Source organism: Pinus tabuliformis, chromosome 3_2 (genome assembly GCF_031772625.1).
Source record: "Pinus tabuliformis cultivar Carrire ecotype Pingquan chromosome 3_2, CPIR1, whole genome shotgun sequence".
NCBI lineage: Eukaryota > Viridiplantae > Streptophyta > Pinopsida > Pinales > Pinaceae > Pinus > Pinus tabuliformis.
In genome coordinates this window covers 894,137,455-894,209,543 of record NC_142302.1, presented here as the reverse complement: position 1 = coordinate 894,209,543, position 72,089 = coordinate 894,137,455, and the positions used below count along the sequence as shown (strand labels likewise).

Genomic DNA, 72,089 nt, shown 5'->3' with positions numbered 1-72,089 from the left:
TGATCTTTCTTAAGAAGTTTGCCTTTAAGGTTCACCATGTGATGTAGATATACAATTCCTAAATATGCAATCTAAGATGATAAACAGTCATTTACTCTTCTTTTTGCAATGAAAATCCTAGCTACTAAGGAAACAGAAATGAAATCCTTTCAACATAGAGCAGAGAGCACACACTATATGCACTGTCCTAAATCAAAATCAACAAGCAGTTTAAATGCAAATTCACATGCATGTATTTGTTTTTCTCTTTCTTAATGTGTGAATGACAAAAAGAATGCTAAGTACAAATCTGAATTATTCCTTCTTTCAAAGAGACAGTACTAACGATTTTCTTTTCCAAAAACAAAAATGAGACAAGACGACACTTTATGATTTTGAATTAAAAACTGCTTTTGACACTTGAAATATTATTAATTCAGATCAAATACAAGAGTAACAGTGTAATCGACTATTAAAAAGAGAAGGATTCTTTCCTTTGACTGAAAACGACACTTGCGACACTGTCAAATCAAAAGACGACAGTTCGATTAAGCTACTATTTTGTAAATGAGAACTATGAATGGAGAAAAATACATAAAAAAATTCACAAATATTTGTACAATGGAGGTTGGATGATGCAAAGGAAGGGAGTTTCAACAGTGGTCTTCTGATCACAGATAGCAAAAATCCTAAATAAAGCTGAAGACAGTGAAGAAAAAACCAAAATCTGGAGGCAGAAACAGTCTTATCTGATCATCGCACCTGTTACACAGGGAAACAGGGATGCATCTCACCTACTACACATGGGAGGTGCGATGCGTCTAGATTGCCAAGAAGAGAAGGTGCGATGGTCCAAGGACGAGACTTTAACTTGGTTTTTGGTCACAGTTTGTAGCTTAGTTTAGGGATTTAGGCCGAGCTAATGATAGTCGGTAAATACAAAGTATAGGGGCTGATCTAATGAGATTACTTGAGCTACGTCTAGGGCACTTAGGATGTTTGCAAGTCAATTGTTTAGTTCATAGACAAACCTAGAGATTGATTGAAGCAGCGTTGATCTACTTTGCACTTGCATAGTAAACGCAGTTCGAAGGCTAGCTGGCCTAACTTCAGGCTCCGTCTGTGGTTTATGAATCAAAAATGCTCCTTGCTAGGTTTAATTTTTAACGAGCTTGAACTTTGCGTAAAACTACTCGTGCCAGTCGTATAATAAGGATGTCTCATCGATAGGTTCATTTTTTAGGGAGCTTGCACCATTCGAAATTATGCTCCGAAGCCTTTTGTATTTAGGCTAGGAACGACCAACTACTGTCCTAGGGGTTAAAGAACTACGAAGGTTAGGTAGGATAGCTTCTCGGTGGGAAACATCTCCTTTACTTTGCCATTTCCATTGGTCCCAGTAAAGGTGAATGGTTGATCAGACCAATCACCTAACTTAAGCAGTTGAAGTTAGTAAAACTATGGGGTTAGAGTTACGCTGGTCGCTTTTCACTTGCATACAAAAGGTTTGCATGCCTCCAAGTATAGCAAAGTAGAGTTTCCAGGTTACCATTCAATTTGCAAACAAAACATTTGTTTTGTCAGGAAAGTCATACCTTCTGACGGAGGTATCTTATTCTAGTCTAATCCTATTTTCCTAAACAGATGGGTGTGTCAGACTAGTCATATATCCTCCGCAGAAACCCACCCTATACCTAAACTTTTTCTGTCGAAGCAAACTAGGGTGCATGCCCCCTGGGTTTCAGTCACAACCACCGAATCACTCGCGTTCATCAGGTGGACGGGCTGGAGATTGATGAGAAATTCCTTGCGCAAAAAGACCTGTTAGGGATGGCATTTGACTATTAGCTATGTGTGAACCAGGGAATGAAAGCTAGTCTACGAGCTGGACTACTCTTCCTTCATGCGGAAAACACATCACTCGAAAGAGTGAGGAAACAATAGCTCCCATGTTATAAATGTAGTCATGCCCAAGACATAGATTGTAATCTAAAGGTCCTTGGACTACCATTACGTTCAGATAAACAATTTTCCTTCTCAAAGTTATAGGAAAATTTGGAAGGATCCCTAATGGTCGACTGGTTCCTTTATCGAAGCCTGTCAGATTTCGCAGCTTAGGAAAAAGCAATGGCGAACCAAGTGCTTTCCAAGCAATTGAGGAAAGGATACTCACAAAATCCCCTTCATCTATGATGGTACCAACCATGACCATTCTGTAAGTTTGCACTATGATTCAAAATGGTACATTAGATGGTAAATGGGGTCTGCCTAGTAGATTCCAATCGAAGGAGACAACTAGGTTGCTTGGAATAAACAGCCGGATACAACTCTGACGAACTTCCTTCCTGCGGTAAAGGAATGGGTAGATTGCCCCCATGTTCATCGGAGTTTGTGTTTATGAAAAGAATTTGAACGGTGTCATTCTCATTCTCTTTGGTGACTGTACCATCTAAAGGTAAATCCTCTGAAGACAAGATAGGGTTCACTGCCATCTCAACCTGTTGAATTTGGTCCGATGTGGACTCAGAGGGTTCATCTTCAATGATAGGTGCTTCAACTGACAACAAAGGTGCATCAGTCGGATTTTCAACTAGCAATGGACTCAACAAGAGTTTCTTGTATCCAGGAGGGAGTCGCTGCGGTGACGCAGGACAGTTATCCAAGACTCTTTTAGCGTCGTCCAGGAAGGGACAACAATGGAGGGAATGATCACCTTCACACAGTCTGCAAGGAAATTTAGATTTTCCTTTCTGTCTAGTGACTTTGTTTTCACTAGTTGACAGTGTACTCTCAACATGATCGTCAAAGGTTGATGACACCAGATTGTGCAAGAGGGGAGACCAGTCCCTTAAGATCTGTGGGATGCAAGGACAATCTCGATGATAGTGGTCCCCTTTGTAGATCACACATGGAGATTTATGTCTGGATGGTGCAGTGTGTGGATTTTTGCTAGACGAAGCACGGTTGCCCCTTTTTGCCATTGGCTCCTTCTTCTTCTTCTCCTTCCCTTTCTTCTTCTTCTCAGTTACTTGGTTTTTAGTTTTACTATCTTCACCAAGCGAAGAGGAAGAAGGAGAAGGAGAAACAAATGAAGTAGAAGGTTGGGGGGTAACTCTCGTATCATCTAGTTGCTGATTTTATTGCTCAAGAATCACGGTGCTTTGAACCACAGAGGTCGAGAAAAGCCATACTGACAGGCCAATTGTCAGTTCTAGAAGGGACAATGTGGCCATATTAGGTGCACCAACATCTTCCCAAGAGGAGAAAGGACTAGGATTCCCCCCAAGGGGAAATCCTTGGTTGGTGGACTCCATTTTCTCAACCTAAGATCAATGAGGGAACAGTGACATTATTCTGATTAAAATAAATTTTAGACACTTTGACACAACTTGCTTTTTCAATTTTTAAGAGTTGAGAAAAATCTAAAGATGACTCTAGTCGCCTTCGATTTTTAATGAGCCTGAAGTGACAAGTGCTCAGATGGACCTTTTCCTTTAAAGAGTCTAAAAAGGAATGAAAGAGACTACTCTAGAAATCTAGACAGAGGGATTACCAAACCAATCGCAAAACTGCAAAATACCTTTTATGGTACAGCAGTCAATCTTCCCAAATGTTGTGTTCAGTGCATTGCGATCGATAGGGCAGCAGACATGGCTTCCTAAGGATAAAGGATATAGCCTATTGTTGTCTCCCAATATATACTCGACGGTACGTGGGATCACAAGTCCGTATTGGCACTTGCCGTCTCAAAGAGGAGGAATCACCCAACCTACAATGAAAGCGACAGTTACCAGCTTTACGACGTCGGAATACGTCTCTATCCTAGACTTCTAGATGTTGTGCATTAGGTTCCAAAGTGTTTTTATGTTCATTGAATTTATTTTACAGTTGATCTTTCTTAAGAATTTTGCCTTTAAGATTCACCGCATGATGTAGATATACAACTCCTAAATTTGCAATCTAAGATGACAAACAGTCGTTTACTCTTCTTTTTGCAATGAAAATCCTAGCTACTAAGGAAAGAGAAACGAAATCCTTTCAACATAGAGCAGAGAGCACACACTAGATGCACTATCCTAAATCAAAATCAACAAGCAGTCTAAATGAAAATGCACATGCATGTATTTGTTTTTCTCTTTCTTAATGTGTGAATGACAAAACAAATGCTGGATACAAATCTGAATTATATCTTCTTTCAAAGCGACAGTACTAACGATTTTCTTTTCAAAAAAAACAAAAGGGAGACAAGATGACACTTTGCGATTTTGAATTGAAAACTACTATCGACACTTGAAATACTATTAATTCAGATCAAATACAAGAGTAACAGTGCAATCGACTATCAAAAAGAGAAGGATTCTTTTCCTTGACTGAAAATGACACTCGCGACACTTCCAAATCAAAAGACTACAGTTCGATTAAGCTACTATTTTGTAAATGAGAACTGTGAATGGCGAAAAATACACAAAAACATTCACAAATATTTGTACAATGGAGGCTGGATGATGCAAAGGAAGGGGGTTTCAATAGTGGTCTACTGATCACAGACAAAAAAACTCCTGAATAAAGCTGAAGAGAGTGAAGAAAAAACCAAAATCTGGAGGCAGAAACAGTCTTATCTGATCATCGCACCTGTAACACAGGGAAACAGGGATGCATCTCACCTACTGCACATGGGAGGTGTGATGCATCTAGATTGCCAAGAGGAGAAGGTGCGATGGTCCAGGGACGAGACTTTAACTTGGTTTTTGGTCACAATTTGCAGCTTAGTTCAGGGATTTAGGCCGAGCTAATGATAGTCAGTAAACACAAAGTACAGGGGTTGATATAATGAGGTTACTTGAGCTACCTCTAGGGCACTTAGGATGTTTGCAAGTCAATTGTTCAGTTCATAAACAAACCTGTAGATTGACTGAAGAAGCGTTGATCTACTTTGCACTTGCATAGCAAATGCAGTTCGAAGGCGAGCTAGCTTAACTTCAGGCTCCATCTGTGGTTTATGAATCAAACAAATAGAGACAAGAAATCAAACTAATCGCTTCCCCAGTGGAGTCACCATTTTGTTACCAGGAAAACTAGTGTCTATTCAGAACTGCTAGCCCCACTAAGACAGGTAGCTATCTTAGAAACAAACAAACTAAAGTCACTTATTTTTCCTTTACGAGAGAGATATGAGAAAGAAGCAGAGAGTACCAACCTCAGTCTTTTGCTTGGCTCCTTGCTTATTTCCTTTCCCCTTTGACAGAATTTCGCCACTGCTTCCTTACTTGTTCCGCTTCAAAGAGTACCTGTAGAGTCAAAACAGCATAATACCATCAAAGCATAAAGATCTATCACTGTAAGCAATATAGGATCAGATATATATTGACCATAAAAATGCATATATCAACACAATATTCACAGATACACAAGAATATGGAGGAAAACTCAAGTAGCTTTACTGATAAAAGTAGTAGAAGAGAGGATTACAACCACTTGGTCTGACCCAGCGCCATCCTCCCAGCTTGAAAGCCCTCTTCACCTCATACAAAGAAAGATCACCAAACAATGTCTTCAAAGAGAAACCAGTAGCACCTCTTTGCAAATTACCAAATTCCAACCTTTGGATCTCTGGGATGAGGGATCCATATATAGATATTTGCAGGGGGTTAAGTCAGCTTCTAGCATTTTGATTAGTGTCATCTCTCTGATAGTTCTTGGTTCCACTTGGAGATTTCATGATCTCTTACTCATCCCTGGGCAAATTCAGGGAGGCAAGTGTCAAATGAGCAGCTTCTAGAAGATTCTCAGGGTTTCCACCTAGCAAACTGCTTGTGCCATTTGTCTGCTCTCGCTCATCGCACCCTACATAAGGGATTTCTAGTATGCATCACACTTTTTGCATGTGGCAGGTGAGATGCATCACACCCTTAGCACTGGGCAGTCTGTATGGTCCTTCTTTGACTAGTTCTGAGTGGTTTTTCATGGAGAACTTCTGGGAGATAATGTAATCAGCTGACCTTGCTCCTTTAGGGTATGAAACAACACTTTTAGGGACTTAGAAGCCCTTGGTTTATGGACATATGTGATTGGGGTTGCAGTGCCCAAATATGTCTATAACAATACGTTGGTTTCATTCATTGTAGTTGTGGATATACACTGGTTGGCTTCTGTAAAATCGTGTATACAATTTGAAAAATAAAAGGTTAAAATATTGATTCACCCCCCCCCCCCTCTCAGTATTTTTCCCAACAATTGGTAGCAGAGCAGGTCCTTTGGTAGAATCTTTATCGCTTGAAGGAGATTCACCAAGACAATGGGAAATAAACAAAAGAAGAAAGAAACTCTAAAGAAGAAGACAACTCAACGAAACAGTGACAGTGGTGGAAGCAAATATTCAGATTCAGAATCGCCTCAAAATGAAGATGAACAAGAAAAATAATTATCAGGTGCTGATTCTTTGTCCTTTGGTGATCCCTTTCTCTATTATATTGTGAATAGTGAATGTGTGAGAAGAAGCCTCGCATATAAAGTTAGAGATCAACAAGATATGTTTGATAAAAGGGAATGTTCCTACAAAGAAGAGATTACTAGATTAAAAACTCGGTTGGAATAAGGAAACAAAATAAGAAAGCAGTACAAGCAACTTAAAGAAAGAACCAATTACTGTGAAGGTCTTGAAGCTAAGGCTGTCTTTCTAAAATAATATCTTAAAAATTAAAATAAGCAGAATGAATAACTACTTCAAGCATTTGAAGAGCAAGAAAATGAGATTCTCAAATTAAGCCAGCAAGTGGAAGAAGGAAGAAAAGTTGAAGAAATCATGAAGATGCAGTATGTGGAAAAGGAAGAGAAATTTCAAATTGAGGTAAATACCTTAAAAGGTAAATTAGAAGAAAATGATAAACTGTTACGATTTCAAGACAGTACTAAGATTTTGGATAATATTCTTAGTAGCCAAAGGTCTCCTACCATCAAATCTAACCTTAGCTTTCATGAAAACGTTAAAGGTAAATCTAGCTCACTAGTTGAGGCAAGGAACTCTAATGAAAAATTTGAAATGCTTAACAAGGAGATAAGAGGTCAACCCCTTCAACAACCAAGGAAAGAAAGTCTTCAAAGAAAATCATTTAATCCTAACTATGGGAGTGATAGTCAGTTCTTTCCTCTGATGAATAATATTGAATGTGTTATATGTCATAATATTGGACATGTTGCAGTCAGATGCAAAAGTAGAATGGTTCAAGCTAATAACTATCACACAGAAAGATCATCAGCTTCTAGGTACTTTAAGGGATATTGTTTTTCTTGAAATATGTTTGGTCACAAAGCATTGATTGCTATAGAAGGAATATGAAACATATAAGATGTTATGCTTGTAACAAGTTTGGGCATATAGCAAAAGAATGCAGGAGAAAATTTCGGCCAACATACCAAAAGGGGCAAACATCATCACACTCCAAGGTATGGAAGAAGAAGGAATTACTGTTAGAAAGATGTGGCATAGCTCAGTATACAAACATAACAAACTCAGGGGGAGCTGAAAGTGTGAAACTTCAATATTCCAATTCTCATACGCAGTTATTATGAAGACAGATCGCGTATATATGCGAGTTAGAAGCTGCAAAATCGCGTATATGTTAGAAGCTGCAAAATATGACTTGATGATCTTTCCCTTCTAACTACAACTATTTATAGCTAAATGACCTTCAACAACCTAACGACTAGTGGTACTTTTCATAACATGGGTTAACCACTTTATTTATTGATAATGGCTCATTTTCAACTAATTGTGGTCTCTCTCTTAAATGTGGGTCAACCACTTACAATTATTAATATGGGCTTTATTGACTCTTTAACTAACTATGACTATGACTCGACCCTATTGGGTTTATTACATAAATAAAGGGGTTAGGGTTGGACCCTAACATGCCCTCCCCCATGAAAAGAAACCTTTTCCTCAAGGCTGAAGCTGTGGAAACTGCTAAAGAATAGTGGTTGGTTCCTAGGTCACATCTTTTGGAGAGGTTTCTTTCCACTTGATGAAGACTTGATCATGCGGTCGCGCAGATGTTTTTCACGAGTATCGAGGACTTGTTCTGGTTGGAGCCAGATTGAACCTTCCTCATCCAATTCAGGTAGACTAGTTTGAATTGTAATTGTTCCCCACCATTTTCTTGAGGCATGATACATGGAAGACTGGATGCATTTTTTAAGTTGGTGGCAAGGCTAGCTTGTAGGCTACTGCTCCAATGTGCTAAAGTATTTGATAATGTCCATAGAATTTTGGAGCTAATTTCTGGCAGCCCTTTTCTTTTAGTGATGTTTTCTTATATGGTTGTAGCCGCAAGAATACCTGATCCCATTCTTGAAATGTTCGCTTTGAACAATGTTGGTCTGCATGTTGCTTCATTCGATTCTGAGCTTGATGGAGATTATCTTTGAGATGAGCTAGCATGGATGCACGTTTTTGTAGGAGTTGATCAAATTCTTACACCTTAGAGCATCCAGGGATATAAGAAATAGGTGAAGGTGGGAGTTGGCCATACACTGCTTCATATGGAGTCATCTTAGTGGCTTCATGAAAGTTAGTATTATACCACCATTTAGCTAAAGGTAGCCATTTTACCCATTGATGCTGCTTTTCTGAAGTGAAGCACATTAGGTATGTCTCGAAACATTTATTGACTACTTCAATTTGACCATCAGTTTGGGGATGATAAGAAGTACTTAGTTGGAGTTGGGAGCCTTATAGCTTGAAAATTTCTTGCCAAAATTTGTTGGTGAAATTCAGGTCACAATTAGACACAATGGAAGTTGATATGCCATGCAGTTTGAAGATCTGGTCCATGAAAGCTTGAGCCACAAAAGTGGGGGTAAATGGGTGGGGTAGAGCGCAAAAATGAGAATATTTAGAAATTTTGTCCACAACAACCATGATGATGGATTTGTTGCTTGAATTTGGGAGACTAGTAATGAAATCCATAGAAACATCCGTCCAAACAGAGGCAGGGATTAGCAATGGTTGTAAGGTTCCTGGTAACTTGATTGTTTCTCCTTTGTGGCATTGACACACATCACATTCAGCTACAAAAGTAAGAATGTCATTTTTCATGCCCTTCCAAAAGAAAGAACAATGAGTGCAAGCATAAGTCTTCTGAAAACATGCATGCCCTACAGTGGGAGATGAATGCAACTCTGCCAAAATGCAAGTTTTGAGAGTTCATGTCGACGATATAACTACTCGATCCTTGTAGCAAAGAATCTCATCCTTCCAAGAGTAGCCGACTGAGGAATTAGGATCTGCTCTCAAGTTATTAATAAGTAGGGAGAGAGAGGGGTGTGAAAACCATTGGTTGCGAGCTTCTTCAATCCAATCTAGTATGGGAAGAGAGATTGATAACAGGGTGCTTTCATCCTCAAATTGGTGCGATAAAGCATCCTCTACTACATTGTCACACCCTTTCTTATAAATTATCGCATAATCATATCCCAACATTTTGGCCAGCGATTTATTTTGCTGTGGCAAGGATAGACATTTCTCCAAAAAATATTTGAGGCTTTGATGGTATGTGCGGATTTGGAAATGCCGCCCCAATAAGTATGGTCACCAAGTATCTACTGCATGTAAGATGGCCATCATCTCTTTCTCATAGGTAGATTGTCCTAGATGTTTCTCACTCAGTTGTTGGCTGGGGAAAGCCAAGGGTCGACCTTCCTACATTAAGACAACACCAATACCAATACTTGAAGCATCACATTCAATCACAAAAGATTTGGTGAAGTTGGGTAGTTCCAATAATAGAGTGGAACACATGGCCTATTTGAGAGCCACAAATGCCTGTTATGCTGCATCAATTCAGAGGAATGAATTTTTCTTGAGAAGGTTAGTGAGGGGTCTAGCAATACAACCATAATTGCGAACAAATTTGCGATAGTAGCCAGTGGGACCTAAGAATCCCCTCAAACTCTTCAAGGTTTTTCGTTGGGGCCAATATTGCATTGCCTATATCTTTTTAGGATCAACCCTGACACCTTCACGACCCACAATGTGTCCCAAATACCCGACTTCTTCCATGCCAAAAGAGCACTTGGACAATTTGACAAATAATTTGTGATTTCAGAGTAGTTGCAAGATCAAGTCTACATGATGAAGATGTTTTTCCCAGGTTAAGCTGTAGATGAGAATGTCATCAATGAAAATGAGGACAACTTTTCGGAGATATGGTTTCAGGAGGTGATTCATGAGGCTTTCAAAAGTAGATGGAGCATTACAGAGACCAAATGGCATGACCAAGAATTCATAATGGCCTTCATGAGTTCAGAAAGCTGTCTTGGGAATGTCTATTTCTTTCATGTGTATTTGGTGATAGCCAAAGCAAAGATCTAGCTTGGTAAATAATTGAGCACCATTTAGTTCATCAAGAAGATCATCAACAACAAAAATAGAGAATTTTTCTTTGACATTGAGCTTGTTGAGGGCCCGAAAGTCTGGACACATGCATCATTGCCCATTTTTCTTTAGCACCATGACCATTGGTGATGAATAAGGACTGATGCTAGGACGAATAACACCTGCTTTAAGGAGTTCCTTGATGATTTTTTCAACTTCATTCTTTTGGGCAAAAGGATATCAATATGGGTGCACATTAAGCGGTTGGTCCCCTAGGACCAAAGGGATGTTATGATCATGTTCCCCTCTAGAGGGTGTTGTTAGCTTTGCTATGCAAAAGGATCAAAAATGGATTCAAAACACTCTCAAAGGCTGCAAACACACTTATAATCATGCCAAGGATCCATTATTGCTGTTGAAACCTTCAAATTTTGACTAAAAGCCTTCCACCGATTGAAAAAGTTGCAAGAGGAAAGCCCTTAGGAGGGCGGAAATACACTATCGGGAGGCAAAAACACTCCAAAAACCATGCAAAAATCAAAATCGCAGGCTTTAAGGACCGAATTCATATTAGCCGTTGGATCTGGCCGATCAACAGTCCAGATCGCATCGGCATATCGCAATCGGAGGAGGCAGGCAGCGGCAGCGATGTGGAATATTGCCGATGAGCGATCGCCGATATCGCATCGACGTATTGCAATGGAGGACTTACAAAGAAATTGGGGCTTTTATGTTTTGCGATGAGCGATCATCGATATCGCTATCGGCGTATCGCTATCAGCGTTTCCAAAGGGGCGGGGCTTTACATATGTTATGTTGCGATGCGACGGGTCGGACCCGACGACTATACAACACACTATTCCATAAAATTTCAAATCCGCGCCCGTCGCATTTTCAATGATTTTTGTGTATTTTCAATATATAAGAAAATACAAAGGATGCCTGGGCAGGTGCCGATTGCGATGGGTCTCGGATCCGAAAGGGTTCGGAAGTAAAATATATATATTATTCAAATCTGCCAAAGCCATTTTTCGTGATTTTGCAGCAGTTTTATGAGTATTTTCAAATATAAAAGAAACGGAGGATTGGCCTGTTAAGACATGCATTACGACCCGAAAGGCAGACTCGATAAATGATTGAACCATGCCTGAACCTTTTAAAAGTCCAAATTGAAGCAGTGATGGGCGGGAATGGGCAGTTTGGCAGCGTTTCACTGTTTATAAGCAAAACAGTCATGATGGAGCCGTTTTAATGTTCAGCGGCTGCAATTAATTCACAGTATGGCCGAGAAGGAAACAGGACACCGCTGATCAGTTCAGGGCAGTCAATGGTTATGGTTTCATTTGTATTTCACACCGCCTGCTCAAAGGAGGACTGCAGAGCACCAGAGGGGTCAAATCCATTTACTACACAGCCAGATTTGTATCAAAGGCCCATTTCTGAATGTAAATGTGGTTAGTGACCATTTATGGGCTCCTCCATGCATGGGTAGCAGAGATATTTTGTAATGTAACACCATATATACCCAGAACAGAGATGTAATTGATTAATGAGTGTTAGATGAAAGTTACCTTGTTGTAAGGTTCAACTTCTGGAGACTGTAACTACCTTGTAACCTGCAGCGTCTGGTCTTCATTTCCAACTAATACAAGCTTCTTTTGTTGTTAATTGCTCACTTTCCACTTCTCTTTCTTGATCCAGGCTGTGCCTGTTTGCATTGATTCATGTTCTGTTAATGTTTAGCATTAGAGGGGCTGTCATCCCACCTCTATGTTAGGATTTAGCTGTATCATTGAATGTGCATGCAGGTTTCTGTTGTTTCAATACCAAAGAGCTGTCATCCTGTCTGGGTATTAGATAATAGATTTACAAACCTCCTAACTAGTTGCAGCGACCATCACAGGGCCCTGTGCATCTGCTGGTGTGGTTAGTTTTCTCCATTATCACCTTATCTTCAAATTGTGAGTAGTTGGTGGTTAAAATCCTTGTAGTCTGGGGGTGTTCACCCATGTCTGGGGTCAATCATAGTAGAAGTGGTTATCTAGCTTGAATATGCAGCATTTGTTTCATTCATTCACCATTTATCCAACTATTATTGTTGAATTTGTAATGTTCCCGAGCATCATCGATATGCAACCTAGGTGAGTTTCTTGGGGTGATAACATTAAATGGCGCCGTTGCCGGGGAGAGGAGAATCGAAGCTTAGCTTCCCTGGGAGACGACACAGCTTCAAGCTTTGATGACAGACAAGGTTTGAACACAGATTTTGGTTGTAATCATCTGTCTGGCAACTCCACTGGAGGAAGGCCATCCTTTGGCGACTCCACATTGAAGTTTTGGTGCAGTTCGTGAAGCATGCTCGGAGAAATCTTCAGAAATCACTAGCTGGCCAGTGCCTGATCCTGAGAAGATTGTTAATCGAAGAAAACTTTGCAGACGGGAGCATCAGGATCAGGTAAGCCTTAAAGAATTTTATGTGTCTCTGTTAGTGAAGTTCACCTTCGGAGATTCATATAGCTCCCATTTATTCATTTCCCTTTCGGATCTCTATCCATAAAAGCATTCTATGCTGTCCATCATTCTCCTCGGTCTCTGCTATCCTTTTCATTGATTCATATCACTTAGGTTACCAGTATCCCTGTAGAATACCTCAGTCATGGTAGGCCAGCAAGCCCTTTCAAAGATAGAACTAATAATTTTTGCTAGGTATGGACCCTTAGTCTTGCCTACACCTTTAAATGCCATGCCTGCAGGAGATTATCAAGAATCTATGCCAAAGTTTATTGGTGCAGAAGGAGTATCAGCTGAAGAGCACCTTGAGTCATTTTATTTTTATGCTAATAACTTGGATATCAATGAAGAGGATGTTTGGATGAGGGTTTTTGTTCAAAGCCTAGATGGGGAGGCTAGAAAATGGTTTAGAGATTTACCCCCTAGGTCCATTGCAGACATTGATGCTTTAGATGATGTATTTTTAAAGCACTGGGGAAATAATAAAGATCTTCTCTTCTATCATGATGAATTTGGGAACTTGCAGAGAGAAGATGGTGAGCTGCTGTCTGATTTCAATATCAGATTCAATCATTTGTACAGCAGAATGCCAGCAGAAATAAAACCCACCCCTACTTCTGCCATGATTACTTATTCTAATGCCTTCGATTCTAGGTTCTGCCTACTATTAATGGAACGAAGATGTACTTCTTTGGCTGATATGCAAGCTACAGCCTTTGAAGTAGAAGCAAATATTACGGCTGTAGAAAGACTTGAAGGTGATGATGAATGCAGAAGTCAGGGAGGTGAACCCTCATCATCCTATGAGCCTGAGATAGATAAATTGGCCAGGATGATAAAGCTATTGTCCTCTGAAGTTTCCAAGTTGAAAGCTGAGCAGCATTTTGAAGAAGCAGGAGCTCATTGTTCCATTTCTTTTCCAACTCCAGATCCATGTAGAAGAACACATGAGCATGCGCAGATTTTGCAGAGAAACAGAGTTACAAATGAAGATGAAGGGGTAAGGCCCCTTTTATAGAATATAGTCATGAAAGAAGAGCTGTTTGAAGAGGAGGAGGTCCATGTTTTAGAAGGTGCCCCCTTCTTAACCCAAGCTGCTTATGAAGAAGCACTATCCAGAGGCACTGCCTGTCAGTTTGTTGTACCTGCAAAACAACAAGCTTATCAGCAAGAGTAGTCAGCAGCAGGTCCCTTCCTCCAAGAATTTGAGCCCGAAGCTAGCTTAACTTCCCATGACTATGCAGATCTACCAATTTTACAGCCTGCTTTGGTCCCCAGCCCAATACTCAAGAAGGGAGAAGAATGTCCCCCATCATCTTTTGTTTCCTTGTGTGCTCAAAAGGAAAGCCCTCATTGCTGCCCCTTGAACACTGAGGCAAAATATAATTCAGTGCTCAAGGCTGAGACTGATCACCTCAGTTTTGATGTTTTAATACCTGCTCAGTGGGTCCCCACACAAATTGAAAGGGCAGCTTGCCAGATGACAAAGGAAGAGGATGCACAGTTTTGGGATTCCTCCTTGGATGAGGATTGTTCTACGAAAGATGCTGGAGCAGATGATGTCTTTGTCTCCCCTACACAAGAACACTGTGGTTCACCATTCATATTAGTTGTGCAGACCACAGATAACACAGACAAGTATACACCAGAAACGAGTATTCAGCTGGTATACAAAGGCTCCCATGAAGAACATCCAAGGAGGAAAATACACAGAAAGGGAGTGAAATTTGATCCCTACCTACCTGTCAAACTCAAATGTCCTAAACTCTTTGAGGTAGAGGATCAAATCAATCCAATCCTACTGATCTATGATGAACCGGGCTGAGAGCAGGAGAAACAGTTTGGTTGCCCTTGCAAATGGGCAAATTTTGAAGTTTAAGTTTTCAGGCTTTTATGTTTGTTCTTTTACAGTTTTATGTTGTATGCTTAGTTGACTCCATGCCCAATGGACACTAGGCAAATGTTTTTTAAGCTTGTTTTGTAGGAAGGCATTGATCTACAGGTTCTTGAGACCTCATAGGGAGGATCTCATCCCCAGAAGGAGCCAGTGTTAGCTTTGCTATGCAAAAGGATCAAAAATGGATTCAAAACACTCTCAAAGGCTGCGAACACACTTATAATCATGCCAAGGATCCATTATTGCTATTGAAATCTTCAAATTTTGACTAAAAGCCTTCCACCGATTGAAAAAGTTGCAAGAGGAAAGCCCTTAGGAGGGCAGAAATACACTATCGGGAGGCAAAAACACTCCAAAAACCATGCAAAAATCAAAATCGCAGGCTTTAAGGACCGAATTCATATCAGCCGTTGGATCTGGCTGATCAACAGTCCAGATCGCATCGGCATATCGCAATCAGAGGAGGCAGGCAGCGGCAGTGATGTGGAATATCGCCGATGAGCGATCGCCGATATCGCATCGGCGTATCGCAATGGAGGACTTACAAAGAAATTGGGGCTTTTATGTTTTGCGATGAGTGATCACCGATATCGCTATCGACGTATTGCTATCGGCGTTTCCAAAGGGGCGGGGATTTACATATGTTATGTTGTGATGCGACGAGTCGGACCCGACGGCTATACAACACGCTATTCCATAAAATTTCAAAACCGCGCCCATCGCATTTTCAATTTTTTTTGCGTATTTTCAATATATAAGAAAATACAAAGGATGCCTAGGCAGGTGCCGATTGCGATGGGTCTCGGATCCGAAAGGGTTCGGAAGTAAAATATATATATTATTCAAATCCGCCAAAGCCATTTTTCGTGATTTTGCAGCAATTTTATGAGTATTTTCAAATATAAAAGAAACAGAGGATTGGCCTCTTAAGACATGCATTGTGACCCGAAAGGCAGACCCGATAAATGATTGAACCATGCCTGAACCTTTTAAAAGTCCAAATTGAAGCAGTGATGGGCGAGAATGGGCAGTTTGGCAGTGTTTCACTGTTTATAAGCAAAACAGTCACGATGGAGCCGTTTTAATGTTCAGCGGCTGCAATTAATTCACAGTATGGCCGAGAAGGAAACAGGACACCGCTGATCAGTTCAGGGCAGTCAATGGTTATGGTTTCATTTGTATTTCACGCCGCCTGCTCAAAGGAGGACTGCAGAGCACCAAAGGGGTCAAATCCATTTACTACACATCCAGATTTGTATCAGAGGCCCATTTCTGAATGTAAATGTGGTTGGTGACCATTTATGGGCTCCTCCACACATGGGTAGCAGAGATATTTTGTAATGTAACACCATATATACCCAGAACAGAGATGTAATCGATTGATGAGTGTTAGATGAAAGTTACCTTACTGTAAGGTTCAACTTCTGGAGACTGTAACTACCTTGTAACCTATAGCGTCTGGTCTTCATTTCCAGCTAATACAAGCTTCTTTTGCTGTTAATTGCTCATTTTCCACTTCTATTTCTTGTTCTAGGCTGTGCCTGTTTGCATTGATTCATGTTCTGTTAATGTTTAGCATTAGAGGGGCTGTCATCCCACCTCTATGTTAGGATTTAGTTGTATCATTGAATGTGCATGCAGGTTTCTGTTGTTTCAATACCAGAGAGCTGTCATCCTATCTGGGTATTAGATAATAGATTTATAGACCTCCTGACTGGTTGCAGCTGGCCATCATAGGGCCCTGTGCATCTGCTGGTGTGGTCAGTTTTCTCCATTATCACCTTATCCTCAAACTGTGAGTAGTTGGTGGTTAAAAGCCTTGTAGTCTGGGGGTGTTCACCCATGTCTAGGGTCAATCATAGTAGAAGTGGTTATCTGGCTTGAATATGCAGCATTTGTTTCATTCATTCACCATTTATCCAACTATTATTGTTGAATTTGTAATGTTCCCGAGCATCACTGATATGCAACCTAGGTGAGTTTCTTGGGGTGATAACAGGTGGAGGCTCTTTAGGTTTGTCAAATACCTACTGGTGGTAGTCTAAGACCTGTTTCATCTCAGGATGAATATGAAGAGTAGTGGATTCTATGGGTGGGATGACATTAAACTGGGCAATGGCTCCATGATGGACCTTTTCCAACAACTTTTCCATTCAATATGAGCTGATGATAGAAGGAGCACCTGCCGAGAGAATTTGACCACTGCACCTTTGATTAGATAGTAATATATCTGAAACATTTCTTCTCTGAACATTTAATTTTGTCACAAGGTTAGTTTTCAAGAGCATAGTCACAATAAACTTGGTTTTTTTTAATTGAATGAGAAAGAATTTATTTTACAATGAATTTGATTTGCGCATTTTAGTTAGGAAGCGGTGCTCAAGTTTTCAGATTGATTAATAGTTAGGGTTTTCATTTTCCTCTCAATTTCAAAGGTTTCCTTTTTCACAAAGGTTTGATATTTAATTGCTAACAATTAGAGTTTTCTCTTCAATTAGGGTTTTCCTTCAAATGTTGGTTAATTACAAGAGCAGTGTTTGAAATAGATATGGTTTTGTTTATAATAAATGATTTTGAGTGCAGTATTAGAGCAGAGTGCAATAACTCAAGGTGTGAGCAATTTCTATACAAATTATGGTTTTATTTTTCAGGTTGTTGAAGTCTCTCTCTAGCATTTCCAGTGTTGCATCTCAAAGTCCATGGACTCTGGATTGACATTAAATGTTGGTCCACTAATATACCATATACTAAACCCAACAATTATTTGTGATACTTCAAGAGAAATTGGTTGATGATATGAGCTTGCACAGGGAAGAATATTAGAGGAGATTTGAAAATATTGAGATAAAAAGGAACAAGAAACTAAAATTCTGTCTAGGAGGGTTGCAATATGCCCCTAGATAAATATGTGATTATTCCATGTAAATTTGTTGGTAGGAAACTTGATATCCATTAGATTCAATGAAGTAATAAAATCCTCTATAATTTCTTGAAAGTAATCTTAAATGGGGGAGCCTCTCTTTTTTCCCATGAATGGGGGGTTGTATTAAAATCCCTTGTTATAATACAATCTTGATTCCAAGCAGAGTCTCCAAGGTCTAGGAGAGTTGCCCAAAATTTGATATTTTATGTATATTGAACAAGATCATATACATTTAAACCATTACACACCTTATTTTATGGGAGATGAAGCAAGAAAAACACCAACGAATGAGGTGACGAATGCAAGTAAATCAACTTGAAAATAGAGGTACATCAAATCGAATAGAGCCCCCCAAAATCCCTGTGTGAGCCAATCACTATAAGCTCATAATTCTTAGATAATTTTGACAACTTTTGGAGTGATCAGATATTGATCCATGAATTAAGTGATACCTAAAATTTCAAAGTGTTTGAAAGAGTGTTGAACCTAAGTGATTGGATAGATCTCGTCTACCTAATTCTGGTGCCACAAACAGTTTGAAAATCCGACACCGTATGAAGGAGTTATCGCAATTTGAAAAGTCCAGTAAACTGCAATTTATGGACATTTGACCAAGAATAATTTGATCTTTGGAAATATTAGAAAAAGTATATTCCAAGGAATATCCCTTGCAATATTCCCTTTTGGGGACCAAATGGTTATGCAAAATTTGTTAGGGGTCCGATAGAATCAAACCCGTGACCTCCAGTAAGGCAAGACAGCGCTCTACCACCTTCGCCAAACGTTGTTTCCTAACCTATAATAATTGCAGTGCATATTTAACTTATAACAGTCAGAGGATTGGGGGTTAGTACCACCAATAGTCTTACCCACCAATGGTCCCCGAAACAGTTCACATGACCTGATGCAATGCTTAACCGCCATTTGCAGTCCCACACGTTTGCAGATTAATACGATCGCTAGCCTTATCCCTAACCACCAGGGATTAACCGCCCCATATGCATGCCAGAAAGTTATGGTAACGGCTACCTCTGATGGTCTAGCTTGGCAGAGTGGATAAAAATGGTGGTTATGCTAAATTTAACTAGAGTTAAGTGCAATTCACCAAATTTGGTGGAGTATACCTAGGGGATATGGACTAAATGCACTCCAGGAGCAATTTTCGACCAGAGAGAGAAAAACAAGAGGCTAGCTAGGCTAATTGGAGCCTTCTGAAGCCAATGGAATAGTCCATAGAAGCTAAAGAACTCATTTTCATAGAGATTTTCATCTATGGAGATTTTGGAGCTTAGGGCCACCAGGAGTTGAAGGCAGTTGTAGGAGCTACCGGTACTCGTTCTCAGTGAACCAACAATCATTCCTGACTGTAATGAGCATTCTGAATCCATTGCAGGGATTTTCAAAAGCATTTGAATACTTCTAAAGGCTGATATGATATAGGAAAGTTTCAGGGAGCCCAGTGCCAACCATGGAGGAAGGCCTAGTTTGGGAGTGCAGTGCTCATTTTGAGCAAATGATCAGTCTATTTTCAGTGTATGATATGTGTTGGAGACAGTGGATGAGGTTTCATTGACAATTAAATAATTATGAAGGAGTTAGTGTCATCAAGAAGCTCAGGGTAGCTCATAGCACTGATTGAAGGAATCAAGTCTAAGGGAGCTTAGATCTGTTTGCAGAGTGATGACAGCCATGACAGGGATGTAGATGGTTTCACTACAAGAAAAAAGGTCATTGGTGAGGTTCATGCCTATGACAGACCTTTAAGGTCCGTCAATAATGTTGCATATAGTGACAGTCTTTAAAAAAATGTTGTTGTAAGTGTATATAGTGATGGTCCTTTAAGGTTTGTCACCAAATCCATTTTCAATGACACTTTTGGTGAGGGTCATTAAAGGGTCATTACTAACTCTCTCTTTGGTGACACTTTTGGTGAGTGTCATTAAAGGCCCATCACTAATTATCTCTTTGGTGACACTTCTAGTGACAATCTTTTATTGACCGTCACCAATGATTTTTTTGGTTACTTTTGGTGACAGTCAATAAATGTTTATCATCATTTATCATTCCAATGAGTTTTTGATGATGCTTCATGCCTGTGAAAAGCCTTTAAGGTCTATCACCAATGTCGCATATGGTGACAATCTTTAAAAAAATCATTGTTGTAAGTGTATATAGTGATGGTCCTTTAAGGTTTGTCACCAAAGCCATTTTCAATGACACTTTTGGTGAGGGTCGTTAAAGGCCCATCACTAATTCTCTCTTTGGTGACACTTCTAGTGACGATCTTTTATTGACCCTCACCAATGCTCTTTTTGGTTAATTTTGGTGACGGTTAAAAAATGTTCATCATCATTGATCATTCTAATGAGTTTTTGATGACGCCATGTACCTGTTACTATATTTTTTGTCAAAGGATAACGATTTAAGACCATTGTTGTGGAGTATTTTTCATTATGTGTCTAATGTCATAGTGGTTATAGTAGTCAGTCAATTTGTTAAGAAGTAATTAGTGTGTATCATTTCCCTCAAGTCATAAGAATATAGTTTTCCTATGAGTCAACACATGATTCATCTCTATTAGGTTTATTATCTAGCAAATTTCCTTTAAATAAAGTTCCACTAGTGTGTGTAGGAACTATATTATTTAACACATAATCAAGCTCTATCAATTCTATTAATGAGAGAGACCTAACACTCCTCAACACTCATGGAACACCTTAACATGCTTTGGAACAGTACACTAACATTCGTTGTCACCTCGCATGTCTTAGAACATCTTTGTACCTGGAACATCTTTGTACCTAGAACATCTTTCCATGAGTAGGACGCCCAAGCACATGTTGGCATGCCCTAGCATAGCATAGCACTCCCCTATCATGTGTTGGCATGCCCTGTAGTCCCTAGCATGCCCTAGAACACCTTGGCATAATATTTCATTAACACACATTAGCGCTTGGCACACATTGGCACTTGGCATGTATTGGAACATATTATTAGTGTGCCTAGCATGCCCCTTTCGAAAAAGATAAAGTCCCGACTTATTAACCCTCTTATGTGTTCATTTCCTTGCATTTTAGCTTGGTTATTCCTTTTGTTTCCTTGAAAATCCTTGACGCATATTGGCATACTCTAACACCCTGCACATCCTAGCATGTCTTAGAACCTAGCATGCCTCAGCACTATTTTGCACATGTTAGCACACCCTGAAACTACCTAGCACACTCTAGCACTTCTTGACATTCCCTGATATTCCCTAGCATGCCTTACCCGTGCTTAGCATACCTTGTCACTCCCTTCTTGGCATGAAAACTAGCACTCATTAACACTCCTTGACACACCCTCATATTCATTCACTTCCATGCATTTTGACCTAGTGCTCCCTTGTGTTGCCCTAGTACTCCCCAACACTCCTCAGCGTGCATTGGCACTCTCTGGCACACCTTAACACTCTTCGATACACTCTTCCACTTCATAGCATGCATCACACTCCCTAACGCACATTGGCACTTGGCACGTGTTGGCACTTGGAAAGTCTTAGCATGTTTGGCATGCATTGAGATGACTTTGTATGCTTTGGCATGGTTTAATATTAAATTTATTTGAGATAAATTAGTGGAAACTAGATGAGAAGAAACAAAGGAAGATTTGGTACTTAGAATGCATTGACACTTGGCACTTGGCACCTATTGGCACCTAGTTCTGGTGTGCCTAGCATTCCCCTCATGGAAAAGGTAAATTGATGACTTATTAACCCTATTATGTGCTCATTTCCTTGTAGTTTAACTTGTTCCTACCTTTTGTTACCTTGACAATCTGTGGTATGCATTGTCACGCCCTTGTACATCTTGGCATGCGTTAGCAATTGGCACATATTAGCTTGTTTGACATGTCTTCATACTATCTGGCACATGTTAGCATGCCCTAACATTCCCTAACACACCTTGGCAGTCATGACCTCACAACTAGCATTACATTTTTCCATGGCTTGGGAACCTTACATTCACTAGAACACCTTGGCACTCCCTAGTTGTCATGCCCTCTTTTATATTCCTCCACAATGTCCCAGGCTGATAAGGAGATCGACAGAGGTAACCACAGGCAACGATTTTATTTTGGTATCTAGCCCTACAAAACAAGAGGGGGATCTCTCTATGAAATCACAGCTAAGAGATGACTAGAATGTAAAGGATTTTAGGCTAGATAGCTAGGCTCAGGTGGGTTTTGGAAAATTTAGGCTCATCATGTTTGCTTGATGACCCCACCTCCATGGGTTGTACTAACATGGTTTGGTGCTGGCTTGGTGAAGTGGTTATATGCGTTTTCAAGGTTGCCTCAATGAAGGTGTCCCATGTCATGTTCTTCTCTTTCAACTAATATAGTATTATAACCTTTATCAGGCTATGGTAAATGAGGCTGGGATAATGCACTTTGCCTTTCAATTGGACCCTCTCAGACATTTTGGTTAGGATCCTATACAAGTAGCTGGACAAATTTAGAGGCTTGGCAGTTGTAAAGTGCATGAGAAGTCTTATGTGGTATTGATATAGCCTAGAAAATATGCCCTCACATGTGAAGAACTTCATGACAACCTTCATCAATGGTGCATATCTCTCCAACAAGTATCTGAATGGGAAAACATGTGAGTGAGCTCCTTTATATTGTGATTTCAAGTAGGGTTTGTACTCTTCTAGGTCTATGTTCATGCCTTTGAACCAATTTTCACCATGGTTTGGTATGCTTGCAGCTTGAGAGATGGAATCCACTGAAAACATGAAATCAATCCCTGTAATGGTGATCTTGTCTTCCTTCAAGGTGAGGGAAAATATACCTGTGAGATGCTCATGGTAACCTACTTCCTGCACTCTTTGACAAAACCCTAAACAATTGACATCTTCAAAGAATTTCATGACAAATGTGGAGGAGATGATTTCATTGCAATTAGAGGGCTCAAACCTCAGTATCTTTCCCCTGTCAGTATCTTTAGACCAAAAGAATTGATGCTATTATAGCTAGGTGCCTTTGGGCTAGGCTTAAATCCACAAATAAGACTTTTGGTCTATTTAGAGGTGCTTGCGAGACATGAGAAGGATTCAGGGTGGGGTATAAAGGACACATAATGTTTTAGTAAGGCTTTAATTGTCAAGAAATTATGGAAAAATTTCCAGGGCAAAGGTATTTGGTAATAGGTTATTAAAGAGAAATATCTAAAAAATAGACAGCTTAAGGAATGGATTAAAGAGGCGGCTCCAAAGAAGAAGGTGGCATCTTATATATGGAGAAGCATGATGAGAAACAAATATTGGCTACTACAAAATCTGAGATGGGAGGTTGGAAGGGGGAATAGGATAGAAATAGGACTAGATGATATCAAAGGGGTGGAGGGAATACATACTCTTTCTATTCACATCCTTGAGCATTTACATAAGAAAAGGATTTACTTTATGAACTATATCTCTTGTGATTGAGGATCTTCTTCTGTTACAAGTTATTGGATTAATGCATTTGAACTTGGATTTCTAGAGGATCTATTTGTGGAATGGGCACGTTTCACAACACAATTAAGTCTAACAGGTTTAAAACTCACTGAGAAGAAAAAAAGCTAAAATGGGAAGGTGTTATGTATAATGAGTAGATCTTGGTTAAAGATATTTATAAACATATTTCTCATGGATGTGGCTTGAATGATAATGCTTTTTGGTTTCATAACACGTGGAGATGGGATATACCTCTCAAATTATAATTTTTTATGTGGCTGGTGGTCCACAATAATATTTTAACTTGGGATAATATCCATAAAATGGGCTTTGAGGATCTTGGAAGATGCTCTTTATGCAAAGAAGATTTAGAAGACGTGGAAAATATATTTCTAACATGTCCTTTTGCGATCTCGGTATGGAGTGGGGTTCTTCAAACACTTAAAATACATGTAATCTAGAACATGGTTTCCATTTAGAGATGTCTCACTCAATGGTTTGAAGGTTTCAAGACATATCGTTCCGTGCCTTTCTATATTTTGTGGGGCATATGGAGAAGTAGGAATGAGAAGATTTTTGAACAAACAAAACCAGATACTAGAAATGCCTATTTAAAGATCTTTGCATATTTTATGGAGATATGGCTAATGAAGGAGGAACAACCTAGAAGACATTTTCGACTCATGGAGCTATGGTCATACTTTATTTTTTTATTTTTTATTTTTTATGGAGCATCCACCAACAGGGTTTGTGGAAGTGGGACACATTTGGTTTTGAAGCTAGACAACACCTTCCATTTTAGTTGGTATAGTGGCATAGGGTCAAATAATAAAGTTGAGCTAATAATATTCTTGGGGGCTCTTCTATGTGCTAACTGGATTGCAATTGAAGATTTACCTGTGTTTGGAGATTCCAAGATGATCCTAGATTGGGTACAATTGAGAACAAAATTTGTACCACCTTCCCTTACTTTCTGGATGCAATGCATAAGAGCTTTGATGAATATCTTTCAAAGATTGGCCTCTAATAATGTCTATAGAGAGTAGAATCAAGTGGAAGATCTCCTATCAAAGAAGGGATGCAATTGTAGATGCGCCAAGGAGGATTTTCTACTCAGTTTTCGACAAAGGAATCCTTTTGCAACTCTGGGATTTTTAACTTATAAAGGGATGCCCTTGAAAATTTTTCCTTCATCTCGTTTATTTGTCATCCGTCCATGAAAATTTTCATAGATCATGATATGTTTTGTTCATGTTTGAATCATATATGTTATATTTGTCATCATAAAAAACTTTAACCTTTTTTGTGAAAATTGATATAGTAGACAATTTTCAGAAATAAAAGAACTATAATGTAGGGTAATAATATACTTAGAAATTTAACCATTCTATTTTAAAATCTAATATATGGCATGCAAAAACATTAACAATGAAATACCAAAGTATATATCTACTTTTTATTAATGAAAATCAATAATTTTTTCCTTATTAAAAATAAAAAGAAATTTAATCTATCTAAATTCTTGAATACTTGATTAATCCAAATCTAAAATAAATCTAATAACAATGTTGAATTCCAATTCCTAGTCCACTCGACTAGTGCACAATACCTCATTCAATAGCATTGTGAACCATTACATGTAGTTACATAAAATAGTCCCGCCCAATTTTAAAATTAGCTTCATAAAAAAACTCTAACTTCAATCCAGACCAGCACAGGGATCCAGTCAAAGTTTTTGTAGCTTGGTTAATTGAGACACCAAACATCCAATGCTACTGTGTACCACACCGTCAAAATCATCAACAATGGCTGCAATCTGAACTTCGTCGTAACTGATAGCCAGGTAAGTCAAGAGTTGATGTCAGCACTTGCATCAAACTCCCATATATTGGATTAGTTAAACACGTCGAATTGTCTCTGTTCTAATCCCCCATGGACATTTTTTTGTTTTGATTTGGAATCTCAGTTGCGAGCAACCCAGCTTCTTATTATTGGACTTCCAACATCAATCATCAATTTTCTGTATTCACACTTTGGGTTCTGAATACCTGATTTTGTACCCCCATAGTAGATATATATATATATATATATATATATATATATATATATATATATATATATATATATATATATAGATATAAGATTAAAGATCTTATTTGGTGGAATTTATATGCAATGGGGGTTGATTTTGAATATTTGACAAACACAACTTCAAGATCCATAGCAAGGTTCATCAGCACTACCATATTGTATCCCTTAGATACATGTAAGACCAAGTACTAGGCGGAGGTTTATGCCGAGGGTCGACAAAAATACAGGTTTGTAGCTCCAACACATATTTTCCTTAGAATTAAACCGAGTTGTTTCTTTTTTTTGGAATGGGTTTTGCTGAATTCAGTATCTGACACATGTATTTCCTTAGAAATCATCTGGGTTGAGTATTTTGAAATGGGTTTTGTATCTGGTTGCAATTTGTGTCACTGGATCCTTGCATTATCCTTGGGTTAGTGTGCTTAAATTTGGTGGGGTTGATCCTCCTTAGCACACTTGGAACTCGCTAACACTCCCTATCACACACTCTTATTCATTCATTTCCATGCAATTGAAACTAGTGCTCCCTTGTGTTTCCCTAGCACTCCCTAACACGCGTTGGTGCCACACCCTAGAACCTGGCACATCTTGGCATGCTTAACATGTCTTGGAACCATCTCACATGTGTTAGCACTTCTTGTCATTCCCTGGCACACCTTGGAACTCCCTAGTTATCATGCCCTTATAGATAGCCTTACTTTTTTTGCGATTTGGGAACCCAACCAAGTCATTGAAAAAATAGTGTTGTGCATAGCCCAAAGTCTCCCTTTATCTAAAACTATTTTTTCCAAACCCCTTATTGCAATCGTAGGCTTGCCACCTATAAGTCCTATTTTTTCACAACCTATTTGAAAGGTATTTCCTTTTCCTTTTCCTTTTCCCCTTTTAATATTTTTTCGTGATTTTTGTTGTGCATTAAGAAGGTGAGATTTTCAACCTGTTGCATTTGATATTTGTGGTTCTGAAGCTAATCCTTCTTTCGATAAACATTCTTCCATTATTCTAACCTTAGGCTTGAGTGTGCTGGGGAAATTTGAATGTTTAGGCTTATTCACTACAATTTTAACCTCTTTAGGGAGGCTTGATAATTCAAGGTCAAAGGGGGGGAGGTACGATTAGGAATAAAAGGGCAAGGAAAAGAGAGGGAAGATGGAGAGGAGAATGCAAAATAATAGGGAAATCCGTCAAAGTAAAAGAATTTATATGAAGAGATAAAACCAAAGAAGAATATGAAGGGGAATTAATCTTAGCAAAAGGAGGTGTAATGTTTACTTGAACTTCTCGCTAAACCTTAAGGATAGGTTCCAACTTGACATGAACCTTTTGATAATTTGAAATTGTAGGTTTTGGTTCAAACTTGCTTCTAACTTACTTCCAATATCTCTTCTTCCTCAAAATGGGAACCTTCAACTCTAACCATTGGGTCTGAACATGTCCAACTTCATAATGATTGAAACAATGAAATGACATTTTCCAATAATAAATCTTATGGGTCTAGGCATTTTCCTTGTAAACTAATTCAATGGCCTTCAATAAACACTCTTTGATATCTACTTTGACTAGAATCCAGACCCAATGCCTATTAATCAAAGCATACCAATTAGGGTCCACAGAAATAAATCTGCTAAGCTTCTTGCCAATAGTGTGAAGGGCCTCCTCTGTCTAGAAGACAAAGGGAGGGCTCGACAATATAGCCCAAATTTGTTTCACCGAGATATGTTTGTGAACGGGATCAAAATCCACCAACCATGTTTCCAGGACTAGGCTCGATTGCCCCCAATCCCATTCTGTCTCCTTCATTGATCCAAGTGGATAACCCAGCACAAGAAATAAATTGTGTGGATCCAAATATAGATCAAAGATCTATCAAAAGAAAGGCACCAAAAACCAGCCAAGAAGAGCCATGAGAAGACAAACCAGAAGCAAAAAAGCAATTCCAGGAGATACCTAGGATGATGCAAAAGAAATGGATGTGGAAGAAGCAACCTTGGCAAGCATGGTAGAAGAGCTAAAAGGAAAATATTTGTAAACAATCCTGAACAAATAGTGTAGATCATCAACCCTACTTGAAACTCTGTAATCATAAAGGGATGACCTCTCAAAGATAAGGTTAGTCAAGATATGGCATCCAAACTCATAACTTCAAAGAACCCTCAAAGCACCACAAGGAAGCAAAAAAGAATGGAAAAAAAGCAACAAAAACCTCATACAAGAAGTGAGCAAGATACTAGCCAATTCAAGCAAGGTGGCTCTCATGACGGATGTATTCCACTCCATTCCCTATCATTCTTAGTGAAATTAATCACATGGAACATTAGGGGCCTCAACTAAAAAGGAAATTTGAGGCTCCCAAAAGGTTAAAAACATAAGGAAATCCCTATAGTACTCATACTACAAAAAACAAAATTCTCCAACGATCGTGTAAGTGAAATCCTAGAGAAATGTTAGAAAGGTAGTGCTTCAGTGGAATTGGATGCAAAAGGAAAAGTAGGAAGGCTATCTCTTATATGAAATCCTGTAGAAAGTACCATCACCAATCTAACTGTGGCCCCATGCATTCTTTCAGGTCATTTTCAATTCAAAAGTTTTAAGTCAATAGGTAGAATTACACATGCATGTGGTATAGCTCTATTGAATTATCTCCACTCCATATCTTTAAAATACCTATGGATAATAGTGGGTAACTTCCACATCATTAAATTGATGGAAGAAAAAAAGGTGGCTTGCAATAACTGGACTCTGATGCATAGCTCTTCCTTGACCTCATGCAAGACCTGCATGCCACATATGCAGATACTATACATGGGATATTTACTTGGAATAATCGAAAAGGTGGCTACCCTCAAATTACTTCCAGATTTGACATATTTTTGGTCTCAAAAGCTCCTTGGGACAATGAGACCCTTGTGGAGGTTTTAATCCTTCCCTATTGCATACCATAGCATTGGCCTGTAAGCTTGGAAGAAAATATCAAAGCAAGCCCCAAAAATAGACCCTTTCGCTTTGAAAGACTTTTTCTTAGGGATCCTTCCTTCTTGGAAAATTCCCGATAATGGTGGTAGGAAGCCACTCCTCGATTGGATTCAATTATGAACCAATTCCAGTAGAAAATCAAGTTCTTAAAAGCTCAAATAAAAAAATGGAATAGAGAATATTTTTGGAACATCCACCAAATCAAATAGGAATTAGAGGATCACATGGAATAAGTCCAACAATGCATTATTCTTGAAGGTTGATCTGACAAATTAGTTGAGGAAGAAAGTGAGTTTCTCACTCAATTAGAAGAAGGTTGCATTTAGGAAGAATTTCTTTGGTGCCAAAAATCTCACATAAGATGGCTTAAGGAGGGGGGAAAAACTCTATATTTTTCCACAAATCCATGATCAAACACCACCATCACAACAAAATATTCTAACTTCAAAGCACTACACGATATAAGCTTACAAAACATGAAGAGTTGGAAGGATAATTAGTTGGTTGAATTATCTTTAATAAATCAATTAAATTTAAAGTCACATTTATAATATAAATACTGTTTGGTTAATTGGAAAGGGTTACAAGTCATATTTACTATGACAAAATGAAGGACCAACAAGTATGGCCACCATGTACAACATAAAAAATGTGAAAATTGATCGGGGGTTGGGAAAGTGTATGTAAAGAACACTTGCATTTTTTTAATAATCAATTCAGTTGTCTCAAAAAGACCTATAGTTACATCAATATAAACTAACATCCTTACAATTGACCTTTATCTTTCAGAAACAAAGACGTCATCCATGAGAATACTTTTCCCTAGCTTGTTTTCAATTATGCATAAATCTTGAATAGTCTAGGGTTCCAAGGGGAGTCCAAGAAGTTTTATCCATACTAGGGTGTCTGACATGGTCTCATCCCTAGGATAAAAAAGGAGTGGTGGGGTTTTATAGACAAATAAGACCTATCCACAAACCAAACTTCATTTGATATAGAAACTACATCTTCTTCATTCCAAAAGACAAAAATAATGCATCTCTCTTGCTACTATGTGAGTTGATAGTATATAGCATAAACTTGAACTCTGACTCTACTTTATCTATCATAGAAAGTAGTCCATCCCTACCCTCTTGCCAATAAAATTTCATGCCAAAGTGCATCTTGAAATGTCAAGGATATGTTTGACTGCAATATATTCCCCCACAACTAAGAACACATTTTTCCTCAACTTCTAATGACTTTACATCATTACTATTTCCAATGAACCAAAAACCTTCCTTAAAGGCCAAGAAAACCACATGTTCCTTATACACTCCTTGAACATCACCTTCTGTCAATAGGTATAGAGGGTTCAATCACACAGGAAGACATTTGTTTTTCTAAACATTAACTCTCAAATTGAAAGAATTGGTTAGAGACAATACACCCATATCCATGTCCTACTTAGGAGGGCCCTTATAATTGTCCAAAACATGGCAATATTAGCACTTGTACCACCAATCTTATCACTACTCATAATATTTGACCAATTCAAAAAACCCGTGTGAAAATATTCTTAATCATCTTAAAGATCATGTTATTGGATTATCCATAGATCTTTTTCCATAAATCTTCTATTATTTTTTTACAAATTAATTAAAAAACTTATGTAATCTTTAAATAGCATATCATTATCATTCACTCACTTTGCAATTTCGTTTCCCACTTCAACTTATGTTAGCTTTTATAAAATGAGAGGGGAAAATGAAAAAAATAATATTTTTTAAATATGAGGGAAATTGAAGAAACTAATAATTTTAATAAAATAAAAGGCCAAAAATGAAAAGGAAGCTATAAAAAGGGCAAATGAGAGTTCTCATAGTTTTGGGCATTTGTATTTTCAAAGAAATTTCCTTTCCCACTTCAGCTTATGTTAGCTTTCCCACTTCAGCTTATGTTAGATTTTATAAAGTAAGAGGTAAAAATGAAAAAAATAATATTTTTTTAAATAGGAGGGAAATTGAAAAAAAAATATTTTTTCAAATAAGAGGGAAATTGAAAAAAATAATAATTTTAATAAAATAAAAAGCCAGAAATGAAAAGGAAATTGTAAAAAGGGCAAATGAGCATTCTCCTCATTTTGATTATTTGTATTTTTGAAGAAGAAAACTCTTAGAGAGTTTGGTCTACCGTGTCCAAAAATCCCATTGGGAAAATTAGTTTTGGTGGTGAGAAACTAGCCCTAGGTAGATTAGAGCTATATTTCACCATTCACTACATTGTCGTGGAAGCGAAATTTGACATTGGTGCTGCCCTAGCTAGATTGCGAGATTTCTGCATTGTCGTGGAAGCGAAATTTGACATTGGTGCTGCCCTAGCTAGATTGCAGCGAGATTTCTGCATTGCCATGGAAGCGAAATTTGACATTGGTGCAAATTGGGTAGGATTTGGAACTCACGAAGGTACTAATTTCATGAATTCTTCCACAAATATTTGTGCCATGAGATAAATTTGTAATTGCATGTTTGATGAGCGAAGTTCTAGAGATTTTGGTGTGCAATTCTCTTTCTATTGGTGTCTGAAGTAGTTCCATATGGTAGAATAAAGGTTGAAATGCTTAATCAAGGGCATTTAGTTCCCAACCATTGCTAAACAAAATCCTAAGAAAAATAATTAAGTGTTGGTTGGTTCTCAATGGCTTAGAGGGTGTAATGCTTTGAGAAATAACCAAAATTCATTGCCAAGATTTTACAATGGTAAAATCCCATCAAGAATGGCACCCAAGTTCATCAAATGAGGCACATTCTCTTGGGTGCACATATACTTTCAATATAAAACTCTCCTTTAACGGGGTTCTATAGCCAAGCAACAAAACTTTTAAAACAATAGCTACACAAGAAAGGTTGTATTGAAGCTTGTAGAGGAACTTTGACAAAAAGTGAAACTTTTTGTTGACTCAGACACATTCAATGAGTGTCTCCTCATTCAGGATCAACTTTCCCATGGGGTTTTATAGCCAAGCAACAGAACTTTTAAAACAATAGCTGCACAGGAAAAGTCGTATTGAAGTTGCGGAGGAACTTTGACAAACAGTGAAACTTTTTGTTGACTCAGACACATTAAATGAGTGTCTCCTCATTCAAGATCAACTTTCCCACGATTGTTAATATCCAGCAGAATTGAAGAGTCGGCATTCTTATACAAATCGACCGCAATGCTGTGGAGAAAGTAGTAAATGGCATCAGACGCATCCCTTGTGCCATAGAATTAGGAAATTCTGGGATCAAATTTGCGCTATGCGATGGAGGCATCCAAAAGATCAATTTTGAGCATAAAAGCATCGTAATTTATCTTCCACCCATCAATATCACTAATCACATAGAGGTACTCTTCCATAATCTGATCACTTTTGAGGCGTGCAAGGCATTTGAAATAAATTATGTGGCATGTTACCTGAGTCTAATGGACGAGTTGATCGAATCTGAATAAGATGTAGCTATGCTCAGGAAAAGTGACATCGTTATAAATTACCTTGGGAGTGATTTAGAGGTTGCTGAGCTCTTTAATGGTCTACGTAAGTGAGTCACTGTGAGACAGACAGATGCATTGGAAAAACTGAAGGGAGATGTAGATGATCACTACCGAAGAAAATTCAAGGTTTGGTTTACCGAGCTTGTGAAGGAGCATTTCTCATCACCCTGGAGAAGTCTAGCTCTGGTGGGAGAAATTGTTGCAATTTTTCTTACCGTTGTGCAAACCATCTACTCAATACTGTCACCTAATTAGCCTCGCCAGTGTTGTGTCTTTTAATTCCTATTTACTGCATTAGTAACAATGAGTGCTTTTTACTTATCATAGAGTCTTAATGTTACAACTTACATATCAAAATAGCATACTGGAAATGGAAGTTTGTGCAATAGTTTTCACATTCTGATAGCACATTTGACAACTTAGCCTCTCACTATCATCCCATTCCAGAAAACCTCAGGTTTGCCATCTATATCTAAAGAATACATCAAAAACATTTTTTTTTTTTAAGATTGACCAGAATCCTTTTTTAGGCCATTTCTTCACAAGTTCTGAAGCTTTATTTCTCTCACTTTCTCCCAAGTATGCATAAATAGGAGTAATATAAATAAGGGCATCACCAACAAGACCCCTCCAAACATTTTATTTATTTTTTTTTTGTCCCTGCTCAGGTTTCCTAACCTCGAATAGTGTTACTATATAAAAAACATCTTTAGATAAACCTCTTTCGAAAAAATCATCAAGAAGCTTCAGAGCTTCCTCTTCATTGTGTTGGAAACAATAGCCATGAGTAAACACTAAAATTAGGCATAAACCTGCAATCATCATTTTAAATAGGACCTCCGTTGATTCATTTATTTCCCAAACTTTCAAAATCCATGAATAAAATCCTTGTATGTATACACAAAAAAATATCCTGCTTTGTAACATCTTGTTGTGAAGTTTCCAGGCATTAGCCATGTTACCTCTCTTGCACTATGAATTGATCAACATATCGCATGTGACGTGCTCAGGTTCAGCACCCTTCTTCTCCATTTCACGCAAAAGGTTATTGGATTCTTCCAATTTCCCTTCCTCATAGAGCTTATGGAGGAGGACACCATATGTCACCATTCTTGGCACTAACCCTTTCACTCCGCAATCTGAAATCCCCAATCATATTATCTTCTTTACAATCGCTATCAATCAGGGTAGTATATGTTACATTAGTTGGAAACAGATCACCCATTTCGTTCAAAATATTCAATGCATACCTCAATCTACCTTTTTTACAAAATCCATGTTTCGGAGTGTTGTATGTTACAATATCACGGGAAGAAACTTTTCTTGCAATCTTCGAAAGGAAATTGAATGCATTTTCAGTGTCCCCTTCCTTGTAGTATCCTTGAATGAGCAACATTGTAAGTAACAATATTTGGTAACATGCATTTAGGCATCATTTCCTCTATAAGGGAATTTTCTTTCATCATCTTGCCTCCTTTGGAGAGACCACTAATGAGTGCAATATAAATGACAATCGTGAGTTTGATATAATGGTCCACCATTCCATCAAACAATTTGAAAGCATCATCCATTTTGGCTTGATTAGAATATCCATTTATCATAATAGAATATAATATGGTATTGGAAGGTATGTTTATGGTCCTCATTTATTTGAAAATAGCCTCTGCCTCATGTTACCCATCAATGCACATCGACACACATCAAATGGCTTATCATTAATATATTCCAACACATTTCCAGTCATTGCTAAATGATGAAGTGTTCCATTTTAAATTTCCCAAGCTCATAGTTCCTTTAGTTTTTGATATCTGTGGTGCTCAAAGCAAATCGAAGTAGAGGAGATTGCATAAAACCATGCCCTTGGGATTGCAAACTGTCATGAATTAATATTTATTGTTCCACACAGCTGATGTTATGACTCCCTTCAACTTGACTATGGAGAGTGATCATTCTCACCTCCTTACACATGTTCCAAAATAAGATAAAACAAAAATTCAAAAGCAGTTGTGTATAATAATGGTGCTAGAGACAATGGATCTTTACGTAATGCATGCTTGAATTATCAGATCTGCAGATAAACTAGTTCCAGGGAAAATACACAGATTTTTTTGATGCAAGATCATTCCACCAAGACACACTCCACTGCCTGATCTCACTTCTCTGATACCATGTTGAAAAACCTTTTCTGATCTACAGATAATTACTTGTGATATTATTTACCATGAGTTTAGCTTATTCAATTTTCATCAAGTAATTATACATCAGAAATTTAACCAATACTATTATGGCTATAGTCTAAGAGATTTTACTTAAAACATAGGAATAAGTATATGGAAACAAAGGCAAATTTTCCTGTAGCTGCTGCAACTAGAGCTTGCACAGCTATGATAACATAGGTACAACTCCTTTTCTTCCTGCTTTGTCCTAATGATTTGGATTTTCTAGCCAAATTTTAGTATTTTTACTTGTACAATTCTTGCTCAAATTTATACATAAACACTATGTTATGTGGTGGTTTATTTTGTTTTGGAAAGCCATTGGACACAGCGTCTTCTTGGATGTAAACTAGCGCATTTGGGAAATCAAAGGGACTTTGGCAAACTCTTACTGAGGGTTCTTGGAAAGAGACATTCGATGGACTTGGTGTGTCTTTACTCCTGATATCAAATCCTGCTATATAGGTACTATTAACACCACATTGTCTATTCAGTTTCTGAGTTAAAACTTTCCATTCTACATTTGTATATCCTTTATCTATTCTATTTTACATGTTTAGCTCTCATTGATATGTTCTTTGTCTGCTAATGGTTTGTTTTATTTCTTACTTGGTATGGAAAATGCATAATTGAAACTAAACTGTGAAAAATATATAAATCTAGAAAAAATCCTTTAACTACATTTCATCATGATCAAAGCCTATGGCTTTGCTAAAATAGGTCTGCAACTTTAACAACAGAAAATCTAGAGACTCATTGTAGGTTGAACATGGCTTTAAGAATTATATAGCATCAAATCAACACCTTTGAGTAAATGCAGATGCAGCTTAACAAAATACTAACATTTTTTTGTACATTAAGTCATTTTCCTTTCAATCTTGGGGTTTGAAACAATTTATTATCTCATTGAGATGAATTTTCTTAAAACCATGCAATAAATTTTGTCTTATCTATGGCAAAGATTTATACTTTGTTTGACTTAACTTTGTCTCTTCCCACGCTAGTCACTCTTTTAAGGATTCAATTTATCACTATGGTAATATTTTTTTGATCAGTTGGTTCATATCCTTTGTTAGATTTTCTACCTTGTTTAACTCTGACAGTCCTCTCCACAGTTCCAAGGTGCACTTAATTGGAAGGTACATCAGTAGTAAGGGTGTACCTTTTGTAGGTCCATACAACAGTAATAATGATAGTAGTTTTCATGGTTCATGTGCACATTATAGTATGAGGGAGGTGTTATTATGTAAGAGAGTAGAGGGTATATTTCCAGTTTTGCTATCCTTAATTAATTTTAGTTTGCATGTTGTTTAAGATTAAGCAATTCCATTTTTTCTTCAGTTTAATTTATTTTGTAGTTCAGATTCAATTCAGTTCAGTTTTGCATGCATGATCTAATATTTGGAGCGCACAAAACCCTTAGATAATTAGAGTTCTTTTGCATGATAAGGTTCCAGTCTTGGTAGGGGGCACAATTCTCAAGGAAGAGGATGCATGCTTATGTTTGTCTTCCAGTGGAGATGCACTTACCTAGCACACTTATCCATGTAGCAAGGGTACACTAGATGATTAAACTTGGGCTAGCATTTCACTGAGTCCCCTTGAGTGCTTCATTCATGTGACTAGATACTTTGTATCTTTTCTCATCTTCCTATTCTATAAAGGGGAGGCAGTGAACACTTCCGTGTTGGTTAGCAAGCTTTTGGTTTTGAGGTATTGCATTGTATTCTCTTTGCTCTACATTCAATAAAGGATAGATGTGATTGAGAGTTCAGATTTGTGTACATGCTCTTATTATTTTTCAGCAGTGTGTTTTTGTAGATTCTAGTATACCCATCAAGGGATTTAAATTACCTGGGATCTTAGGAATATTCTTTTAGTGAAAAATTTACTTACTATTGTCTAGATTACATGGTATCAAAGCACTTTCACTTAAACTAATAGGAAGTTGTGCATGGATAGGATTGCAACTTGTTAGAGGGAGTTGTTGAAGGGTTTCAAGGGTGGGATGCCCGAGTTTTAGCAAGTGAAGCAGATTTTGACTGGTTAAAGGTTGTGGCCCATGGGGTGTGATGTCCCAGTTGTTCCAGGGATTGGAGTGTTATTTTGCATGTTTGCGAAAGGTGGCCTCCACCTATAAGAGGTTGCAGGTTTGATTCTTAGTTCTCAATATGATTTCATGTTTTTTTAAAGAGTTGTAATCACAAGTAGTTAGGGCCTTTAGGATTGTCACATGTTGGAGGGCACTTCCAACTCTATTATAGTTCAGGATGCATCATCTCTTGGAAGAGGTTGAATTGTGGTACATAGTGGAGAAGGAAATTTTACTTTCAACAGATACCAAAAAGTTGGCTGAGCATGATTAGAAATTGGTCAAACTGGAATGAATAGTTTTGGATTTGGTGAAGAATCATATAACCCCTTTCATTGTAGAGAAAACGATTGATAGGGAAATGCATATTACCTTGATTACATTGTGTTGGAGTGAGAACATGTCTAGGAGAATGCTCTTAATGAAGAAATTGTCCATTACTTGCATGAGAAACACTACTACAGTAGTTATCTATCTGATAAAGATCAAGAGTTGAGATATCAACGAGCTACACTTGATGACAAGGTAGAAGAGAATGGACTAATTTGGATCAGTTTGAATGGCTTTGGTCCATCTTGGCATCATTTTGTACAATTTGTATGTGCTTGTGAGAAGCTACCTTCAATCGAAAGTTTGTGGGATGCATTTATCGAGGAGGAAATGAGATTGGGGAAGGTTTTAGCTAGTGATGAGGATGTACCAGAGCCAACCCTCATTGGGAGGGTGAGTAAAGGAGGGAATAAAATAGGATTTGTGAAGGGTTAGAAGAAGAAGGAAGATTCAAGCTCTTCTAACCAGCAAAAGAATAATTTGAGCCATATCAAGTGCAAGAAGCATGGCCAATATGCTTCTCAGTATCTTGGGAAATAGGGGAAGGGTAAGAAACAATAATAGTAAAATAGTTTGCAAGAATTGTAGAACCTTCGAGTTCTAAGAAGAAAGGGAAGGGTAAGCAACAACATCAATAAAAACAGTTTCCAGGAATTCTAGAAGCTTCAGTTTCATACAAGTTCATTGACAGGTGTGGTAAAACCTTTTCCATGATGTCATGCCTTTCCACCACCACTATTTCAAGTGTTTGTGGTACGTTGAGAAGTGGAGCCTCAAGACATGAGAGTAAACAAAATAGATTTTTTCAATTGTCCAGATGAGTATACCTCACCACTTCTAGTCAATGTTATCTACCTTTAGGACAAAGTAAACATAGCACTCCACATGAGGTACATGATGTTATCTTCCTTTAGGAAAATGTAAATAGAGCATTGCACACCAAAGCCAAGTATATTTAAATTTTACAACACTTGCACACACAATTAACCTACATGATTTGGACATTACCTCTTAAATGATCCTTAATAACCTGCAAGCTTTTTCTTAGAAGCATATATTTGGATGTGAGTGAATTCATCTTACATATATATTTAGTGAAGACAAAAATATTACTAGGAGTCGTCAAGGCCAACTATATGGTTGAAGATATATTTGTTGGCCTTGATGACTCCTAGTAATATTGATTTTGTATTGGAGTTTCTAAAATACATAAGAATTATATATGGTGTATTGGCATTTGAAAAATACATAGGATGTCACAAGTAATCCTAATAATCAACTTCCCTAATGACTAGGAGGCCTTAAAACTCCACTAGTGGTTTTTGCACTAAATGTGGGTATCATTTATTGATAAAAGTGGGATCTCAAGGAGACTTGTGTGGAAGTTGTCTGTAAAGAGAAACCAAATTTAGAATTAAAACTTTGGCACAAGTGCACTCTAACAAAACTAAACAAGTTTCTCTTTATGCTTTCAGGGTAGCCCAGGACACCCCTATAGATTGGTAATTACTGATTGTACATTCTAGTCTCATTGGCATTTTTTTGTCATTTGTTGGACATCAATAAAATTACCTTTCTCTGCTTACTACAAATTAAAAATGTTAAACAACTGTAGTTTGATATGAATGCTCTGAAGGAAGGTATCCATGTGGTGGAACCTATTATGCTTTTCTCTTAAATAAGATAAATGACCACCAATGAATTCCTTCTCCAGAACTTAGTTCTCCTACAACTGTAGTCCTTCCTTTGAGAGAGTATATGTTGTCCTATTAAGTTGTCTGAACACATGAGAGGTTATGATCATCTGGAACTGCCTAGAGAGATCTTTCATCTGAGTAGCTAAGGGAGATAAGGAAGTATCCTGAATCTAACCTTGTGCATTCATCCAATTAACATCCAGTGTTGAGTGCCCAAAGACCTATAGATGACCAATATCCTTGTCAAAGGAAGATGTTAATAAGGAAAATAGAGCCTTCAACTTCGCCAAGTTATTTTTATCTTTTTCCATGTTTTCCTTAGTTTGGAAATAGTGAGTGTCACAACAATAAAGCACAAATGCATGACTACAAATCTGATGAGAGTCTTGGCAAGAAATTCTACATGTAGTAAATTTTTTGTTTGTGTTTCACCTGTATTGCTTTTAAGTTATCAAACTATAGTGTTATCAAAGGACAATAGATACATGTGTTGATGATAATTATCACAATTGTAAGATATTCAACAATAAAAGTTTAAAACCATTTTTATGTGGACTGTGTTCATTTAGTCTCATTTGTGTTATTGTTTTCCATTAGATAGAGTCATCTTGGTCTTGTTGCTACAGTTTACCTCTTTCAGAATCTTGACAAAGATGGCTTATTTAAACTTTCATGCTCACATATATCTAAAGTTAATAGCCAATCAACTTGCAAGTTGTAGGATGGTACAATGAATCGGTCCTCTCTTAAGGAGGCCACATAGTTATGTTAATGACAAGGTTATCATGCTTCAGTCAATGAGCAAGTTCAATATGCCACATGGTTCAGATATGAGCCTTCCAAATAATAATAACCAAGTCTACATAGTTACTGCAACTTTCACCAACATGAATATACTATAATTTTACTGCAACAATGACCTTCAAGGAGGCTAAGAGATTCTGTAAAATGACCATCGAGTGCCAAGTGTTGACTAATCGAACCTTCCTGTGCTCAAATTATCAATAACCTTGTTTTAGGGATACCTCCAACATAACCATAATATGTCTCTTGGGATCAATATGATCCTTCTTTAACTTTTCTCTTACGCAATCCCTCAGCCTTATTCTTGCAGCAAGTTAGATGATTCGAACATTCAAGCAAGGCATAATAGTGACTTTACCCTATTGCAAAAAAAATTTATCTTCAAAGCAAAATATCCTTCCAAAACCGGAGGCACTGATAAATAGAATAGGTGTTGAATAGTTGATACTAATCAATGATCATGGTGATCATGCTTAGAATTTGATGGAGGAATTTTAGATTCTAGGACCCTTCTGAAATATGTTTTGGTCTAGGATTAGGTACTCTTGATCGATGTCCAGGACTGTAACTTCTTAGGAAAGAAGCTCAGCTTCAAAAGTAATGATAGAATGAATGAAAGCCTATACTTGTTATCTGAAGTATTTGATATATCTTAGATAGATATATCCTGCACTTGATCAGTCCTCTAGAGATGAGAATAGTATTTCAAATAGAGATCTTAAGCTTGATGGGTAGGACTACTACAAAGTACAAGAACATACCTTGTTGTCTTCCAACTTTTGCTCGTGATAGTTGAATATCTTTAGAATTGGTGCCCATGTTTACTGATTAGGGCTTGAATAAGGCCTTGAGAAATAACCCAGATTTGAACTTTGACTTGATTTACCACAGAGAGATGGAGGTATCAATGAAATTCTTTAGTGATTGAAATCTCTTTAAGCTTGGGCTTGTCATCACCTGAGCTTCGATACCATGTTAATTTTCAGTTAACATGTTCTTTGTTTAGGTTAGATACTTCATTCAACCATATGCCCATTAATCCATTTACCAATCACATTAGACATTATATAACAGTAACTGACGAAATAACATAGATGATAGATGCAGAAGACAAGCCAAGACAGAAAGACATGAGAATATGGCTCAAGCGAGGGAAAAACCCCCAAGATGGGGAAAACCCTTGATCAAATCTTCTTATTATTATCACCAAATGTTCAATGTAGAAAGATAGAGAGTAAAATGATATAAAATAACTTGCCAATATGAAGATCAGGAATCACTTCTCTTAGATCCATTCAATCCTATAATTTGGGCAGTTTGTTCATAGAGGACAAATCATATTGTTGTACAAGATCAATCTAGTTAGGGAAACAATAGTCCATTGCCTTCTAAGTTGATTGATCCAAAAATCCTCCTTTCTACTACGACCTTCCTTATTTCACATGATTCTCACTTTGGCTAGCTTAAGGAGTTGGTTTATGACCACATTAAGGTCACCGTTGATATTATCTTTGTGGTTCTGGATTAGGGCTTTTGAAGCATGTTGCTTCAGCCCTTGAATTCTGTAAATAGTGTGGCCTTTTTCTTCTTACAAGGGCTCTATTATTTGTAGTAGTCCTAGCCTATTTTTAAGTTTCCATGTCATCCTCAACAAGTACTTGAATACTATGATATAAGGTCAATGACTTTTGGTTGTATTTCAGCTTCTTGGGCAAGTGATTCAAGGCCTGCAGTCAAACTATGAGAATATCTTCTAGCTGCATCCAAACTACCGGAAGAAGTCCCATATGAAACAAACCACAACCCATATACAAGATTTTCCTTAACCATAGCGAAGCACTACTTCCAAACTTGGACCTGTTATGACAAACCCCTAACCAAAATAGTTCCAACAATAACCAGAATTTATCCTCCATAATCTTTGCTACCACAAAGATATCTTTTTCTTTTGATTGATGTGTCCCAAATGTGAGAGAATGCTCCTCTATATATACAATTCAGTGGAGTTGAGGGGATGTGACTTTTGATCTTCTTAAGTTGACATATAGTTGAGGCTGACTTCAATAATTTACATGAGAGAAACATAAATTCAAAATTCCGCTTCTACTTATCCAAATTTGATGATCTTTAGATCGATTTTAATCCTCTGGAAAGGAGGAATTCAATGCCACAATTATATTCCCAAAAGGAGCTGTTCAAAGTGGAATTTGGCCCTAGTTTCCATTTTTAAAAATTAACCATCAAATTATTTTTTCTAGAATTTTGGGCTGAATTCACAATAGTATGTTAAAAACTGTCATTTCAATGTTTGGAAAGTACGATATTTAAATGTGAGATATATACTCTACATTGTTGGGTTATCTCCTTTTCAAATCTGAGTTTTTTTTGGCTACATGTTAATTTTTTGAACTTTGAACTTTGAAGAAGTTCATGAATGGACTTCGTAAATACTCGAATGAATGGACTTCGTAAGGTAGTGGTACCATAAATTGTGTTATTTCAAATATTTGACTTCCATATTTTCACAAAATACAATGTCCTCAATAAATAATTATATGTATAGATACTTATGTTTATGATTATATGTGTTGGAGTAGTTCCTTTATGTTTTACTATAATCTTGATGTTGACAAGCTTTAGCTAACTTTTTTCATCAATTGCTCATAGAATATGCAAAAGGAAATTATTGTCAAAATGTGGCAAAATTTGAATTTCTCCTGATTTCTTTTTTTATTGTTCATGACAGGATAATCATGTTGTAGGAATGAGTTATCCTATAGTTTGTTTCAATTTGTGGATTATTTTTTTCCTCCCATTTTTTTACAAGGATGTAGATTTCATTTTCATGTTGATGGTTTTTGCATGTATCTTATCTAGCCCCAAATGCTAGTAATGGAGCGAATCTTGAGAAGTAGTCGTGGACACAAACTCTATCAGAGGTTAATGTTACAATATCACTTCCACCTGGTATCATAAAAAGTTTAATGGTATGTGACATACAGAAGAGTTATTTAATGACAATGTCGAAAGGGAAACCTCATGTCTTAGTTTTAAGTCATTTATTCACGTTTCTTCGCTGTAAGTAATTTGTTTGATTTTGAGCTTTATCACATAAATTATTTCGCTAATCCAATATGCATGGCCTGTATTTCTCACCCGATGTTAGTTACTTGACATGGTTGATATAACATTCAATTCTAGGCCACTTTTATTTTAAGTCAGAGATTTTATTGATTAAAAGGATGTTCATATTTTGGTTGGTTTACTTAGAGCTTGATTTTATAAAGTTTTGTCAATTCCATGTGGTTACTATTTTTTCAGGGTGAGCTCTTTGCACCAGTAAGGTCAGATGATTCCTAGAACATACGTATACAACAAGTGCATCTTTGGCCTTTTTTGTGCATCTGTTATTCTTTATATCATTGCTCGATGGCTATTGATTGATGTAAAACAGAGGATGGGAAGGTCCTACCAATTCTTTTGACAAAACAAAATCAAATGGAGTGGTAGAATTGTGTTTTAAAAGGTGAGCCAGAAATCAACACTTGAAAGGTAGAACTTGATAATAATAAGCTATCTGATCTGGATCTAGAGACACAACAGACCGTGGAGAAAAAAAATGATGGTATTGACGAGTCTTCCCTACAAATAAGCTCTAACTATTAGACCACTGCCCAAATTTCAATTATCTGCAATGACAATAGTGACTCTAGCTTTATTTGTATGAAAGTGACTTTGGCCATTGTCTTGTTCATTTCCTATGAATGGTTTTGATTTTCAAACCCCAACTAGTTTTTTGTTAAACTAATTAAAGCTTTGATGACAAACATATAGTTTTCAAAGATCTTTTCTAAATATCTTTTCTTGAGAAAATTTGCCTTTTTACTTTAGGTACTGTAGATTGCTAATATGTGACATATGCTATAAAATAATTGTCTGGATAAATAGACAGAAGTGTTGTACAACATAATCTTTTTTAAATCTAAAGAAACAAATTTCCAAATACAAATTTTATTAATTAAGAACATCTTTTAGACTTCTTAGTTAACTTATGATTATATTTTGGTAGGGGATTTTATGTACGCTGATATTTTGTTGTCTCTTTGGTTTCTGTCAGGTAAAAATGGTTAATAAGGAATGTGTTCTTGAGCAGCAAACACACATCTTATTCTACTATCGACATGTATTTCCATGGTTTTCAGGCATAACAACAAAAACGCAGATGTCAGTGGGATCTCCAAAGTCCGTGTTGGATGAATTTAATACTAGTGATGATTTTGATTCCTTGTAAAATAAAGAATGTCACAAGTCAAATTCAAATAAACAAAAGCAACTCAAGAATGAAGGTGAAGCTATTGCTTTCTTTCCAAGTCAATTTCTTTTATTTGTTGGTTGCTATCATGTTTTGAGTGCGGGCTTGTGAAATTCCAAATTGCAAGTTGGTTTATGTAAAGGGGATATATATATATATATATAATTTTTTTTTATCATATGTCATTCATGGTTTCCGAAGATCCATGTTACATTTGCACATAAGTTTAGATATCATTCAGATATTTAAACACAAAACAAAAACAACGTTGAGATTTTTCTTTCACTCAACCTATAACATGTTGCATCTGTCTTCATCAATGTTATTCTTCCATATGCTATCCACTTATGACATTTCCTTTGCAATATTTGGTGCATTTGCTAGTTATAGGTCATTTATAGATTACAAATGTCTTCATAGTTTCACTTCTAATTTAGTATTCAACTGAACATATTGATTCTCTTATACATAATTATTTTTCCCTCCCCCCACTTTTCATAAGTTCCATAACCATTAGGTAGGGACCTGCAGCTTCGATGTTGCTTTGCTTGTTTAGTAAAATATTGTCAAGACTTTAATTTATTGAAAGTTGTAGTATTTACAATTTATGAAGTTTCAAGGTCTAATTTTTAAAAGTCTAATTCTTTAAAGGGTGCTAGCTAAATGGAAGAGCACTTGCTTTATAAGTAAGAGGTTGGTGGTTCGATTCCATTGTGCCCTGACATCCATATGGAATGACGACAATCAATTTTTGGTGATGGAGGCTCTTTTGACCATCACCAATGAGCTTTGGTGACATTTTTTGACCCTCACCAAAATATGAAATGGTGACGGTCAACGAACGCCACCATATATACGCATCAATAGTGATGACCCTCAAAGGTTCATAACCATAAATCATTATTGTTGATATGAAATGGTGACGATCGATGTCTATCATTATAGTCATTATTCGTGATGGACCTTGAATGTCACCACAACACCTATACTTCTAGCAATGCGGCTTTTGGTGACAGTCAATGAACATCACCATATATATGCGGCAACAGTGACGACCATGAAAGATCCATCACAATAAATCGTTGTTGTTCATATGAAATGGTGACGGTCACTATCCGTCATTATAATAAATATTCATGATGGACCTTGAATGTCACCATAACACCTATACTTTTGGCAACGCCACCTTTGGTGACGTTCAATTTTTGGTGACGGAGGCTATGGTTTGTCACCATTTCTCATATGAAATGGTGATGGTCACTATCCATCATTATAAATAATTATTGGTGACAGACTTTGAATGTCACTACAAAACCTTTACTTTTGGCAACACCACCTTTGGTGACGTTCAGTTTTTTGTGACGGAGGCTATGGTCCGTCACCATTGCTCATATGAAATGGTGATGGTCGCTATTCATCATCATAAATCATTATTGGTGATGGACTTTGAATGTCACTACAACACCTATACTTTTGGTGATGCCACCATTGGTGACGTTCAATTTTTGGTGATGAAGGCTCTTTTGACAGTCACCAATGAGCTTATGGTGACATTTTTTGCCCCTCGCCAATGTTCTTTTTTCTTGTAGTGCTTGTAAACCTACAGGATTCCCTGAAAACCTACAGGATGATCCTGAAGGAATTACAGTGGCTTGGGAATCCCAAGAAAAGTAACCCTAGAGCAAGGGGATGACCTTCTTATGTCAAAAAAATAAATGTCTACTTCACCATCTCATCACCATGTCTCTCTCCACCATGATCACCCCTGCATTCATCCAATAAAGTCAGTTTCATATATATATATATATATATATATATATATATATATATATATATATATATATATATATATATAAGAGGATAAAGACAAAGAACAAGGGGACAACACCTAAAGGTTATACCTCTCATTCACCAATCCCTAGACCCCTTCTCTACCCATGACAACCATCCTCATGCTCCAGAAGTGAAGGAATGATTATAATTTTTTGAGGGAGAGGCAGCTATAGGACATCATGTAAGAAATCCTGTAGCAGCCTATCCCACAAAACAAAAAATCACAGGTTGCAGTCAGCTTCAGCATGGAGATCCAGAGGCCAAATAAGCTCCTCCAAAGCTTAGCAGTATTAGTAGGATTATCAGCATCACCATCCAATACCTGCACATCAACGGAGGACAATGAAAAAACAAAAAAACAAAAAAACAAAAACAAAAACACACATGCAACAAATACACAGTAAGGACTTCACTCTCCAACAAGCAGCATCAAGGCATCTCACCACAGGTATGTCTCTTGCTTCAACTCTCTCATTAGCATAATATGATCAAACATGTAGATTTGTGAAAGAGTTGGTTTTATAAGTAGAAGGTGGCCAATTAATTTGACCACATTCGATCAGTCAATGAGGGGAATTCAGTTAGTTCATTACACATGTGGTAGTAGTCAAATCAGGAGAAAGAAGAGATGAGGTTGAAAGTGGTTAAGTTACGGATGCCCGAAGTGGAATTTGATTACGAGGTAAGGAGAATGATGATGTGGTAGTGGGACCAACGGTCCAAAAATGGATACTCATACTTTCGTTGCCAGCACACCATCCCACTCAAATCACCAATATGAGGAAATAAAACGTTGATTCCCATGCATAGGAGGCAATCGCAATCTAGAGGCTACACCAAAGAAAAGCTTATCTCGACCCCTGAAGCAGTCTACAGGAAAGACAATGAGTGTTTTTTCATCGCAGGAGCACCTACAGGATCCTACAGGAAAACCTACATGATCCTACAGGAGATCCTATAGGATACAGAACAGTCTTCTACAAGATTGGCAGAGAGCATTTAAGAAGGGAAAAACCAAAGGTTGGCTTCATCAGGCAGTGACAAGGAGGTAGGAGCTATACCTTCCCACATTTTCCAAGTAAAAAGAATATAGAAAATCCTTCTATTTTGTTGAAAAGATTGCAGTCTAAGGGAATTGTACATATAATTTTCACATAAACTCTCTCACCCACTAGAATTTGGTATTAGACATATACAACCCTCCACATCCATCAGAGAAAAATGACAAGGCTATTTAACAAGAGGGAACCCACCAACACAGTGAGAATTCATCAGCACCATCCTATAGTAGAGATATTCACAAGGAACAATTGGATGGGTTTCTTTCAAAAATTGAATGGATATGATGATGAAGTGGCTAGATACTTTTCTCTCTCCCTCATATCACTAACTAGGACCCATGCCACTGTTGTGGTGAAGGGACTCTCTATAGAACTCACCCCTGAAATCATAGGAAGAATCAACACACTTTCTTTAGGGTTGCCTTGGAGAAAGAAAGATAAGGGTAACAACCAAATTGCAAAGAAGAAATTTGTTTGGAAGGAGAGGAGGCAATGGAAGACAAAAATGGGGTCAAAAGAGTAGGCCTGACATATCCTTGGAATGAAATTAGCTACAACCTCATCAAGTATATATCATGTGACAGTAGGTACAATGTGGTATATGGGTACCATTTTAGGCTTCTCCAAGAGCTGAGATTTGGAGCAGACACACCTCAAAACAGACTAAGCATGCCCTACTTTCTTCTTCAATCAGTGATAGATATGAGCATTAAGGTGTCAGGAGGAAACCATCAATAGCTATCCAGTCATGGGTTAATTAGACTTATCATAGAAGTTTCCCTCCAAAACCTAAGACTCACTATCACATGGACAACTTTCAAAGACATGCAGATAGAGGAAGACATAAAAGCCCTTGAATATGAAAAAAGCTCCACTAGCAGTGAAATGGATGAAGAATAAATGGAGAGGGAGGAAGAAGAAATAGAGAGGGATGAAGAGGAAATAGAGGAGGAAGAAGAGGAAGAAAAGGAGAAGGAAAGTGGTGAAGAGACAAAAGAAGATGCAAAGGAAGAAACTGATGAACAGAGTGAGGAACTAGAGGGAGAAGAAGAGGAGAAAGACAAGAGTGAGAAGGAGAATGGAAAAGAGGAGACAAAAGAGAAGGAAGAACAAAGGTCTACAATGCAAGGCAAAGAAGGGGAGGAATCACCCATGGTATCTCCAAAACCCACTGAGAAAGAGGCAGCAACTGCCCTCACTGCCCTAAGTACCCCTATCAAGCAAAAAGGGAAGAGATAGAGACAAACTCCATTGTACTTTAGGAAAATAAAAAGTACAAGGATCAAGCAAGGAAAACCTCACACACCCACCAAAGTTCCTATTTTCATTGAAGACTCACCGAAACAATAGGAAAACATAACTCCTCTTGTGAAAAATCAAGGGTAAGGATCATCACGACAAGCCTCTCCCAAGTCTCCTATCACTTATGTTAGGAGGCCTGTCACTAGATCTGCCTCATCCAAAGGAAAAGTTCTCCTAAAGGAGACATAGAGGAACCTACAGGAAGCAGAGACCATCCTACAGGAAACTTTGCTAAACTTACAAGAAACTCAAAAATTGGACAAAGAAGGGATCATGCAGCAAGAAACAAAGAAGGAGGATCCAAAACTGAGGGAACCTAGTCCTCAACCCAACCTTGACTCCTACTATAGGTTCATTGAAGGGGGTAGGGTCATTCCACAGAAATTTTCCATCCCCTTATTCTTTGAGCTTGAGAAATAAAGGGCAAGAACACATAGGTGGATGCAAATTGCCAAATCTAAAGGAGTGGAGGACATAGGTCACATGGAGGAGAAAGTAAAGGAGATGGGCAAAGAACTGAGCAGCCTGAGGGACAGAGAGGTAATGATGAAAGCTCAGTTGGAGGCAGAGAATGCATGGTTAAGGGGACAGCTACAAGAGAGAGAGAATTAATTGGTAGCCATGGCCAGTCTATCCTTAGAGGCAATCCAATCTAGGATGCCAGCAAAGTCCTATGCATTGTATCTTGGGGAACAGTGGCTACAGTTCCAAATCAAAACTTTAGCACAGAGAGGCACTATGCCATTCCAACATTATAGAAAATTCATTGCCCTCTTTGATCAAATCACCTTGGAGGATAGAGCTAAAATGTCTAAGTTTTACCTCCAAAACTTGGCCTTAATTGATCTGAATGTGTGGGATCCAAATTCAAAACTAGGGGACTTACAGTTGATGGCTTTGGCATCTTGGATGAATCATGAGGAAGAAAGGGCTGCAGAAATGAAGAAAGTAATGGCAAGAGAAGAAACAAAACCCCTCATGATAAGAGCTGAGAAATCAAATCCAATGGCTGTCATCAACACAAATAACTTGATTGTAAATGACCCTCAACTTGCACCTAGGTACCTTACTGCCCAAGAGAAAGAAATCACACACTTTGAGGACATGTTCAGGCTGTTAGGGGATGACAGCATGCAAGCTTTCCAAAGGAGATGGAACACTTTGCCCTACAACTTGAAAATCAGAGAGTACCATTCTCCTCAGAGAATGAGAGAGGCACTAAACAGAACACCCATGTACAAGCAAGCTCTCCAAAGACTCAAAGTCAATTGGATTGGCTTGAGACTCAGTCCACCACTGCTCTTAGGAATGTTGGAAGGAAGGAAGGAAGAGGAAGAAAGAAAGCAATGGGAGGAGATAGAGAGGAAGGCAGGATTCTATGCACAAGAAGAGGAAACTACAAGAGAAGCATGGGATGTTAGGGATGCCATTAGAGTAATGAAAGACATGGATATAGATTGAGTTTCTTAGAGGATGAGAAACACTTTAAGTAGGGGGGTGATCATGAGCCTCATAATTGGGCAACTATATGGACCTTAATACACCTCCTAGCTTATTCAAATCAACTCTTCTCATAATTTTTGACATATTTTGATTATATTTTTCTTAATGAGATGAGTCAAAGTGAGATATTATGCCTAGTGGACTAATGTGCATTGATTGCAAGTTTTTCAGAGCAATTCATGGAAATTTTTGCTAATTAAGGGCTGAAACTCGAATGAGACGAGGAGGAGAGATTGTAGGGGATAAATCCTCCTAATTTACTCCCCACTCATTCGAATATTCCTCCATCAAATCACACTAGCTCAGAGTTACAAGCAGCCAAGTCATGAAGATCAAAAGGAAGTCGAGCCAATGACAGTTAAAGAGCCAGTTCATCTCGATTTTGGGAGCCGAGCCTCCATAGATTTAAGGAAGTCATTGAAGACTTCAGTTGTATAAATAAGGAGGCCTAGAGCCTCATTAGGATTCAAATTTTTGTTGTAAAAACACTAGGCATTTTCAAGTTCAAGACTTGTGGAAGACATTGTTATGTAATTTTCTGTTTTGATAATGAGAATGAGAATTTCCTTGATCCATCACTGAGTTGACTCAGAGGGCTGAAGGTATTGGGTTAGGGCCCAACCCTAGTAGCAAAGGATCCTCTTCTTTTATTTGTATGCTTAGTTTCTTTTATATATTAATGGTTGAATTGTCTTTAACATCATTTCATTGAAAGTAGTTGTGGATTTGATTAGTTTGCTTCCATTTGTGCATTGCTTCAGCATTAGCTTAGGAATATAAAGGAATATCAAAAATATGTTAGTAGGTGGTTTTGTCCTCACTCCTTCCTTCAAGGACCATGGTTTGAGGAAAGAACTCCTATGCAGCCCCAAAAAGATAGAATTCTGATTTCACATGGAATTTAGGGTTTTATGTTACTTAGGTCAGCATTTTACTAGTTTTCAAGAATAGGATTTAATTGTCATTTCTGTTATCTTTGGCCTTACATTATATATCATCAAGGTTTCATATTATTCTACAAGCTTTCCCATGCATGAAATAGGCATCTAGCTCATGAAATTTTGTTTTCCTTAGTTAATTGAAATCCTTCTTGTTTACATGATTTATGGATAAATGTCAATGATTGATGCAGTGTAGGAGTTTCAATAGTACAAAGAGATTTCATGATTAGAAGCCTCATCCTAACCTCATCGATCCATGGTTATCATTTTCTTTCACTAAATCCCTCAGCAAGTTCATCATTCCACAAGAATACTTCTCCAAGCTTGTTGAGCAAATCCAACCATCTCACAACTCTATTTTGAGCTCTGAAGGAGTCCTAGGCACTCCCTTGCCTCATTTCACTCACCAATCACCTTCCCTAAGCCTTAAATCACCTTCCAAATCCCTACTCTTTCTCTTGGCTATATCTTGTAGGAATATAAGGGATCCTGTAGGATCATTAGGAAATCCTGTAGGACACATTAGGACATCCTCTAGGTTGACCTGTAGTGGCATGTTTTGAGGCTGAATTGTGGAAAAATCACCTAGGAAGCTAGGAAAGGACCCCCACTTGCCTCAGAAGCCATCTGACCATCCAACATCATCCCTAACCCACCTGCCACATCACCAAAAGGAGTTGGCATTCACACTTTCACACAAAAAAGGACAAAAAAGGAAAAATATTTACTTTGTTCATTTACATGCACAACAGTAGAATGTTTGATGTTTCAAATTGCATGCCTAGGATAGTAGGATTGCACATATGATAACTTAGCAGTCTCTTGAAGAAAAGACTCTTAGCATATAGATTAGATTAATGGTGTGTTTAAGCATTTGATTTCCAGTCTTTTCCTTAGTAAAGTAGACACGATTTCTTTTAGTGTAGCTTTCCCTTTTCCTCATTGGTAATCAAGCTTCTTCTGAATCAATAGAAGTATGGTTTGAAAAACCCTAGTGATCTATCGCCATATTAGTAGTGACAAAGAGTGGACCCATCACATTTACTTGTGTATACAACACTGTCACCTCCAAGTTTGTACGAACCCCGGGTTGATAAAGTAAAGTTGGTAGCCCTAAGAGTTGCAGCATTCTTGTTGTAATACTAGTGCTCATCATGGTGTCCATGTCTATTTCATGCCAAGGAACTGTTGTTGTGCACATACTGCATCCAGTAAATATGCATACATATAAAACCTTCCTCGCTCACCATTGGGAGGACTCTGGGCCTGTGTTACATGGGATCTCAATTATCGAGCCAATAGATCTTACCAATTGAATGAATTCCCCTCATTCACAGCCTAGTTAAGGAATTCCCACCCTTTAGGAAAGGTCTTCATGCTCTTCCGACCATGGATCCTTCAAGGTAAGATAACCAAGAGATGGTAGACCTTCTTGAGGGAATTTGTCTTATATACATGGGTGGGTTCCTGTCGAAACTTTGATGGCTCTTTCACATAGCCTTTGACAATGCATATTGTCTTCATATAGCTATTGGTGGCATAGAAGAATGATTCCATGAGCTTCAATGGCTTGGGAAAATGATACATGCAATGATAATCTTCTACCCGAAAGGTAGCAAGCTTCTATCCATTGTTACTACTCAATGTCATAGTCTTCTGATAAATGTGTGAGACAATCTAGCTAATGACATCTGCACATGTGAAGGTTAGATACCTACATGCAACCATGTGTAGTCTTGTCTATTGGATACTAAGATAAACATTTTGGTCCTCTAGATATGCCTCAAGGATCTATAAGCAAATGAGTGTCTGCATACACTGGTAAGTATATTGATGTTTTCTCAACTAATTCCCTAGTACTACTTCTAGTGGTTTTTTTTTAAGCAACTCTCTTTGGTGCCATGGTAACAATGACTATTGGAGAGAAGTGTGGTACCTATGGGACAAAAAGGACACTCATGGCAAGCAAACATTATCTTCAACAAATCTACCTTCAACGAATGATCAAGAAGTAAGCCAAGCAACCTGCGAGAAGGATTGTGCAATCTTTGTCAACAAGGGAGACTGGCTAATTATGGGAACTGCACACTATGGAGTCCCAACAACCAATGATGAAGCTTGAGCCTTAGAACTACAGAATGAATGATCCCAAATTGGGAAGAGACTGAAAGAGACTGAGCATTACGTAGTATTAATGGCCAAGGTGACAGGATGACCCCTCGAACTACACAATGTGCATTTGGAGCCAGCTTGTACTATGCACTGTGCAGCTCCAGTGGCCAAGCTTGTGGCTTAAGCCTTAGGATTGCATAGTGCCCAACTAGGGAAGGCGAGATCTAGCGAAAGGAAGTGCATATATTCCTGATGGAAGTGTGAAAAATGATCAGACGTGTGTGATGGTGTGAAAAAATAAGTAAGTATGAGTAAATTAGTGTAGATCAAGTGTAACAACTAATCAAGTAGAAGGAAAATCAATTATGTGGGGAGAGTCGCCACAACGATGACCATCGACGAAAAAACAAGAAACTTGATTCGACACTTGTGAAAGGAAAATCAAAACATAAAACAAAACTTCTTAAAGTTAAAACAAGTTAAAACTCTAGCCACTAAGAATAGAAATAAGTAAAACAACACTCACACAAGTGAAATGACAAAAAGAAACTGAAAAAGTGTCAAAAGACGACAAAAGAAAAACTTGCCCAGAAAAGCGACAACAACTTGCATCAAAGGTTCCTCGATCTCCTCAGCAATGTTAGAGCTCCAATATAAAATGTACAAATGAGATCTATAGGTTTAGATTAAATAGATTCAAGGAAATTAGGGTTTATGACGTGCATGCCTAAAATCAAGGAAAAAGAAACACTTGGTGGAAGCTTCTAAAAATTGTGAAAGTGAATCCTTCAGGATACTAAAAATAAATCCTTATTTTCTAAGGATGCTTTTTTCTTTTTTAGATTTTTTCTTTTTTAGATTTTTTCTTTTTTTTCTTTTGCTAGGGAAACTTGACATACACATTTCTTGGAAAGACTGCGCAATTCTTGGGAACTGGGAAACTTTCTGGCCCAGTGTATTGCATAGTTTCTGAGCTCTGTGAGGGATATGGGTTCAATGTTGGGTTTCCTTCCATGACTGCATATTTTTTTATCTCAAGGCTGACTACCAGTCTAAACTGTGCAATTCCCATCATCAAGGTTGTTCGATCTCAAGGATTGCGTAGTTTCTGGAGGCAAGCCCAGAACTGATGTGAGACCAAGTCTCGAGATCATCTTGTGAGTTAGAAAGATCAATTAGGTGTGGAAGGAAGAAAGGACAAGCACAAATTAAAAAATAATTCTCAATCAAAACATGAATAACTGGATCAATGTAAGATTAGCTCCTATGGATAGGAAGGAAGGCTCCAAAATTGAAGCATAGGCAAATTTTTGGAGGGTGGTTGTAGCTGCTACAATAAATAACTAGAAATTTAAATAGTTTTACAAAGGTACTACCAAAATGTTTATAGTTCGCATATTAAGAACTAGTAAGAATCATCAAAGTTTCTAAACTTTAAGATCAATTTTGCACATCTTACTAATAAACCCCATACACAAATATTACGAACACTAAAATTAACTTAAAAAATAGAAAAATATTAATATATAACATCTATTTATAACCTCAGAATGAAGGCTTCTGTGGTTCATGATTTATAAAAATTACTTTCTAGGGAAATCACATATCAATTTTAATGTCTATGTATTTCGAATCACTAACTGTGGTTCATCATCAGGACATAGATGGATAGCTTGAACCAGAGAACTAATAAATTGTAACATACATCAATAAGATATCCAAAAGTAGTTTTCTTTTTCTATTATATATAGGTATGTATTGTATACGTACACTATGATACTCACTGACTCATTCAATATTTTTTAATTGCAAACTAGGTTTATGACACTAAGCACTGAACTTTGTCGAACTTACATTGGCACACCTTTATGTCTTTAACATAGTACATTGGAATGTTAATGTTATTATAGTTGTATAGACATTATATTATAAAAAATATAAGCCATAGTTGCAAGCTGGATAGGAACATGAAAAATAGGAATTAAGATTTATTATATTTGTTAGAAACCAAAATTTCCATGTGGTCTTCAACCTTACCCTAAGTTGGCACTGGGGATTTCTCTCAAACCTTTATTTGTGAACATCTATCCAGCAATCGCCTCGGTACTGATGAGGGTTCCAGATCTATGGTTTTGGTGGATTGTGTTGGACCAACAGTCCAATGTGATAGAGAACAGTTAGAAGTTAATTGCCTCCTACCCAAGCACTACGAGAGATCATTTGATCCTTCCTCTGCTCGAGAACAACTCCTCAACTTTTTCGATGAGGGTTTATTTTCTTGCATCTTTTGGGACCTCTTGATCTATGGCCTTATGTAGGGTAGGTATATTCTTGATTTATTATTTTTAATTTATCATGACCAAGGTTTCTTCTATTTTTTTGAGTCGTTTGGTAAATACTTCTGAATATTGTGTGGAAGTGAATAGTTCTATGTAGCTATGACTCAACGTTTTGGCTTACTCCATGTCTTGGCTTCAATATTTTATTCATTCTTTGTTCCCACTGGAGGCACAACCATGTTTTTCCTACCAATAGGTAAATGTTCTCATTGTATTCACTGTACTTGCTCATTTTTAGTAAAATATTTTGTGCATTTTTCTAAGAATTTTTTGAGACAAAGGTTTTGTTCTAGGTGTGTAGTCCATCAATGAGCTGAGGGTCTTCTTACAGGTAATTTTATTTTATCATTTCAGCAAAAAATTGTTTATGGCTTCATCAAATTTATAACTCTTATTCTAAATGTTTGGTTTTTTGTCTCTACAGGTAAATTTTAAAATGTGATTCCAAGGTTTCTAATCACTTGAGCTATGATTTTGATGTCTGTCGCTTGTTGTTTAGCCTACAAATTCATTCTCTGTTAGGTCCCTATAATACTTGTGTACCCCCCTTATTGTTATTTTTAATGTAGCCTCATATTGTTATTGTTATTCCCATGTAGCCCCCATATTGTTATTGTTGTTCTCCATAGAACCCCACTATTGTTATTTTTTTCCCTTACATTATTATTGCTATGTAGGCTCTGATTATATTGTGACCCCTTAGACTCTTATATATATCAAGGAGGTCTTGTCATTTGTATCATTGAAGAGTTGTTTATTTATATTATGTAAAGGAGATTTCCCCCTTGAACAGGTTATTCTAAAGTCATTGATCTATATTTTCTTCTATTTTGTGAGCTAGTTGGATAACTTTTGGTATCAGAGTTTTGGATTCTAGGGTTTCATTGCTTCAAACAGGTCATCTTGGTATTTTTGTTGTAACTTTTTTTCTACAAGACTTTAGAAGTTTAAATTTCAACCACAGGGAGCTAAACTCTTGGTGAATTTCTTGTAAAAATTTCAGATCTTGGTTCGCTATATTTTCTTAGATATGGTCCGACGAAGTTAGGGTTTTTGTAGGCTACATAATTCAATCGAAAACAGGTGACCTAGGGAAAATCGTCATAACTTTCTCTCTGAGCATCATATTTGAGTTTCGTAAGATGTGACTAAAATTGCACAAACTATAGGTTTTTGTATATCAATTTTATGTCAAAAGGTCGAAAGAGTGACATGTGGAACTTTGTACACGTTCACCCCAATGAAATAGTCTATAATTAGGTCATCATGGGATATTGGGCATAATTGTTTATTAAAGAATCCAATCTTGGTAAGATTTGTGGCATCGGAAATAAGAATTAGAGGGCTACCACAAGATGAAAATTCAAACCTTAGAGATCCAAAATTGCAGAGATACAATAGTTTCAATATCTAGCTCCAAAAACAAAACAAAAGGGTATGTTTATTTCTTTAGTTTGCAACTCTTTGTTTGAAAAAATAATTTGAAGTGATTCAAATGGAACAAAGAAGCATATATATCCTTATTTCATTCCAATATTCCTAAAAAAAAAAATGGACACGCCGAGTAAGCAACCAAAAATCTCTAGTATGACACATAGAGAAGAGGAATAAATGTAACATGATATATCAAAATTACGAGACCAAGTGCAACAAATTTCGTTGTCACAAAGAATAACCAAAAATGAATTGGAAGTGGTGATGAATATTAAGATCGATGGTTTAAAAGGGAACATGGATGATTTAGAATAAGAAATAAAAAGAGAAATGGAAGGTTTGAAGAATGGCTTAAAAGAAGAAATGGGAGGTTGGAAGAAAGGTTTGACAAAGTTGCTACAATAAATGCTTCCTAGTGGTGACAAGTTACTCCATGAAACTCATGATGAAAGAAAAAGGAATGTTAATCCTAATTTTAGAGACTCTAACTTTGGATTGAAAACTAACGACATTCAAAAAATCGATATGAGAAAGTTTGATGGAAAGGATCTGGTAACATGGATACTAGATATGGAGAAATTATTTGATATACATGATGTGTCAAACACACAAAAGGTACGCATTGCATCTTTATACTTAGAACAAATTTAGTTTTTGTGGCCTTGATGGCTTTTTTCTCATAAATCAATTGTCACTTGGAAAATTTTTGTGGAAGAATTGATGGAACAATATGAGGATACAAAGAGAAATATCTTCCTTAGCCAATTGATAAATCTCAAACAAAAGGGTTAAATGGAAGATAACATTGAGGAATTCCAAAGATTGAATATCAAGGAAAATGATATTCTAGAGGAGAATAGGATTTTGTTTTCATAGGCAATTTAAAGGATAACATACAACATGAGGTTCACCTTTGGAAACCTTATTAATTAGAGAAAGAATTCAAGGTGGCAAGAAAAGTTGAAGGAAAAATTATGGCAACAAGGAATCCTACCACTCACAACTATAAAGATGGAATTGTTGATACTACTATCCTTCCACAGCCTACAAGGTTGACACCACAAAAATTCGAGGAAAAAAGAGAAAAAGGGATTTTTTACAGTTATGATATAAAACACACTGAAGGTAATAAGTGTGCTAAGAAGAAACTATTTTATATAGATTGTGAAGAGGATCAAGAAAAAGAAGAGGATGTAGACTAGGAACCAACCCCAGAAAAAGAAGAAATTAATCCATCGATATATAGTAATGCATTGGTGGGAATTAGCACTCCTCAAACTCTAAATATAGAAGGATATATCAAGAATAAAAAGCTAATCGTGCCGATTAATTCAAGTAGTACCCATACTTATATTCATTGTAAGATAGCCAAGGAATTGAACTTATTTCTATATCCAGCACTAATGTGTCAAGTGATGGTTGCAAATGGAGGAAATATAAATTGCTCTGGAAAGTTCCACAATATCAAGATAAGCATCAGAGAAAATGTATTAAATAGTACAGTGATTTCCATTCCAATGGGTGGTGCTGATATTGTACTAGGAGTCCAACGGTTATAATCTTTGGGGATGATAAATTTTAATTTACAAGAAATTTTCTTGAAAGTTTTTTCAAAAGGAAAGGAAACTGAATTAATGGGTATCACAGGGAAACCTAGGAAGATAATCAACTCTAATGGCATGACAAAGAGTTTTAAGAAGGAACAATGACAGGTAATTACACAATTATGTTCACTAGATGTTCAAACATCTAAGCCATCCATTTCTCTAGATCTCCAAAAAGTCTTGGACAATCATTCCAAGGTTTTTGAAGCTTCCAAAGGCCTCCCACCAATTTGTGATTATGATCATGCTATCCACTTGATTCTAGGAAGTGTTCCTTTGAACATCAAGCCTTACAGATATCCCTATGCCCAAAAGAGTGAAATTGAATGTATGGTTGAAGAAATGCTAGAGCCCTGTATAATTCAGCCCAATCAAAGTTCTTTCTCTACTCCAATAGTATTAGTGCACATGAAGGATGGATCATGGCATATGTATCCATATTATAAGGAGCTCAACAAGCTCACTATTAAAGATAAATTTCCCATTCCTGTCATTGATGAATTTTTGGATGAATTACATGGAGCAATTAACTTTACCAATATGGATCTTCATTCAAGATATCATCAAATAAGAATGAAGATTGAAAACATTCCGAAGACAACATTCAGAACTCTTGAAGGTCATTATGAATTTTTGGTCATGCCCTTTTGCCTTACTAATGCACCTTCCACATTTTAAGGTTTCATGAATTCCATTTTCAACCCTTCGTTAGAAAATTTGTGTTAGTATTTTTGGATAATATACTAATCTATAGAAAGTCCTGGAAGGATCATGTTCACCATCTTGACAAGGTGATCAAACTATTGGAGGAGAAAAAATTATATGAAAAATTCTCCAAATGATTTTTGGAGTACAGGAGGTGGAATATTTGGGTCATATTATACCTCATGAGGGTGTTAAGGTATACCCTAACCAAATTAAAGCCATTAAGGAATGGAAAATACCCACAATCCTAAAGCATCTTCGAGGATTTATTGGGTTGACAAGGTATTATCACAAGTTCATTAACAATTGTTGGAGAATAGCAGTGCCTCTAACAACATTACAAAAGAAAGATGCATTTTTTGGAATCCGGAAGTAACTAAGGCCTTTGAACATCTTAAAGTGCCAATGTGCCAAACACCAATCTTAGCTACACCAAACTTCACAAAAACCTTTATCATGGAATGTGATGCCTTAGGAAATGGAATTGGTGTTGTTTTAATGCAAGAAGGAAGACCCATTTCTTTGAAAGTCATACAATCAAGAGAAAGTATTTACACAAACCTATTTATGAGAAGGAAATGTTAGCAATACTACATGCACTAAAGAAATGGAAACCTTACCTAATGGGAAGACACTTCAAGGTAAAAATAGATCACGATAGTCTAAAATAAATTTTGGAAAAAATATTATCTTTAGAAGAGAAACAAAAATGGGTCACAAACACGTTGGGTTATGACTTTGAAATAATCTACAAAAAAGGGAAGTAAAATGTTGTTCCATATGCACTCTAAAGAAAGTATGAGGTTGTGGAAGCATTATTTTGTGACATTTCTATTATCCAACCTGATTGGATAATTGAAGCAAGGGATGAATGAAAGAATGATGAAGAATTATGGACACTCATTCAAAAGTTGTAGAAAGATCCTAGTATATCAGATACATTTATCAGGAAAAATCATTCATTATGGTACAAAGATAATTTATATCTTTGTAAGAATTCCAACATCAAACAAAATATTATTTTGGAATTGCGCACCTCCCCCTTAGGAGAGCACTTATGATTTTAAAAACTTACCACGTGGTCAAGAAGGAATTTTTTTGGGATGGCCTTAAATACGATATTCAGAAGTTTATGGCAGAATGTTTGGTCTTCCAACAAACTAAAGTTGAGACAATTAATACCCCGGGTTTTTTAGAACCTTTATCCATTCCAAGTCAGCATTGGGAGGAAGTCTCAATGGATTTTATCACAGGTTTACCCAAGTCTGAAGGAAAGGGTGTCATTATGGTGGTAGTTGATAGACTTACCAAGTATGCACACTTTGGTGCATTATATCATCCTTTTAAGGCTAGTACAGTTTCTACTGCATTTATGGAAACAATTAAAAATCTACATGGAAAACCAAAGATTATTGTATGTGACAAAGATCCCATTTTCACTGGAAATTTTTGGACAGAATTATTTTCTTGTTTTGGCACTAAATTAGATTATGGCTCATCTTATCATCCTCAATCTAATGGGAAAACTAAGATGGTGAACAAATATTTGGAAGGATATATTTGTTACTTTGTATCTGATAAACAAACAAAATGGGTTAAGTGGTTACCTTTGGCTGAATGGTGGTATAACACTTCCTCCTATATTGTAGCAAAAATGATGCCATTTATGGCACTTTACAGATATCATCCACTGTCCATCACATCATCATTAAGAGAAAATTATAAGGTTCAACTAGTCGAAGATCACATCGAGCATCCAAAAACAAGTTCTCCAACATTTAAAGGATAGCCTCACTCTTGCGCATATTCAAATGAAACAACAAGTTGATCAACACCGCAATGAAAAACGTTCTAATGTAGGTGACTAGGTATTTTTACGACTACAACCATACAAATAAATGTCTCTCAAGAAAGCTAAGAAAGATAATAAATTATCACCGAAGTACTATGGTCCTTATAAGGTTTTGCAAAATATTGGTGTTGTGGCATACAAATTAGAGTTGACTTCATCTTCCTGAGTACACCCAGTTTTCCATGTTTCATGCTTAAACAAGGTTATTGGTGACATGCTGCCAGTTCAAACAGTATCGCTAGAACTTGAAGAAGAAGGAAAAATCACATTGGAGCCTGAAATAGTCATGGAAACAAAAACCTGACAAATACATAATGGATCAATTTCTGAGTATCTCATTAAGTGGAAGAACTTACCCGCTAAAGAATCCACATGGGAGGATGAGAATTTTATACAGAAGCATCCATAACTACTCAAGCACTGAGGACGCCACTTTTTTGAAGGAGAGGGGAATTATAGGTCCCTAAAATACAATTGTATCCCCCTTATTTTTATTGTTAGTTTAGCCTCCTACAGTTATATTTGTGCCCTTGTAGCCCCCATATTGTTATTTTTGTGCCCCATAGAATCCCACTATCATTATTGTTGTGCCCTTACATTATTATTGTTATATAGGATTTGATTATATTGTGAGACCTTAGACTCTTATATATACCAAGGAGGTCTTTTCATTTGTATCATCCAAGAATTATTCATTTATGTGATGTAAAGGAGGTCTTATTTTCTAGGTGAATATGTCTAAGCTTATCATGGCTAGGGTTTCTCTTGTTGGAAACTCTTCTTAGTCATTCGGTCTTAGTCTAGGGTTTAGAATGTAAAGGGTCAACAACTAAGAAAACTAAGTCTATCTACATTTTCATCAACAAAAGTTAATTATGTTCCCATATGTAAACATTAATTGAGACAAGTAGAATTATATTGTTTCTTGTTGTGATGAGTTGTAAACTTGTACCTTCCAGGATCTGTTCTATATATATATATATATATATATATTGAAAGCATAATCTAGATTTAGCCATGGTCTATTCTCTCTATGGTTCCATGCTCTTCATGGACAATGTTTTTCTTTTATTATAGAGGGATTCCATTGCATTTGGTTTAACAATCAGTTAATATGTTGTCTGTTATTGTTCCAATGTATTTTCAGAGTTGGTCATGGTTCGTCAACAACTAGAATCAAGTGACACTTTAGCTCTAATAACTCCAGGTTAACATTGTTTGGGTTATTTGCTTAAATAGTCACTGTATATGTGTGTGTGTGTGTGTGTGTGTGTGTGTGTGTGTATATATCTATATATATGTGTGTGTATATATATATATATATATATATATATATATATATATATATATATATATATATATATATATATATATATATATATATATATATATATATATATATATATATATATATAGATATATGTGTGTGTGTGTGTGTGTGTGTGTGTGTGTGTGTGTGTGTGTGTGTGTGTGTGTGTGTAAAGTTACAAGAATTTAGAATTATTTACATTTCTTTCAGACAAATCGCATCTCATTCTTTTGTATTTCATGGTTATCTCCTAGTGTATAGTTAGTTACATTCATGTATAGGTATTGTTATATTTTTTTTGTTAGAATCCTATAGAGAAACGAAATTGTTCCAAGGGATGTTGGTTTCTCGGCTTGGCCCTAGGTGCTAATCGAAGCTCTTATAGGATTAAAATTAAATGTTGCATAATCATATTCGAATATATAACAATCTACAATTATCTACTTTCAACTCTATATGGATGTGTAGATAATGGCAAGAATATATAATTCAATGTATAATCTCTCTTTTTGGAAGACAAGGACTGCTCCAAGGCTATCAAATTTGTTGGCTTGGCCTCAGAGCTAACCCTAGTTCCCTTGTAGAATAGAATCAAGCATAATAATTTTTTTCCATGAAGGCTTTGTAAACCAACCTTTACTCATGACACATAGACCTGATCACTCTATTATCTAGTGCACTTGACACAATTCGACAAAAAATATAACAATTTCCACATAAAATTAACAAATTATCACCATGCTATTACTGTACTCAGTAGTAAGAGAAGGTTAAGTAGTAATTATAATTTCATTTTCTTATTTACTTATCTAATATACCACAGAGTCACATGAAAGGGAATTCTCCTCCCAACCTATGAGATGAACCACAAAATTGTGTCTCCCCCGAGCCAACTTCACACCCAGGGTATTATTGGAACAATAACCTGCACTAAATTATCCAAAGACTATCTAATCCCAATCAGGCTTAGCCCAAGATTAAAATAATGTGAGCTCATAAGCTTCAATTGGATTCCACTAGAAAACCAACTAAATAATCCCTCATGTTGAGAATATTTTGTTATATGTTTGCAGTCTCTCCCTCCTCTAGGTTGTCGTAGGTTCATCTCCTACCCTATTGGCTTCCTTTTTCCTTTTCAGGAAGTTTTTATTCCCAAGGAGGAGTTTGGGTAGGTAACCACCTTATCCATAACTGTTTCCAACTACCTATAATGTGAACTTTCCTAGAACTACTTCCGAATGTGAATTTATGGCTAACTGCATAAATCATATATGTATTTAATATATTAAACAAATATTTCCTTTCAATAATTATTTGGCCTTCACTTGGCCCATAAAACAAACTAGTTTATTTCTTACGTGTATTAATAAATATTTAGCAGTTTTACCAGGGGATATTACATCCCCCCCCTCCTTTAGAGAAACAACATCATCGATGTTTTATATCCTTTGTAACATGATGGGATATGTTTTGCACAAAAATTCTCATCCTCCCAGGTAGGCTCTTTTGGGCTAAAGTGCTTCCATTCCACTTTAACCTGGGTGATAACTTGCTTCTGTAGCATTATTTCTCTCCATTCAAGAATACACAAAGATTCAACCAAGAACTCTTCGTCTGGTTCGAACTGCATTCATAATCATCAAAGTTATCATTAATTATTCATAATTTGATATTTAAAAAGAATATACATATTCATTTTATACTTTATTATAGGCATCATCAGTTGTTGTTTATGTACCCAACAAGGGTCATCAACATTCATCACAACCCATTAAGGTTATCAATTTGCACTCAATAAGAGTTAGCAACATCACTATAAGCTCATCAACTATAATTATAAATGTGTTTTTTTTTTACTTACACAACAACTATGCCAGTCGACGGAGATCCCAAAGTAATTTCAGACCATGGAAGTACCAATTCTATTTGCACTAATTTCTTAGTAATGATAATAGTTTAGAAATCATTTACTATTCTTACCATTTATGATAGATCACAACTAATGCATTATCATACTAAGTATCACTACTATGATTTTTATCTTAATTCAAATATGCATTAGTCATGCATAAGTAAAATTTTAGGACATCTTCCTTTACTTTCCATATTCAAAGTGGTTATATTGTTGTTTATTTTGCCCATCTCTAGTTGCTTGGTTACTTTATTTTAGTGCCCACCAAGAGTCCACTTTGCAACATTCCTTCAATTTGGCTCTTTTTGTCATCTTGTATTACAATTTGTTGGTGTAAGTTATATACAATTTTTCTTTCATGTATAGTCATTATTTATTTTCTTGTATAACAAGTCCTAGCACTTCATCCAACAAAAAATCATTTTATTAGAATTGATATGTGAGGTCTAATGGAATGTTACTAAAAAATAGCTTTGCCTCAACATGGGATTAATTAATTATCCTGTGCAAAAACTCACATAATAATCATGTTTGTTATCTTGATTTTTTGGTTTATTTAAGTTCAAGGAATATTTTTTCTCTCCTTGTCCCCATAATGGCTGGCAACCCATGATTCGTTCTTTAGACACTAGTATAATATTATGATATCAAATATGCCACCGTAAAACATTCCCATCATTCTAAAATAATTACTTCAACTTACTACTTTCCTAGCTGATATTATCCTTTGCCTTGGTTCAATTGGACCTGGTCCTGACCACATTAATTATCCACCAGTTTTTTCATGTATAAGTCTTAATCTGGGTTTTATAATCCAAGTTTTTCCTTTATTTAATACCCTTCCTTCTATTTGTTTCCCATTAAACTATGACAATTCTAAGGCACAACCTAGAGTAATATGAAATGCTTAAGATCAATAAAAGCTAATAATAAAACTACATCACCAAATCTTACAACTTTACTACTCTGACACATCTTACCCACAAATTTTGTTTTTCCAAAACTCTCTTATTGGGTTTACATTCCTTGACATACTACAAATTATTGATTAAAGTGTATGGGATTACATGTGCCCTAGCTATGGGGCCCATCCCCTTGCATCTTTCATGCCTGTCAGTAGCCTATAAACATGATTTTAATGTAGTTATATTGACATATTGTTTTTTTAAGCATATGTTAATTCTAATCAATAATTTGTTTAGACTTCACGTGTGTCTACATAAGTCATATTGAAATTCCTTAAGGTACTATCTAGGGTAGCATTAACTGGTGGTATGATGTATTTTCCATATCCATAGGCATAGGTAATGCTTCCACTAATATGCTACCAACATTATCCTTACCTCAACTTTAAATTTTCTTAAGATTATGTGCCACATTCCCTTAGTTACCTTACTCGACTATATTCTTGCTTCTAATCTTTTTTGTTTATCATCTATGTCCATCATGAATCCTTCAATTCCTATTGGGGCAATAGACTCACGGTATTTAGTATACAAATTCATTTTCATGTATATCTTATCATGCATATATGTATGCACTTTTTCTTATGTTTCCCTTTCTAGCTCATCTTATGTTCCAAAAATTTTAAAGAGAAAGCATTAGACCAACATCGACCAGGTTAGGAGTGTTTGCTCTATAATCTACGAATGTATTATTTGGCCTTAACTCACACACACATATATTTCTACAATTCTTCTAGATTTCTCATGGAATTTGTAACACCCTCCTCCCACATTTACCCAAGATAACCGGTCCACCATGGTAAACATGTGACAAAGCGTTACTATGATATGATTCAACTCCCTAAGACTAGGTAACGAAGTGGAACCAATGAACCAACACTTTACATACCTCCCTCAAGTGCTACAGGACCCCCCAGGAGCTAATCTACCACTCCATGTGCCTAACCCCTAAGTTAAACTAGCCTTTCAATGAATTAAACCCCCAGACGCTCCCATGACAAGGCCTCCATGTGGTTGGAACCCTCCAGTCACTCCCATAATTCCTACAAGGGAGAGACTAGAGTCTTCCTCAGTCAATTCTACGTCAAAGACTACGATATTTAAGCCACTTTTTCAGGGCTAGTCTCCATACCACTACCCAGAACTTGATGAGAATTTCCAAGGCAATAAAGGACACCAATACAAATCCCGTAACACAAAACTTGATCAAGGAATTGACCTTACTAAGCATAACCATGACAAAAATTCCGTCGAACACATGATAAACATGTAATCTACAGGTCATAATAACATATTTGAGCATAGGAGTCTCATACTTATCTAATATTTGTAAGGAAGCATTGATGCCTTATCACATTAGCTGAATTATCATCTATTAGGTCATATATTCATTGCTCATTCATTTATCAACCAAAACATGAAGATATCCATACATTATCACAGTCATAAAACATGCTCATAACTAGCATATAACTAATAGATATAACAAGGATACAACAACCATAAATGCCACATATGAACTAGTACATTTACATGTGAAATACCAAGGAGAAAGCACTCTTATCAATGAATGAAAAAGTCATCCGGGTTTGGGACTTCCAGGAACCACCCGACCATAGATTGGTTGAACCAAATCTTTCTTTCAACTAATCACCCTCGTGCCATATTCCAAGCAATAATGTGGGACTCATAACCGAAAAATAACTGAATGAGCACGTATGGCATTGGGTTACCTACACCATGAGGAATTTTACTGTCTCCTAGTTCCTAGACTTTACCAAAATCCACAGTCTGATTTAAGGATCATTAGGCCATAATCGAGACACCACCCTCCAGGTTGTACCTATATATCCTGTTATTCACTGGCCAATGATTCATAGGCCTGATCAAGGACACCCACCTCTACACTTTACTGTATATCTCACCATTCACTGGTCAAGAATTCCTACGTCCACTAAGGCAAGACAAAATCTGGATTTACCGCAAACCACAGTCTGGTTCACTAGGTCATGGATTTACCACAATCCACAATCTGGTTTAGGAATCCCTAGGCCATGTGCTCTTCCTTTCAGAGATCCACCTCACTCATCTTTGAATCCATCTGGCAATCTAGCTCCACCAAAACATGGGAACCCATCACCTCAAGGCTACCTAAAAAAGGGAAGGCTATGATGAAAAACAATGTCACACTTGTCAAAACTCATGCCAATGGCAACAAGAGAACCAATAACACACATTCATAACCATGCATTCCAAAACTAGCATGGAAATCACACATACAAATCAATACCTACAAATAATATCCCTGTAGCTACTAGATCTTGCACTTCCTTTTTTGATCCTTTCTTTACTTTGCTATCTTTTCTTCTCTTGATTCAATGTCGAAATTCTCCAAGAAAACTCTAAGTTTCCAAGAGTGAGAGAGAGAGAGAATAGAGAGAGAGCTCCAAAACTGAATTGTCAAAAGGTTACCAACTGATCCTCAGAAGCCTTTTTATCAATGAGGCTTCTATTTTCTTTAATTTCCATTATTTTCCTTCATTTTCCTCCTCACATGAAACCTGTGATGTTTCACCTTTCTTTTCTCCTAATTTCCATTATTTTAATAAATAAAATTCCAATTAATGCCTCATGCCTTTCCAAATCCTTTTCCATTACCTTTGCCAATTTCCATTAGTAATAACCAAAATGAAAACCCACTAGGATGTTTTACCACCATTTAGCTTGGAATATGTTTCCCATGACCTTGGTCTTATCTTTTTTACATGAATTTTTAACCAGGGTTGTTATAGAACCTTCCCCCTTGGGGAAACACCATCCTCAGTGTTCAATGACACCTAGACCAACACGACTTCTAACAACCAAAACATATTGCACATGTGGCTTTATAACACAACTCATTATAGTATTTACAATGACACCCTACTAAAAGCATGACAACCATACTATTTAATGGAGCTTTATAAACATAGCTCGATGTGATATTTATATATATATATATATATATATATATATATATATACATACATACATACATACATATGTAATATATCTATGTATCTATCTATATCTATATCTATATCTATATATATATCTATATATATATATATATATATATATATATATATATATATATATATATATATATATATATATATATATATATATATGTATGTATATATATATGTATGTATGATATATGTATATATATATATATACATATATCATATGTATATATATATATATATATATATATATATATATACATATATATATATATATATATATATATATATATATATATATATATATATATATAATATATATATATATATCTATATATATATATATATATATATATATATATATATATATATATATATATAGATATATATATATATATATATATATATATATATATATATATATATATATATATATATATATATATATATATACCTACTCATACACTTTTACTTCAACCATCAAATACAAGTATTTTTTATGGACCTTTAAAAATCTAGCTCGATACAATAATTACAATAATATACAAATACATATATGCACATTTGCTCATTAATCAAATAAAAGGATACGATGCCTACATCCGCAACAAGGGAATCTAGAGGCTCACACCTCTAACCTCAAAGTAATGCTAGGATTAACCTCCTTCCCAGGAAGTCCATAATCCACTGCCAAAGTCAAATTTGCATCCAATGTCCAATGCTACAATCCTGGGCCACTTGTCCTCTTCGGTGAATAGTTACCGACTCATTGTTCCAAGGAAAAATCCCAATGTGTGTCTGATTACATCTGGAAATGCTAATGACAAAAAAAAATCCACCCTGACCTCATTTCTATGCTACAGAGTCCCTAAGGTAATCTGGCCACCCCCTTTCGTGCAATCACACACCTTCCAAGTTTTGTTGGCATCCCCTTCTCTGCTACACAATCCCTCGAGCAACCCCTCCCTTGGAAAGTTTTCCTCACATCGAAATGTCAAAAATCCAAGGCATATCCCTGCCTCAAAACTACCATACCGGTCATAGCATGCTCATGGAAATCAATGGACAGTATTGGGTACCAGTGTCCCACAATGGCCCTGCTCCTAGAGTTCTTTACTAGCATACTACTGCCTATTTCAATTCCATTTCCACTGCTGCTGAATATTGTAGTCAGTTCCAACCATGCATTTTCATGCATTCCTGTACCAAGTACATAATACCCATTAGATTCAAAATGAATTGAAATAAATTCATGTCATGCCTCATTGGTCTCTCGTCAACACGATACACTTGCCATTCTGTTTACTTCCTGTCACCATAATTCAAACTAGCATCTTTGACCAAATCATCATGTATAACCATATCACATCTGTTTAGCTCAAAATAAACCAGCATAAATCAAAATCATAGATCACACGTAACCATCATAAACCAAACTCATAGATCACATGCATAATTAAAACTGAAATAAAATATTGATACTTATCCTTTAATTGATCCTTTCCATATACACACTGGATCGGTTTCCACACCCGAGAAACACCTAGTGCCTTCTCTTCAACCACGTACACATACACATAGTGTACACCACACACATACACTACACACAACATACAAAACCATACAATACATGCAATTACACCTGATATACAACACATACACCTACATCCAGTGTACAACACAACACAATACATACACCTACTTCCTGTGTACAACACAACTCAATACATATACTTACACAAAGTACAAAACGACGAATACACATGTCACAATACAAGAACTACGCAATGAAAATACACAATACCACACATACAAGATGCACACAATGACACATGTGCACAACACATCATGTACAACATGCACACAATGCCACATGTACAACATGTACACAATACCACCTATACACAGCACCACTTGCACAACATGTACACAACACGACCTACACAATGTGTACACAAGACCACATGTAAATAGTACCACCTACACAATGTGTACATAGTACCACATGTACAAAACACCATATGCACGACATGTACACAACACCACACATACATAGCACCACATGCATGACATGTACACAATACCACCTGTACACAACATGCCCTATACAACATGTACAGGACACCACATGCACACAACACCACATGTATAATCATACACACAAAATCATATGTACAACATGTACACCATGCCAAATGTACATAGCACCGCATATGCAACATGCACAAAGTACCATATGTACAGAGCATCACATATCAAACATGTGCACAACACCATATGTACACAACACCGCATATCCAACATGTGTGCAACACAATATGTACATGTCACCGCATATCCAACATTTGCACAACATCATATGTCAACAACACTCCATAAACAACATGTACACAACATCATCTATACATAAAATTGCATAAACAACATGTACACAACACCCTATAGACACGACATTGTATGCACACAACATCATAGGTGCAACATGTACAACATATATACAACAATAGTATTGCACATTGAGAGACCACAAACTGACTCTACCAAGCAACCCTTTCTCTAGTGTCTTTCCACTATTCATGCCTGTTCCAGCATGCCAATGATCATAATGCTTCCATTTCGCCGATGTATACCTCAACATTAACTATCCATAACATATGCATAGTACAAGCATATAATATAAATTCATATCCACATGGCACTGACCTTGCAGATCTGTCAGGGTTACTCTTCTCACTTGATTCCTCATAAACCAGGAACCTCTTCACGTCATTCACCTCCATAAGCAATCATTCCTCCATAAGAATGATTCCTAATGACCCCATCAAAAAACAACATACATACATACATACACACACACACACACACACATAGATATATATATATATACATACATACATACATACATACATACATACATACATACATACATATATATATATATATATATATAGAGAGAGAGAGAGAGAGAGATAAAAATTAGCATAAAAAAATCATGATCCCTGATGACCCTTCCAAACAAAAACATACATACATACATACATACATATACATGTATACACATAAGCATTAGCATAATCATGATCACAATATAATTACCAGATATCATAAGGTGAAGGTTAAGAGATCTCCCTTTATCCATGCATCACATTCACAACATCGAGAAAAATAGTTCCAACGTAGCCAAGGCATTGGATGACCCAAATCCCTTTAATTCACCTTTCATAATTACTTTTCTCATGATTGTCCTACCACCATCCATTTGCATCAATGGACCCAACCAATCCAACTAGATGGCATACTCTAGCCTTCAACTACCCTTATACATGCACCAACCTTCATCTGAGTCTTACATTACCTATTGAGTTTCATTCAGCTCCTCCCAAGCCCTATTATCTTCCTCCTTCCCAACCAATTCCCAAGGTTCTCAATACATAAAATGAAAGAACAAGAAGCAAATAAGGAGAAAACCATGGAAAACCAACAACAATACAAAACCACAAACAAAGTGGCATGGACATGCACAAGATGCAAATGAAACCATAAATCAAGAGAAACCAAATCACAAAGCACTGAAAGCATAAAACTAGCAATAAAAACCATGACTCAAACCCCATGGTTCCTGAGGAAATCTCAACCTGAGCCTTCTTCAATATTTCATGGAAGTCTCTTTTCCATCCAATCCCCTCCATCATACTTCCATACACACATAATTGTTAGTGCATAAATAAATATAACAATATACCAATTACCTTACCTTGTTGTTCCAAGCATGTTTCCTTGTAGCTAAACACATATGTGCCATCTCTCGAGGGACTCTAATTCCTTGATGAATATGGCTATAACTAGAAACTAGCTAATATACCTATCAAATTCATGTCCATGAATATAACACATGTCCACATAATTTCAGACAAGATTAGCGTTAAGAAGACTTCCTGTATTCTAAGCATTCATTTGTTTGGAATTAGGGTTTCCAAACATAGCCAAAAGAATTCTTACTAAATTCCTTGATTTACCTTTTTTACCTTGTTGCAATCAAGTCTTACTATGGACCGTCACATAACCTGCCTATTAATTATGTAATCACATCAACTATTACCTTGTCCCACTAATACTAAATATGTTTCCATACAACTTCTTACACGTGTCAACCACATGTTCCAAATATCAAGACATTATATCTATTAATACAAATCATCCTTTACCAAGATGAACTGTCATGTCATAATCAACTAATAATCAAAATCCTAATACTACAACTAGCCCACACTTACACTCAAGTGCATATCAATTAACTTAGCACATATGTGTTATCACAACCATCCTAAAACAAGATCATTTCTTCATGGAATTTTATAGACACATATGCATATCATGCAATTAACGAAACATTCAAATAATAGATAGACGGCATAATAAACACCAAACACTCAAACCCCAGATAGATGACATAAGCAAACTCATACATTAATGTATCTTAGGGGAGGCTATCTTGTATGCACAATCAATCTAGATTTGCACGATATACTTCACAACACATCAAATCAAACATAATTAAGGTCATGATAACCATAACAATAACTAGCTAATAGTTTCACATCATAAACTCATAAATGATTGTCATTCATGCATAACAATCACATATGCACAATCATTCTAAATTAGTATGACATAATATCACAATATATTAACTCATACCTTAATTTCATAACCATAATCATCTTCATAGGTCAATCTAGGTTAGCACGATATGTATAGCATCAAGATCTTAACCTCAATGACCATAACAATCATGCATATGACCGTAAGGCATGTAACAACAAGTTACTACCATGCAGGACTATCTGACGCATGTACATATGATCACATTGATTAACTAAAATATATCATAAATGTAAACATAAAATAAATAAAATGACAAGTATATAAGTAACCCTAATTCTTATAACAACCATTAACCACATACCTGCATGCTAAACATACAAACCTATATGATGACCTGCTCTTACCCCGAAGTCTAGTGCCGCA

At 36.7% G+C, this 72,089-nt stretch overlaps 1 pseudogene; it reads left to right on the top strand.

Annotated features, from left to right (window-relative positions):
* The first annotated feature begins 25,331 nt into the window (after positions 1-25,331).
* Positions 25,332-34,414, top strand: LOC149183508 (peroxisomal adenine nucleotide carrier 1 pseudogene; annotated as a pseudogene).
* Positions 34,415-72,089: the final 37,675 nt, after the last annotated feature.